The sequence below is a fragment of the Xiphophorus hellerii genome, chromosome 9, assembly GCF_003331165.1.
Source record: "Xiphophorus hellerii strain 12219 chromosome 9, Xiphophorus_hellerii-4.1, whole genome shotgun sequence".
In the NCBI taxonomy this organism is placed as follows: Eukaryota; Metazoa; Chordata; class Actinopteri; order Cyprinodontiformes; family Poeciliidae; genus Xiphophorus; species Xiphophorus hellerii.
In genome coordinates, this window is record NC_045680.1 from 25,728,997 (window position 1) to 25,801,085 (window position 72,089).

The 72,089-nt window shown below is 40.2% G+C and overlaps 1 protein-coding gene and 1 long non-coding RNA gene across 6 annotated transcripts; one reads left to right on the plus strand and one right to left on the minus strand.

Annotated features, from left to right (window-relative positions):
- Positions 1-9,661: 9,661 nt before the first annotated feature.
- On the minus strand, positions 9,662-46,163 carry LOC116725139 (uncharacterized). 5 transcript variants are annotated; one of them, XR_004340334.1, is made up of 7 exons: positions 44,295-46,163; positions 42,861-42,980; positions 40,983-41,045; positions 40,675-40,769; positions 40,470-40,573; positions 16,026-16,100; positions 9,662-10,220 (listed from the first exon to the last, which is right to left on the minus strand). It is a non-coding gene; the product is annotated as an uncharacterized LOC116725139 (long non-coding RNA). The 5 variants fall into 5 exon arrangements; XR_004340332.1 differs by having other exon boundaries at positions 42,861-46,163; XR_004340333.1 differs by having other exon boundaries at positions 15,993-16,100; positions 42,861-46,163.
- An 893-nt stretch (positions 46,164-47,056) lies between these two features.
- sox14 (SRY-box transcription factor 14) lies at positions 47,057-49,706 on the plus strand. The gene has a single exon (XM_032572820.1). The coding sequence runs from the start codon at positions 47,774-47,776 to the stop codon at positions 48,491-48,493; it is 720 nt and encodes a 239-aa protein (XP_032428711.1). The 5' UTR covers positions 47,057-47,773; the 3' UTR covers positions 48,494-49,706.
- The last annotated feature ends 22,383 nt before the right edge of the window (positions 49,707-72,089 follow it).

Sequence of the window (72,089 nt, forward strand, 5' to 3'; positions counted from 1 at the left end):
GTGTTCCAGGACCATTTGATGAATGTTTTCTGAACATAGAACAGTATCATTAAAGCTACCTGCACTGTGCTTGATTGATTTTACGTCCCTCGGTGGCCAGATGTTGACATAGAACCTGCAAATGACTCCAATTTGAATATGTTACTTATCAACACTCCACAGTGCATCAGTGTAAAATCTTGTGGAAGTGCGCTTTAATGGGAAAAATATGTCATTTTTCTGTACAGAGTAATTAGGCACCATTAATTATAAAAGATTTCTCAGCTGAGTTGACGTCTGATGACTGCCAGGCCGGGTAATGTACGCGCTTGGTCATCTTCACTTCACTAAAAAAGAACTCTGGGCTTTAATGTGCAGGCATTCAGTAATGAGGGAGGACTGGAAGTGATGAGTGAAGGAGGTGGAAGTTGGCTGATATATCTTGGCCTGTTAATTTTTGGCTAGCCTGTTGACATGATGAATGGAGGGAGAAGGTGTAGCACTTGGCTCATATGGAAGAGTCCCTACAAAACAAGAGCTCCAATTAGCATCAGAATTGTTCCATTGGAGCCATAATTCAATCCAATAATCTCAAGTCACAGATTCGGTGCATAGTCACAGTAAATTTAGAAATTTAAAATAAACTCCTGAGTTCAGTTCAACGGCGTCTGTTTCTGTTGAAAGGATAAATAATTATACTCTTGCATTGGACATCGTACCGATATTTCTTCAGGCAAACTTCATCTCTGTTACTGTGTTTCAGTAGCAAACTATTAATGTAAAAGAGCAATGTATTATGGGATGAGTTTGGAGACCCAAATATCAGACTTTTGTGGGCTTTTAACAAGTTTAAACCTGTGGCTTCCAGTGAACTCTAAGAATAAAAAATGTAGGAATAGCATTGATTTTTTTTTTTCTGGTCTTCCTGCTTTGAACACTGATTAATTCTTTACATTAGGAGCAGAAGCAAGTTTACACCATGTGTGTGAGTCACTGTGAAAAGGATTTTACCTTTTTAAAAGTGGGACAAAATGATTAGAGTTGACATTTTACTAGCTTGGCCACTGCCTTCCTGTGCAATTCCGCTCAAAAAAAAAAAGACTCCAACTGTCTCCAGTAGATTTTTGACCAGCGACGAGAGTTGTGAACGATGACGTCGATTTTCTGCTCTGTTTTAGAATTGTAGATTGCTTGTAGTTTTAGCAGTGGCAGGGCAGGAAGTGAACGAAGCATTCGATCCGTGTTGGTCACGCCTTCAAATATTTTATCAACATTAACAGCCGCCTCTTTTGGATTGGCACTTCTCTCCAAGCAGTGGAGGACGGTTAGTTAGGCAGTTTCCCATAAGTCTCACAGCGCTGAACTGGCGCATTACATACAACATGGACAAATGTTAGCTTAGAAGTTTTAAATGAAAACTTAAAACTTCAACAGAGACCCCGCCTCCAGGAAGAACAGCCGAGAGCCCAGACCCTTTGCAAATAACATAGGACAATTGGCTAGTTTTTCCCAGACTAACATTTCACCACTGACTAACACATTTAGCTTGGCTAGCTTTACTATACCTGATAGCGTCTACGTATGCAGTGTTTTTGGAAAATTGTAATTGACCATTTTACAGAGGAGTTATGGATTCAGCATGTTGACATGACCCTTTTTTTATGACCTGTGTGACGCTGTCAGAGCTCTGATGGAGCCAGGTGCACCAACATCCTCCTACTGCTTCCTGTCGTCTTCTTTGTTGGTTTCTGCCAGGAGCAACATCCGACTGTTGATCCTGTGACTCGTGTGATGCGCAAAAAGTGTTTCTGTTGCTGTTTTGCTAAATGCAACTATTTCAAAACAGCTGAACAACAACCTCATATTCTAGCTCAAAAACATTTTATTGGAACACCAGAGTTTTATTTAATTTTTTTTTATTGTTGTGTTTCCATTAAAGAATTTTATTTTTGCAATTTGAGTTTGCGTGATTTTCTGATTTGTGGCGATGCAGCTAAATGCAGTTTTATTGCAGTGCAGTTCCAGCATCTGAACAGAATCTCACAAAACGCTTTTTTTCCTCCTTCATCAGGAACTCAGTAAAGACTTAGAGCTTTAGTAAATAACTAGAGAGACAGAAGGCTGCTTTTCATGCACTCTCCTATCTTATCCCAGCGTTAGCTTCACCCCGGCTTCTCCCCTTTGTCCTCCACTTCCTCTTCAGTCCCTCCATTGCCCCGTGACTTCCTCCTCACTGTGCCTCCTTGTCCCGTCTCCGGGCTGCGGCCGGTCGCGGGCTCCTGGCGCCTTCTGACCCTTTGTGCCACCTTTATCACAGACTTCTTCACCGTGGGCTACTTAACCGCAGCGCTAACTGCAGGTCCTGCGGGTCCCTGTGATTGTGCTCTGCATTGAGCGGGGAGATGAGGATTAACACCGACACTCGATAAAGGGGTCAGAGGTGTGCAGTGATTATTTGTGTGCGTGCGTGTGTGTGTTACGGGAATGATAGAAAGACAGTGTGTGTGAGAGAGAGAGGTAAGCCGGCGCGGATGTGTGTGTTTCAGGATAGAGGATGAAGCATGGCTGCAAGGTTGAGGTGAAATAGATGGATAAGGTTAGCTGAGTTATCAGACAGGAGCATCACAATCAAGCTGTCAGCTCAATGCCTCCCTCTCTCTCCTCTCCCCCTCTTTTTTTTTGATAAACAGAGGAATAGGATTACAATTTGGACCAGTCCTGGGGCGGCGAGGAAGTCTGCCCTGCCTTTCAGCTTCATTCTCTGCTCTATGAAAGGAACACAAGAAAGGCACAAATCCAGAGAACGGGGCTTTCTGAGGCCTAGCGGATGATAGAGGAAGGGAGTTCTGCTGCTGAAAGAGGTGTGGAGGTTGGCTTCAGATGGGATGGAGAAAAAAAAAGTTGTTTTTTTTAAACCATGTTTATAAAAGGAGTTTTTGTCCTCTCGATATGCAATTAGGCTTTTTACAGTAAGCAATACATCAATCAATCACATGATAAATTAAAACAAGCTCAATACTTTCCATTTGCATAATTTGTTTTTTTTTCTTTTCTCGCTTTCCACCAAAAACTGGAGGACTAAAGTATTCATCTTGGTGTTTTAGGACAGTTTTGTTCATAATTCAGTTTGTTTGTCGTTTCTGTTTTGTTTATATATTTTGGATATTTAAAATGTCTTACATTATGTTACAATGTTATTCCTTCATCAAAAACATAGTGGGAGTGTTACAGTGAATTTCCATACATGTTTGAGAAATCCTTGAGTCTCCATGGCAACCATTCAGCTGTGGAAAACGCCTGGGTGGACCTAGCCCCGCCTGTGATGACTTCCTGACGGCACAGTTTCAGAATGATGAAGAGTTTTTAAAGAGACAGAGGCCCAGTTTTAAGGTGTTAAATCAGAAAGTAACATTTCTTTTGTCATATGATGTATATACTGTAGTTAGCACTAATAGAGCAACTCACTACCACAGAAGCTAAGAAGAAAATGAATGGCCTTCTTGGATTGGTTGTTTTGCAAGCGTCAACCAGAAACCTGTCAAGCGGCGTTGCATTGGGTTTTTCAGATTCCCAATTCGTTTGAATATTTTAGAAATGCTCTATTAAAACAATCTGTGAATAAGAACATTTTCCAGGAATATTTTTGCATTTAAGAGCCACAGGAAAACTAGCAAATAGGTGAATTTGTGAATACTGAACTATGATTATGCAGGTGTAAACTGTACAATGTGTCTTTTATTCAACTTCACATTTATGCAACATTAAATTACATTAAAACACAATGTTGGAGGTTATAACAGAGCAAAATGTGGTTCAAATGCTACAAATACCTTTACAAGACATTCATTTATCTTTGATTAAAAATATACAACAATTGTTTTTAATCTCTTTTCGTGAATAATAATAAAATATAGCAGCTATATGATCAACTTTTTAAAGAGACAGTATGGTTTTTATAGATGCGAAGCACAAATCCAACATTTCTCTGTGCAATGTCATGGTAGTACCAACAAAGAAAGCCGAACTTATTAAATGTTCCGCTGATTTTCTATTAATTGGATGGCGCTCTCCTTTCTTCTCTAAAACTAATAAACACTATTCCTGTGATGGCAGCACAAAGGCCCATGCTGTGGTTGTTTTGTCGACTTTGTTCGGGACACAAAAGGCTCGCTGTTCCTCCTGTGCCCCCGCTGACTGATCCCACAGATTTTTTTTTTTTTTTTAATGTTAACTCTGCCGAGAGCGCAGGAATAATGTTGGGACAGCGACCAGAGCAGCAGGGCAATTAAGACAAATTAATTATGGTGGGAGGTGGAGGGGGCGAGGACTTGGCCCAGCTAAACTATGAACTCACAGCGGTGTTGGAGTCGCATAACGGCGCTCTGCCTTTTAAACACTGCTGTTGCTATGTTGTTATCCACAAGGAAACCTTGTGGATTATTAGCCTAAAATGTAAGACCTCAGTTTGAATAAAGTGATACATATAAATCTTTATAATGCCATTTTATTGCACAGGCAAGTGATTTATGTCACTTTCAGCTATTATAAAAATGCAGTATAAATCAAATATAACTTAAAAAAATAGACTTCACAATTTAACGCCTTGAAATTGGGCCTCCGTCTCTTTAAGAAGCTCCTGCTCTTTCCAACACTCCACCTTGAGGAAGTCATCACAACATTTCCCCATTAACTCTTTAACAACATTTTTACCAATGTTTCACTTTGTATCTCCTATAATTAGCTCAGCAAAAGAACAGATCCACCACAGCTGAGCAGAGGAGACGCAGGGGAGCATTAAAGAATCAACGCAGCACTCAATCTTAGCTTTTGATGAGGGAATAACAATTACATAATATAAAGCCCAAATGTTGATTTTACATAATTCCCCTCTCCCTCTTTAAAAGGTTGGTTCCACTGTTATGTAAGAGCACAAGTTGCATTGAGTTTTATTTACAAGTATTAGACTTAAGAAGGGGTGAATACAAATTCACACCACACTAGTCAGTATTTACCTCTTAAACTATGTTAATCTCTTCCACGCCCCCTCATCCCTTCATCTCTATAGGCTGAATTTTGAGAAAAATGTTTAAAAAAAAGATGAATATTTTCTTATCGAATTTACAAATTCAATAAGAAATTCAATAAGAATTCAATTGCCTGTCTTCCACTTGTGGTCCCGAGGAGAAAACATGGATTATTATTATCTTTTTAAAGTTCTTCTTTGTCTAGAACCATAAAATTTGTCTATTTTCCCAATACTCTTTCTATTTTGTCCAGACATTTGTAAACGTTTCATAAGACATGGTAAAAACACCAAAGGACACACGCACATTTAATACGTTTCTTCTGGTCTTTCCAAACACTGCATTACGCCAATGAATTAGTGTTGTAGTTGTAGCTTTTAGATTAACAGTCTTTTTGTTGCCGGGATGTGAAAACTTGTCTGGCGGTGCAGAGACAATCGTCTGACTCGAAACAGGAATCGGGAAGAGCCAAAGAATCGGGAACATCTCGTCATAAGCTCAGGCAACAAGTGAAAACATCCTCCAAAACCTGAATGAGTGCAGACACTCGACACAGAACCGTGTTCTATTCTTTTGTAAAAACCAAATCCCTCTTTCTCTCCATTCTCAGCCATAATGTGGCTTCCAAGCGAGGTCCGGCCAGAAATCTCGCGGCATGGCCGTGAAATAAAGGGAAGTGCTTCCAACGCCCGACTATGCCAGCGAATAATGCCAGAGCAAATTACTTAGGGGAAGTTTGGTCCAATTGGATGCCATCCCTTGGTATGTAATTCCCATGGAGCATCGCTGGCAATGGCGTTGCACGCCTCAATCAGGTGTGGGGGCCTGGAGGAGGCGCTGCTCATTTGCATGTCCAAGTATGAGGGGAATTCCTCTAAGGAAGGAGCCAGGCTTTGATGTGGGCATTCCCATTTGGATTTCCAGACCGAAATAGACAGTAATGGATCAGCGAAGTCATTCATCACAAGTGTGTGGTTTGCTCAGTCCTCCTTCACCTCCTAAACCACACCGGGCTTCAGTGAGAGTCGTCCAGCGGGCTCCCATTGTCACGGCAACGGCTGCAGATGAAACTGAGAGGTCATTATATTAATTGGAAATAAGCTGAATGAGCCATAATTGTAGAAGGACTGCTTCCTTGACATGTCAGATTGTTCTGTAGGGTCTATTAAAAGTATGAAATACATCTTTTTTAAAGTTTGTGTTTCACTTCTTTTCTTTTTACGTACGGGTGCTGCAGTATGGAGGATTGTTGTCTTGCAGAAAAGAAAGTCCTGGGTTGCCATGTTCTCTCTGTGTTTGCTGCAAGGTTGGAATAATAGTTTTGGGTTTTTCAGTGTTAGTTTCTTTGCCACCTTTTAGTTTAGCATTTTGAGTCATTCTCATGTTGTGTTCTGAGGAGTCTTACCGCTGACAATCACTCTCACGCTGAACCCCTCCCGTCTAAGCTACAGCTGGTTCACCACAACCTGCTACAGATGCTAAATCTAGCTAGCTTTAGCATAACTGTTTATCAGCCATTGATGATGGCTGATAAATGGTTTTCCTGGAACTGCACGTTCTTTCTCCGCCATTAGCACTTTGAGGAGCATTGATTGACAGCGCTGAGACTAATTACACACATAACTAATCTACATAAATAACTAATCTATTTACTAATTAGTTGGTTTTATTTAGCAGTATCTGAATAAAGGCTACCAAATGCAACTGCTTCAGGATTAACATTTTTATTAGTGTAAAGAGTTGAAAACCATGAATTGTTTTCCTTCGTCTGTATTTTTACTATTCATTTTATACTATATAAAACTTATTAGCAAAAGTAGAACAGTTCATTGTTTGACTTCCTCTACAACACTTTTAAGTTTCCTTGTTGATTTGGACCGTGACAGCCATCCAAAGAGTTTTCCCCTCTGCCGCTCAGTCTCTTACCACAACAGGTGAAGTGAGAGTTGTGGAAGAATGAAGGAGAGGGAGAGACATGGGAATAAAAACGATAAACAGTTTGACCTTCTGTTTCTGCCAATTTCCAGCGCCCCCCTCTTCCTCCCTCTTCCTCCTCCTCCATCAGCCTTCTCGTTCCTCCTTTCGCCCTCAGCCCAGTGTTGGACGAATCCTTTTTGGAAGGGATAAATAGCACCGCTGCGCTTTGATAGCCCCAGTCCCAAACAGCAGCTACCGATAAATAAAAGGGAACTTTCTCCATTTATCTCTGTGAGAAAGAAGTTCCTATTAGGGTCCCCGTAGCCACGGGGCCTTTCCCTCCTTCACCGCACAGCTTTGTAGATTGCCTGCTTGGTTTAAGGTGCTATTGAGTGCTCACCAGGACAATTACATGCCAGGACCCCCCCTCCGGAAATGTCCCCCCTCCCCTCCGCTTCCCCCCGCGCCCGTCCTGTACCTCTGCGCCGGTGTTGCGCGAGATGCTATCTGCCGATCGCGGCGGATGGGAATAGCGCGAGCGGCGCGTCGTGTAATTGTGTGTGCGTGTGTGGGTGTGTGTGTGTGTGTGTGTGTGGGTGTGCGCGTGTGAGCTTCCAGCTGGAAGAGGGGACAGAGGGGGTGAAGTGATAATGGCACTCTGAATGGTATGGAATAAAGTATCATTGCTTAGAGCCTGGAGTCAGACAGTGATACTAATGCAAATGGTTTTTACCCCCCACCTCTGCGTCTGGTATAATGATAGCCCCACAAACAGTATGTATGAAGAAACAGAGCGGAGGAGATATATAAATAAAAATAGACCACACCTCAGTGAAAATGACTTTTTGTTGCCTTCAGGGAACTTAAAGACACACCTTTTTTTTTTTTTTGCAGTTCCCCTCCCCGTCCCCCTCAGGGCCTCCTCCTATTTCCTTCTTCCTTTGATATATTTATATATATATATATATATATATATTTTTTTTTTATCTCTGATAACATATAAAGTCAAGATTTCAGTGCAGAGCAATATCATGCTGAAAAGAAAAGAAAAAAGAAAACTGTGCCAGATTTATAGAAGACTGGCACCTGGACCAAGCGTGTAATTTTCACCAGCAAAGAAAGAAATCACGGTGTTCCCGACACGTGAGATCAGATGTGTGTGTTGGCGATTGAAGGAGAAGGTGGCGTGTTTAACCCCGTGAGTTCTCAGCATGTTTTCTATGAATTAAAATTACATTAAAGCCTTACCAGTGCTTCAGTCTGGCTTATCAAGCGGAATAGGGGTTGGCGATATGGACTTGAAGTTCTATCACGATATTTTATAGTACTATTGTGACAACGATAAAAATGATGAGAACTATTTACTACATCTCTCTTAGGTAACTGTATGATTGTACCTGTGTGTCACAGCAATTACAGCCCCACAAACACAAATAATGTCTTTGAAAAACAGCCATTTGTAAGACGTGAGATTTGTGTCACCAAGTTGCACACAGTAACTGTGTCGATGCTTTCATTGAACCAACAGTGGAGAAAATAGCAACATTGCCTACCCCCATAATAGGGACTGTTTAGGGAGGTTTGAAACTGGAGTTCATTGTGACAACGATAAATAAACACTCTTATGACAAGAAATGCGTCATGATAAACACGATAAATGTCCACCTATAAAATGGAATATCTGACCAGATGAGAGGCTGTAGAATGAAAGTCAAAGTTAGTCAGATGGTCGCCGTTCTTCACCAGTCGATTTGTGGTGAGGGGCGGCGGCGTGCCGACTGTATCAGCTTCCTGTAGCCTTTAGCAGAGCTGCAGGGGGAGTTCAGGGACCCTGATAGAGAGGGCAGAGCTAATCAGGGAGTCGGCGTCCCCCTTGTGCTTGTGCTCAGGCCTCTTCCTATTCCCCCCCCCCCCCCCCCCCCATGCCTCAGCGTTCTGCATTTACACATAGAGCCTAAGCTCCTTTTGTTTCATAGTGTCAGTTTCAAAGATTTGCCCTTTGTTCAGTAAAAAAAAAAAAAAAGCAAAGCTAAAAGATTATGCCGTCCATTTGTGCACAAATTATAGAAATTGTGTAAAAACTCTGACTAAAACGGTGTTTTTAGCGAAGACCCTAATCAGCAGCTGCACATCAGAAAAAAAACCCTACACTGTAATACTATTCAGTATTATTTGAGATTAATCCACATTTTTTCTCTCTTTTACCTCTTCTTCCATTATCAGCGTGAACTTTAGCTCCTTGACCTGCCATTGAAATCTATAACTCATTTGTACCTGAGTAAAGTCACCAACCTTCTGCAAATGAAATGTAACGACTTTACCAAGTTTGTTTGGAGCTCGTCTGGAGACATAGAAGAAAACAAAGAAAGAACTTGTGGCCGCCATTTGTTAGAATCAAATTGTTCTCTTTAAATTGTGGTCACGAGATAACTGGTGGCCATTATGTGTTTAATTCGCTCACTACTTATTATAATTAAGTTGTTCCCACGAAATATTAAGTCGTGACCACGATTTTTTTTTTCCTCTCATGTCACCAGTCAGGCTCTGTATGTTTGTGTTGGTTTTGATGTAAATTAATTGTGCTGTGTTTGAGAAGGTTTTTTTTGTTTCTTTGTTTTTTAACAATTTATTGACACCAAATGTGATTGCTATGTAATTGTGGGCGGACAGGTTGACCTTCGATGACCTCTGGATACATTTCTTAAGATCTTTAGAATGATTGCAGCACAAAGCAACACTTAACATTTGACCCAAATTTTGTTTAATTTGAAGAACTTCACTTTAAAGGACACTTACAGTTTATCCAACTGGCCAAATATGACACTTACATGCAGAGACTAAATGCACCCCTTTTAAAACACAACTGCTTATCAAATGTTTCACAAAAACAGCCCCTTACGATCACGGTAGTGATTTCAAATGCTGTGCTCTTCCAGTAGTGACATATTTCTTTTCGCTATCATGTTTTAAAAAAAAAACAAAACGCTGCAAAAGAATAAAACCTCCCCAAGCCCCATGGCTCCATTTCAGCTAAAGGCCAAAATAGTAACACTACTTACTCTTCCAGCTGGTGAAGCTTCATATAAATACTAGAAATGGTCACCCCCCCCCTCTACACAGTGTCTTTGTAACATATCAGTTGGCTTCACAGTGCCCCTAATATCTGGGTAAAGTTTCATAAGGGTGCCTTTTTGGCTGCCTGAGCTGAGTGGTCTTAGCTGCCTGTGATAGGCCTGTGTGCCGAGCAGGTTCTGGAGATAGCGGCTCTCTGGTGGCGCGGCTTCCCTCTCGGGTCCCTCCCTGGCAGAAAGCAAAAGAAAGGGAATAAAGAGGGGCTGGGAGAGAAAGGAAGGAGGCAGGAGGGAATTGACACAGAGCTTGGCGAGGAGCCAGAGCCGGCCTCCTCGCGTCTAATGTACGAACGGGGATTTATTTAAACAGTGAGAAGAGAGGACAGCTTCACAGTGCCAGATTAATTCCACTTTTTATTCAGAAAATAAAAGAGACTTTGAATTATTAAGAGATAGCAGGATTAGAGGCCTCTCTTTCCAACCCCAATCTACGCTCCTTTTAATTTCCACTTTATTAGAATTCTTTTTGAAGTATTTTAACGTGGACAAAAGGAGAAGAAGAGAGAGAAAGCGGAAAATATTAAATATCAGTTAAACTGCATTAAACATAAGCCCAAGCCTCGTTTTTTCTCTCTCTCTCTCTCCCTCTCTCTCTCTCTCTACAGTCATATTGATCCCGCTCTTTCACTTCTCAATTATCAACTTTTATTGTAGGTTCAGCCAAGTGCAGAGGCCGATTTTTGAAATGAAAACGGCTTCTATCTTCTATTCATCCTCGGGGCTGCGGGGCTGCGGTGGGCTTTCTCGCTCCCTCACCCTCTCTCTTCACATCACTTCCTTAAACCCCACTCAAAACGTGTCAGCGAGGGCGACTGCGTTGTGCCCCGAGGAGGAGGGGAGCGGGGTGTGCCGGTTCTCACGTCTCCATGGCTCAGGTCAGCGTGGAATCAACGGTATCAACAGGCACAGAAGGAAGGGAAAAAAAAGAAGCCAAACGCGGCTACTTTTTCCCTACTATAATGTTAAGCAAACCACTATTTACCTAATATGCACTTCATGCTATATTTGCTTCTTAGCTCTTCATCGAGGGAACAGCTCGCCCTCACATTACCAGGAGAGCCGAGCCGTACGGTATTGTGCCCTCTACAAATCTCAGCAGCCATAGGAATTTGATTGTGCCGGAGGATTCTCTCTGTCAGACAACCGGTCCATAATCTCTGGCAATTCTTTGTGCTGGAGGATTACCGCTGAAAGTGTTACCACATATTTACAACTACTCCACCAACTCTCAACAGGCTCTCCTGCACGCGACACCCCTCAGCCGCGGCTAAGCCGAGGTTAACGTTGGTAAATCAAGCTGAGATTTAGGACATCTCCTCCTGAATCTAAGCGCCGTGCTATATCTGCGCAAATATTAAAGCGTAGGGCTGCTTGCTTTTCAGTGTTGAGGTTTTTTTTTTTTAGCTCCGATTTACCATAGAGGATTACCTGTGTTTATGAAAAGTGGTGTTGTTGTTGGTGGTGGTGGTGGGTGTTAGGCAGGAGATTCCCACGGTATACGCGCCGGCGCTGAAGCAGTCGAGACAGCATCAAGCTATCTGTATGTCCGTGTGATTGATATGTTGGAGCTCTAGTGTTAGGTGTTTGCAAAGCACCTTAAATAACCAGAGGTTATGTGAAACTAGTTGGTGACCTAAAATAATTCTGGCCTACCTAGCTAGCTGAGAATAACTATAGCATTTTGGGATAATTATTATCATTTAAGCTATTTCTCTGTTAACAAAAGTAATAATTTGCCTTTTTTCCACATAAATCTCAAATAACTTTGGCGCGTGCCTTGGGAAGCCACTGCTATTTTCATTTTCATTCAAAGACTTAAAAATACAAACTCTTTCTAAATGTAGAAACAGTTAATTGCATAACTGTGTAAAAGTAATAACACCAGTTTGACTACTGGTTAGCAGTGCCACCTTAAGTAAGAGTGATGAGTGTTGCTAATTTGCAGTTTGTCAGCTGACCAGCAGTGCTCAGCAACAGAGATATTAAGGTCCTAATGACAGAAATTTAAACTGTACAAACAGGATGACAGAAACTTTCTGCGGTTTTTTAAAACCTTTCTGTTGCTTGATAACTGGCAACGGCTCCTGCCAACTGAGTACACATCTGTTAATGTGTAAAGCACTTGACACCGTCTTCCCAAGGGATACATCAGTCGCCCCGCGGTAAATACGGAGCCATTCATGTGAAAACGATCGCACTTTAATTAACAACGCAGGTTTACACAAGGGTAAATGGATATGAGCAGAGCCGGCTTTTTTATTTTTAACCCCTCAAGTTATATTGATATTTGGAAGTAATATTAATGAAAGTCATAAAAAAATAGTCTAACCTGGATCTTAAACGATGTTGACTCTGATTGACTTTATTGGCTACAAACGGGAAAAAAGCAAAGCGAGGGTCAAGAGGCCAGTTCAGCCATCTCCCTTTTTAGCATCTGTGTCTTATCTCTCCATCAGGACCCAAGTGTTTCATTCAAAGTCTCACCAGATAGGCCGTGTGTCTGGCTGTTGTTATTGAAATAAACTGGGCTGGCGTTGCCACCCCGGACTAGCCCCCTCATACCCCTTTCCAGTCTTGCCCCCTGTCTGTTTTGAACAAGTGTATCTTCAGAAACACGCCAGCTTGTTATGGTAATGACCTGCATATCCCTCTTCACCGCCTCCTCCTCCATTCTGCGTGTGCCGTGGGGGTGAGGCCTTGTTTTTTTGGGGGGCTGGGGGAGAGTAGGAGGGGTCAACCAACACATAATGTCCCAGGGCATGGCTTGTTGTGTCAGAACAAGGGGTTGAAATACTCTTGAAATACTCTGAAAAGACGTCCCGTCAAATACACATGTAAAGCATGTTCATTGTTTCCTTTGAAAAGCAACCCTGAAAATGTGATTTCTAGCAACTTTCTGTATTGAAAAAGTAGAGAAGGAATAATTTTTTTTTTTTTGTAGTTGCTCGAACACGCACAGACACGTGCACAAGCCAAACTATTATGTCAGCCAGACTCCTGGCATATGTGAGATCTTATTTCTATCATTACAAAAATGCTGGGCACAAACTGACAAGCATAACCTAAGCACTAAATGGAAATCATCCAATATCTGATGCTAACAACAGCCAACAGTAGGGGGCTGGGAGCAGGGGGGGTGGAAAGTGTTGCTTCTTTGACATGAGAAATCCCTGGCAAATAATCCGCCGGAATGTCGACTGGATGGGTTCGGGAGGGAGGCAGTGTGCGACTGGAAATATTCCTCTGTCCTGCTCGCACCAGAGCGGCGGCTATAATTAAAATAGCGATGAATTCGGCCCCTGGACAGGAGGCTCTTTAAAAGGCAATTGTCAGGGGCATGGGGGGGCCAGATAGCTTGAGAAGAATTGTTGGGCAAAGAGAAAATAAACGGAGAACAATGTCGAAAGTCGGCGTTGAAAGAACGGCGATAAGGATCGTCTATTTAAACAAACCTAATGCTTGACTGCTTGTTGTGAGCTACATTTCATACATAAAATATGTTCTGTCACTGATATCGGCCCTTATCTGCGGGGGAGAGAGGCAGACGAAATTTGCAGCCTGTGTGCGAGCAATGGGGCTGTTTGTGGAGAGTGATAGAGGCCCAGAGCTGGAGATGCACGGCAGATAGCATCTGTCTGTCTGTCAGGCGTGCAGGCGGGCTGGAGCGGTGAGGGGAACGCACAGGAGACGGAGACGGAGACGGAGGAGGGTTGGTGGGGAGGCAGAGAGGATGGGGTGCACCCGGTGGTGGGCAAACGGACCAAAAAGGCCCTGCCTCCCGAGGAAATAGGTGACTCCCAACACACCCCGGCCACCTCCCACACCCCGTCAAATGCCAGTTGACTTGTAGGGACGCTCCCCAGTGGGCCGCGGCAACAATAGAGAGAGGAGGGTAAGCAAGCTGCCAACACAGCATTGGAGCGGCCACCGCTGTGTGTGTGGACTGCTTGAGTCGCGGAGGTTGCGGGATAAACAAGAGACCCGGAAAGCGATCGTCTTTGGCCATTTGGCTCAGATCCAATCGTAGCTTTTACCCCTTTATCACAATAACCCTCCCCTCATTATGTGGGTGACCTTGGTGTTAGTGGAGTGCTTGTGATGAATTAGCCTGGTGAACTGAGAATAGGCCGGCGCAGCAAAGTCAAGGCTGCGGCGGCCCTGAGGCAGATACTGGTAGCCGGGAGGACGTTGCAGATTAAAGAGGCGAGGAGGTCGGCTGATTTCCTGAACCCAACAGAAAAGAAACAAAAAACTGGAGGAATATTCTATTTGTTCTTCTTTAGAGAATGAATCACACACTTTGCTACACATATTTAGATGCATCAGTTAGTATTAAGCAACACTAAGGCATTGAAGGGGCAGTTTTATGTGTTTTAAAATGACGCCTGGGGCCATTTTGTAGCGCAATCAAGTAACTGTTAGCTTCAGTTGTTATAAAAAGCCTTTATATATCAAATATGACTTAAAAGATTCAACAACGCCTCGACATTTTACGTCTGTGTCTTTAAGAAGCTCCTGCTCTTTCTGAAACTCCGCCCTCAGGAAGTCACCACAACATGGCTCCTCTATTAACCCTTCAACAACGTTTTTACTGGCGTTGCACTGAGAAACAGCTCTTTGATTGTTATTTTGAACTTTAGGTATTGACTCAAACGGTGAGTTCAGAGTTTTGAAGTGATGTTCTGTGAAGTTAAAATTAGTAGGCGCATGTCGTATTGCAGCACAGTTGTAGATGCATCAGTTAGGGAAGTGAAAAAACTCCTGAAACCACTGGATGTGTTAGAGGACTTAGAGAAAATGTTCACATCAGTAAGAAACATTGCTAACTGAATGTCTGCAAGTGCACTGTTGTTAAGTTTTTTTCAGCTAACATCTGCCATGTCCCTGTTGACATCATGTGGTACCTGGTGTATCGGCCCACCACAGCAGGTCTGCCTTAAAACACGCCACTTGGAGAATGTTGCACAGGTGAAGCTGTTGCAAAATCTAAAAGTTTATTCCACTATTGGTGGCCTTTTAGAAGGTCATGACTGATCAGACAGATTGATTCAGCCGACAAGTTTAGCCTTAGCATTATGGAGGCTGCTATAGCAAAGCTTTCTTGTGAGATTATTTGATAGCCATAATATAGAGACGGTAGCTATTAATTGTTTACTTAATATTTTAATAAATGCGATACACAGCATGTACTGTACATTGTTGCTTTTCCGTTTTAAATAAGGCAATTAGATCACATTAAATATTTTGGTTCTACATTTTGGTATATAAATTATAATACTGTAAAAAAAAAAGAAAAAAAAGAGTATTTTTACTAGGAGTGCACAACATGTCGGCACTAACATCGGATTGGCCGTATCAGCTTTGGGCCAATATGAACAACCAATATTTTTATCCATCTGTTTCTGGGTTTTTTTTCAAAACGCTAGTTAAAATTTAACATTATTGTCAAATATCTCTTACATAAATATTAATATCGGCCCAAATTTTCATATTGGCACATCCCTAATTTTTGCTTTACGTTTTAACAATGTAAATATCCCATTCTGGCCCGTGCACTATGCATCATTGTTTGCACTGCATGCACTTTATGAAGGTATGTAAGTGTAAGCATTTTAAATGCTAAGATTTCCCTACCTGGGCTGCATAAACCGGGCCGGGATATTTAAACAGGATTATCCGTCAGAATGAGGTCTGAGATGCAAGATGCTGCCGTGCTGAAAAATTCCATTTGTCAGATCACTGGCTTTCATGAATACTTAAGAATGGAAGCGGGGCGGGCGGGTGAAATATCAACTGCTGAGTATCCCAGACTAATTACACTTGTAGAACACAGCAAAGCATATAAAAATGAATATATATGCTCAATTTAAAGAGAAAAAAAAAGACGCTTAAAATTCAAAAATGGCAATAGCTTTGGAGGATTGTAGCTACTCATGCTAACCACAGAGGTGAATGACGGAGCAGGAGGGATTACCAGACGGGGGCCCGTTGCAGATGATTGACCTGAAGATGAACATTTCTGCTCTTCTTTTTACACATTTCCACCCAACTGTCAACAGAACAGAGCAGAAAAATGAGTGAGCTCACAGTTTATTCAGAGAAGGTGTGACACAAAGACGCATGCAAAAAATTACAATGCACTTCTTCCTGCAGCTGCTTGCATACCATACTGGTCAAATATATAATGGGGATTGGATCATCTGAAATAAAAATACCATAAAGTTGTGTAATTTCACATTGATTACACCAAAACTTAAAGCAAAATGTACTCTCTGACGCAGTTGTTTCAGGCCTAATGCTGCCCAAAGAATTATAGCCATGTTTTTTTGTGTCATTGAATATATTTATTTCTTTATTTGAATTTTGATATTTACCAATAGCTGACACATTTTGTGTGTGAGGCCCCATTTAGTTAGTATCAGCAACAGTCCTGTTTATCTGTAGTACTGGATGTTATATCAGAGCCTGTGTGCAGAAAAAGGAAGATATCCTCAGAACTGACAACATATGAGGTGATATGAAAGATCCACACTTTCACATGACACCATTGTTTGAGGTTTTTCTCCGTTTCCCTGAGTTAGGCTAAAGTTCCACATCTTGGGACTGCAGGTTGCATCGATACGCCTGATTGATCAGCTCATCTCGTGTCCGCAGGGATTACCTTCAAACAACTGTGAGATCTGGGAAAACACAGAAACGGACCACCTTTAACGCCTCGCCACAGCTGACAGCCTGAACCAAAATCCCCAAGTTTGCTCCACTCAGCCGGACCGATAAAGCTGCTGCCGTCCACCGGGGTAACTTTACTATAGTAATACAGCAGCTGTACTGTTGAAAGAACAGCAACAGAATTAACAACGGTCTGTTGTAAAGGTGTAGAAACTTAATGTACAGTAACATAATGTTTTGTCCCTTTGATAACATTTTTGGTCTGAGCAGGCTGAAATAGCTAAGACCAGCGAAAACGGGGATCTGTTCCTCTGCTCTGAATGTTTCTTTATCTTTGAACCGTCACTTTAGGCAAATATTTTGAATAAACACCCTTTTTTTTTTATCAGCAGCATTTAAGTGCGTACCACAAAAATGTTCCTAAATATTGAGGACCAGCCTATGAATCTTCTAAACACCCCCAATCAGACCAATAGTTAGTGCCATATTTTAGAAATTAAGTGTTTCTTCCCAAGACTCATGTATTAATGTTCAGAGCTGCTTATCATGCACAGCTCTAGCCGAGAAACATGAAAGGCTGTAGAGCTGCTCCTCCACACATCAGTAGCATTGATTAGACCTTGCAGTGACATTCGTACATTTTATAGAACTTGACTAAACTTCAACAGAGAGAAAAAAACCCTTTAAGATTATTCCTATCAGATATGACAGTAATGCAAACAACTGGCCTATAAAATCAATAGCATACATAAGCTTTGGTGAGTAATTATTCCAGTGATTAGTATTGATCAGTGGTGTGGTGTGGCTGTGTCAAGTTCCCAGTTTATTGATAAACCAGTACAGATACACCCGACTGTGTTTGTGTGTGTGTGTATGTTTGCTAAGCTATCCTATTTAGAACCTTCTCTGGTATGTTCTCTAACCTTCTGAAGGCTGTTGGGCGTTATGGGGCCCATGTGTGTGTTCACAAATTAATTTCAGTCTGTACCTTTTACATGTGACTTTGATAAGTTGAACATTAAATCCACTCAAGCCAAGTTTTTTTTTCCTTCTACCCATTTCCACCCAGTTTATCAAGTCAGGAAATTTGATCATGTCCCTGTCTCATGTCAAAGGGTGTATTAACTACACTACATTATTTTCACTAATAGCATGCTAACCAGTTTTGTTCATTTTTAAACACTGAATGTAAAATGTCTATACACACCTATTAGAACTCTAAGTTATTGTGATGTGAACAAAGGAAAATGTGAAAAAAATCATTAAATGTTGTCTAGCATTCAGTCTTCTTAAATACACACCTGCTGTCAATTATCAATTTCATTAGCTGTCAATAAATGTATCAGTACTTGTTTATGCATCCTTTAGCTAAAGCAAAAGTTTGCACTCAGGTTACAAATAACATTATAGATAATAATATTGTATAAAGGCATCAGTCTGAAAAAGGGCTGGAAAAAATTCTAAAGCATCACAGATGTCCATTTTCTATCCAACCAAACAACCAACCAACCAACCAACCAACTCACCAAACAACCAAACAACTAACCAACCAAGCAACTCACCAACCAACCAAACAACTAACCAACCAAGCAACTCACCAAACAAGCAACCAATCAACCAAGTAACTCACCAACCAACCAAACAACCAACCAACCAACCAAACAACTCACCAAACAACCAATCAACTCACCAACCAACCAAACAACTAACCAACCAAGCAACTCACAAAACCAACCAAACAACTAACCAACCAAGCAACTCACCAAACAAGCAACCAATCAACCAAGTAACTCACCAACCAACCAAACAACCAACCAACCAACCAACCAAACAACTCACCAAACAACCAATCAACTCACCAACCAACCAACCAAGCAACTCACCAACCAACCAAACAACTAACCAACCAAGCAACTCACAAAACCAACCAAACAACTAACCAACCAAGCAACTCACCAAACAAGCAACCAATCAACCAAGCAACTCACCAACCAACCAAACAACTAACCAACCAAGCAACTCACCAAACAAGCAACCAATCAACCAAGTAACTCACCAGCCAACCAAACAACCAACCAACCAACCAACCAAACAACTCACCAAACAACCAATCAACTCACCAAACAACCAACCAACCAAGCAACTCACCAACCAACCAAACAACTAACCAACCAAGCAACTCACCAACCAACCAAACAACTAACCAACCAAGCAACTCACCAACCAACCAACCAACCAACCAACCAACCAACCAACCAACCAACCAACCAACCAACCAACCAACCAACCAATCAACTCACCAAACAACCAACCAACCAATTAACCAACTCACCAAGCAGTAACATAAAGCAGGTAGCAGCCATGTAGATGTTTTTACTGAAGAAAAATTGCAGAAATTATGAGAGAAAACAAAATATTTCCAGTGTAGGAATTGGAATTGCTCTTGTAATAAAAGTGTACAGGATCATCCCAACTTTCCATCCTCTACAATAATTCTCCACCAGTTTCCAGTTGGTACACCAAAAGGAGGAGATTCTGGGATCAGTAAGACAAGTGAGTGATGTATAGTTTTTCCCTGAGACAGATCGTCTGGAAGGTTGCAGAGATTAGTTACATCTGGGGCTTTTAAGAATGCTGCAAATTGTGGCCTCTCTTTAACGCGGCTGATAAGGCTTTAAATGAAGGGACCCGCCTTATCTGCCCCGCTGCTACCCATAAATCACAACCGCCTCGCCTCCTCTCCTGCACCCCTGGTGGTTTCTATCTGCATCCCGGGGCTGGCCGAGATCCCGCCATCACCGCCGCTACCACCAGCACATCGCACAATAATCACGCTATTTGCCTCCTAATTCACCCGCTGCAAGACAGTGCATAAGACGCGCTCTTCCATTATGTCTCACACTCGTTTCTGCCTCGCTTTTAGTCTCTTCTCCCTCTGCCTCTCGCCTTGGCGTACTCACAAGTCTTCAAACGGAGGAGTCATTCTTCCCGCGAGCGCTATCAGACTTTAATCCACGGAAAAAAACACCGACACTTCACCACCGGCAGGAATGAATAGGGCGAGGAAACAGCCTTTAATGGGATATTGTTCTTCCTTTGTCTCATTCAGACCAAAAGGAAATAGAGTGGATAGCATAAACTTTAATGAGCTTGTGTAACAGACTCACTTAATTCTTTGGCTTCTCATGCAATTAGACAGCAGTGAGAGGGATTTTTGTTGTGCTTCCATAACAGTGTGATTTGCTTGTTCAAAGGAGTATGTGATAGAAATATTAACAATCAAGACTGATTTTATATATATATATATATATATATATATATATATATATATATATATATATATATATATATATATATATATATATATATATATATATTATCCAGAAAGAGGAGAAAAACAGCCAAACTTTTGTGGCGACCACTGTAGGGTATACATGTGAAATAACACTTTGATAATTGAAACTGCTTTAGATTTTCCATACACAAAAGTGTTTATATTCATGGATATCAAAAATATATGCTGAAATTAAATTCATTTTAATGTCCTGAGGATACCATCGAAATATGTGTAGAGATCTCTTGCAACAGACATTCACCGCTGTTATGTAGGTTTTATAGCAGTAGTTGTTTTGTAGCTAGAACAGTGTTGGCCTCCAGCCTGTGAAGATATTAAACTAAATTCAGATTTTTTTTTTTTTTACTCCTCCAGGGGGTCTTTTGTGGGCTCCAGTGTCCCTTATATGAAAGTAGGCTGACAGGAAAGGGGGAAGGAACAGGAGGGAAGACGTGCGGCAAATATCGTCGGGTCCGGGAGTCGAACCCGCGACGGCCACGTCGAGGACCCAAGGCCTCCAAACATTGGTCGCACTAACCACTACGCCACCACGGCACGCCCTAAGTTCAGATGATTAATGAGAGAAAACAGAGATGTACTTTTTCCTGGGGATCACTTCTAAGCGATGCTTAGCTAGAGGCACTGCTACCTGAACTTATATCACCAAGTCCTGACACATTTGTTGCATTTTTAAATGCAACAAAAAGCAATCCATAATCTTCCGATCATCGTCGAAGACCATCCTAATCAAAAACGAAGAAAAAAAACAAAATCCAACTTAGCTGCGGGAGAGAAAAATAGCAAAAGCAACCGTTGTGGTTAGAACAAAGCCACTGTCAAACATTGACAGTTGCGGACTCGACACACAAGGAGCGACGGATTGAAGCGAAAAGGGAAGGTAACGGCACTCTGGGGGAACCCAACCCAACACATGGGGAATCGAAGCAGCAGCTGCGGCAAATTCTCAACTTTCTTGTTGTGTCGCTATCCCACATTTGCACGTCTACGTGTACGGGCTCAAAATTTCACTCGCACAAAATATAAGAGGCTCGTCGCCTGAATGAGACACAGACGTCTCCTCTGATGGCTGATAGATGATAAGTACTAACACAAACTGTTTACATCTGTCGCTGCTCTGATTTTTAATGACTTATCGCTTGGACGAGCTTATTCATATGTGATTTTAATTTAATTTCTTATTTAATGTGTGTTTTTGACATCATCAGAATATCGACAGAGTTATACACATTTGTAATGTAAGTGCAGCTAGTGGGAAATAATTGTCATTATTGTTTTTTGGGGGATACCTGTACCATTCCTAATCAGAAACCAAAAACTTTTTGGTGAAATGAGTATAACATCAAATCTCATAAACAGTCATTTTGTTCCTAGTTGTATATAGAAACTAAACCCAACAAGCTCCAAGTAATGTTCATGAACGTAAGCCAAAATATATTTGTTTCCAAATGATTATTTATCATATATTACTATTTAGCTAAATAGCGTAAATGTTTTAGCTTCTGGACTGAAAATGCACAGATCTAGAAAATGAGTTCATCCTAATTACTGAGCAAGTACTCTCTCTCTCTCTCTCTCTCTCTCTCTCTCTCTCTCTCTCTTTCACACACACATACACCCCCACAGTCTGCTGTGTGTGCGCTTATCAGGAGGTACCTGTGTGGCAGGTGATAGAGGTGAAAGTGGAGGCGGCTTTACGTGGCAGCAGCACGACTGATGGAGCAGCTAAGCCTAAGGAGGAGCTGAAGGCGTGGGCCTGGCCTGCGTTGTGTTACTACAGCCCTAACTGGAGACAGATTAAGGACTGTGCATTTATCTTTGCTTGTAAATGAGTGACTGGCCAGTGTTGTTACTGCCAGGCCAGGGTATTGGAACAAGAGGCTTAAGATGCTATCAGAGAATGCAGTGCCTGCAGGCTCTCTGAAGATTATAAGGCGTGGAGAAAAAAAAAAAAAAGACAGTGGGAGAAGTGTTGACAAACAACCAGGGGTTATTAAGCATTAATTATATGCTAAGCAAACGCTTGCTCTGACCCATTAACACAAAGCTTTTGAGACCGTAGGGGTTCGGCGTTCCTTTATCAAGGTCAGAAGTCATCAGTTCGGTTTGATTGGCTCCGAGCCACTGTGTTAGACAGACAATGAGTATCAGGGTCTTCTGCTGTTCCTCCTGCATGTACAGCTGAGAAAAGTCAACAAACGACTCTGAGATTATGTTGATATAATGATAGAATCTGGCCACGCTATCCCATGTTATGGGTTGTACAAAAACATGTGTAACAGAGTCGGAATGAAAGACTGTTTTCCCTTCTTAGATCAGAGTTCCATTTCAAATTGTGTTTGTGAAAGCAGCTTTTAGAAATGTGAACCACTCAGATGTGGAAGGGAATTCACCCAGTCGCTGTAAGTGACTAAAGCTTGCATGTTGTATTTCTATTGTGACATAATGCTTGATCATAACTCTGGAATACCTCACACCCAGCACCCAGGAATCACTGCTGCTACATTTCAAAAATGACGTAATGACATTGCTCATTCTACACTTTGCAGACATTCTGTCTGCACTGATGAAAATCTGTTTACCTCAGCATGGGCTCCCCCCATTTAACCAACTTTATAATCAGTTCAGCTAATAGTTATTTGACCACTTGCACACACTCAGAGACTGTATGGAGGACTGAACCATGTTACTTTCATGATTATTTTCATCATTAAAAGTGAAGAAAAAAAGTGACTTCATGGCAAAGATAAAATGTCATGATGCATATAATTGTTAAATTTATACCTTTTACCTTAATAAATACACACTAACACAAACTGGAGAGATTTTCTAGCATCACACAGAGACCATGCTTTGTTGAAAATACATCTGAACAAGCTCTAAATCATCCATAAAATTGGATGGATTTGGTCTGAAAGTGAACGTTTTTGCTGTGACTGTAAACGTATGTTAAGTGTTGACTTGTTTGATCCGACATTGATAAGACGAGGAAAGGAGAAGACGAATTAGCTGGGCTCAAACTCTGGACCTCCTGATTAATTAAGCAGCAACGTCATTAGATAAGATCCAGGATACCTTATGACTTTTCATGTATACCACTCTTTGTTTTATTGCTATTGTTATTATATTGACGACTAATCCCTATTTTAATGGACTGCACAATAGTTAACATCATTGCTGTGCAGCAAGAAGGTTCAAGGTTGAAATCCAAGCCAGAACTCTTTCTGCGCTGAGTTTGCATGTTCTTCCAATAAATGCATGAGTTTTCTCCGGCTTCCTCTCATAATCCAGAGGATGACTGTTGACACAACACTTGAATCTCAAGCAGTCAATGATGATGCTGAACTGGTTTTCAGCGTTCTTGGTACAGCGCCACCACAAGGGGAGAAGGAGAACAAGCTTTTGAAAGGGTTTGGCAGGTCTGACAGAGTGCGTTGTGAAAGCGAACCGCGCCAACTGAAAATGTAACAAATGTTGCAATTTTGGTCCCCAAACGAACAGAATCTATTGGACACTCTTTGGAGTCTTTCTCTCCTGTTGGAGGATCGCGAGACTGGAACCTACATCGTCCCTCCAGTTAGACCTGACTCTGCCCTGGGATCTTTTCTGAGGGGTCATTACCAGAAAACCTGATGAGACCCCAGAATAACTTCAACGGAATGTGGAGAAGCATTGGACTAAACTTGTTCTTGACGAAACCCATACCTGGTTCATAAAGCCTGCATGTTAAATCATTAGAATCCATTTTTGCATTGATTTGGTCTTGAGTGCTTCAGATGGCGTTTCCATAATCAATTTTTTTTTCCATGGTCTTTAGCACAAAACATTACAAATGTGCACACTCTCCTCTGAGTGAGGGTAGGGATCACTACTGGATTTGTTTTGCCTTGGCAGGGTGTCAGCATGCTTTGTCTGTTCAATAGCAAGCAGAGATTAGTAGTTCATTGGAAGGCACAACAGATTAGGTCAAGTCAATAGACTGAATAGGAGCTCTCTCTAAATCTTGTGACACCTATAGAGATTCAAGCATTCACTAAAATGTGGGTAAGATCAGTAGTTTTCTTTTAGCATGCTAAACCTTAGCATCCAACATCCCACAAAACTTTGACTTCTTGGGTTGGTTATCTTAGTGGTTCCGACATGATTTACATTTTATGGAAAATGATCTTACCGTGAAAACTGCAAGACACTTCACTGACTGAGAAATTAGAGGGTCTTTTACTCCACTTGTCCAATTTAATCACACTTGTGACTCATCTTAGCTGCAGTGCCAGGAAGTCATGAGTCACTTTGAGCACCACGGCGCCAGTGACACCTTGACACCTGCTTCTCCCTGCGCCTGGCAGATAAATAAAAGTATTTTTTTCCCCCCTCCCTTCGGTGTCAGATCCACTGTGAACTAAAGCCACCAAGAGCCTTTCAGGGAGCAGTGAGAATGGAGATTACCAACAAAATCTCCTGTATCCATACTATGCAACCCCCAGCTTGCACAGGCACTTACAAATTGGTGTTTGGAATATAATTAGCTTTACTTTCAAGGATTACACTGCCTGCTACAAAGCCGGAACTGCATATTTTTCAAGGCTTGAGGGTTGAAGTCGGCAGCCAGTAATACCGCAAAATCAAACTTTGTGCTATTTTAACATTATGGAAAGAAAAGTTAGACTAGTTGGGGAACGATAGGGATAAATGTAATCATTTAAGATGTGTTCAAAAAGGATTTAACCTGTTTTTTTGATTTTCTTCTGTACCGTGACTGTTTGGAAAATGTAAATACTAAAGCGACTTGCAAAAAAGTTGTTTAAAGGGGCGATGTCGTGTGTTTCTCAGGCACATGGTGTCATTTTATAACACAATCAAATAACTATGTTACCTTCAATTGTTAAAATATGACGTAACAGAAATTGGACTTGGTAATTTAGCAACTTGAAATTGGGCCTCTGTCTCTTTAAGAAACTCCTGCTCTTCCTGAAACTCTGCCTTCAGGAAGTCATCACAACATCGTTACCTTTAGTTGTTCCCAGCTAAATGGTTGCCACGGGAGATTAAAGGATTTCTCAAACATGCATGAAAGAATCAAGGCAACACTCCGGGTATGTTTTTGATGAGGGAATAACATTATAACTAAATAAGAATGGAGATACCATACTTTATTGATACAAACATAATGACAGGAAATGATCTATTCATCTGTCTTCTACACTTGCTCAATCCTTCCGAGTCACAGAGTGACTGATGGATACAGCCCATTCAAGCTAGCTGCTACTATTTCCATCTCCATGTTACATGACGCTGTAATCCTAAATGTAGTTTTATGTCCTTACGCCTGACAAAAACGGCAAAAAAAAAAAAAAACGGAACTGAAAACAGTATGTTAGGTTATTCTGAGAGTCTCTCAAACTTCTGGGAGTTTGTGCGTCAGCAGCAGAAAGGATTTGATTTTGTCATGCCAACGACGTTGGTTGGTGAGACGTTAACAGGATTTCTCGTCTCATCAACAGGAGTTGTGTGCAGCTAAACAGACAGTTTGAAACGCTGCTGAACAAATGTCACTTTGGTAAATGTTGCTTTAAAAAAACAACAACGAACAGTCATCGAAATATATGTATTCAGAAGTTACTTTTCATTAAATGCCACTTCTGCGACTTTGAAAAGGTGAAAGGGAAGCCATGATCTAACAGAAGCAGTTTGGATTCAATTTCAATTGAAGTCCATAAAATTATGTTAAACGAGAGCAGCAAAATGAGGCGAGTGTTTATGTAGCGACTAGATGTCAAGGCCACCTACTTTCAATTCATTCAATGTATTTTATGCAGGTTGTGGCAGATAGAAAACATGTTTATTCACAGTTTATTCATCAGGTGAAGAATAAAACAAAGTTAGCTAAATGAGGAAGCGGCCTCCTACTTATTTAATAATAATCCACCTTTTTTTAAGGTTCCTTCTCCTTTCTTTTACATGTTGTGTATTTAAGTGTTCTCCTTTTCTGAATTATTTTGATGTGCTCAGTGTTCTTTTTGCAGCCTTACTTGATCCTTTTAAAGTCTGTTTATAAAAGTACTATACAAATAAAATGTATTACTATTATTATTATTATTATTACCTTGAAATGTAGTGGAATTAATTGATCTAATCGTCAGCTAACCTTCTAAATGATTCCGTTGTGTTTACCTGATCTCTGCAGATTTCTATTCATTTTGTTTTTACCTGTTCAAAAGAAGTTTACATTCTATGGTTGGCGTTAGGATATTCACTTTAAGTGTAGAAAACTGGCTTTGTGATGCCACTTTGAATACAGACGGCTTGATTATTGCATGTTTATCCTGTAAATGGTAAATGGACTGAACTTATATAGCACTTTTCCAGTCATTTTGACCACTCAAAGCGCTTTACACTAGAGTCACATTCACCCAGTCACGCTCACAAAAAGCTGGAATCGAAGCCACAATCTTCCGATCGCAAGACGACTACTCTACCAAAGAGCCGCAGTCGCACTTCGCAGTCGTAAAGTTCCTTGATGAACAACAGGGAACTTGTTGTCATCAAGTCGGCATGCCGGGGTCATGCCGACTGACCCCGGCATGACCTTCAGTAAGTCGAGCCAGACTGCAGCAAGTATTGCTAGCTTCCTCAGGTAGACGCATATTAGTTGCACATAACTATGTTTCAGTCTATTCACATGTTGTTGTTTTTTAAGTTTGGACGTTTTACTTTTTGTTCTATCATTTTGGCTTATTTTCCGTTACAGTGACATCAGTCCTCAGTTTGCATGTGATTAAACTCAGAGCTGATGATGATGATTGGAAGATTTTTCCTAAGCCTCTATATTTCAATCTGGTTTGTATCTAAAATATATGATCTTTTATATTTTACGGGTCAAAAACTACAAATTGTTAAGTTGTTTGGGGTTTTTTTGTTTGTTTTTTTTTGCCAAAACTGACTTTTATTTGTTTACTTATTTTTTGCCTAAATCAATCTTTGGAAAGAAACAGGTGGTAATTTTATTTTTGAATTTTATTTATTTTTTTTTTTTTACAAAATTACTTTCAGCTAGAAATGACTTTAGCCATTATTTTAGAAAGGTGACAAAATGTTTCCTAGTTGCTCACAGATGACTCTATGCATTCCATGCATGATCATTTTACAGTTGTATAAATTAGAAAAAAAGATATATATATTTTTTCATTCAAACCACAAAAAGAAATGTCCAATTTGCTTCAGTTCCCTTAAGGCTAAATCTCAAAATGAAACTTGGGAGCCTCATATTTTCCTTCTATTTTCAGACAATGACCTACAAACAGACATTCAAACAGACTTGCAGCTGTGCCGAGGTCACGAGGGAGGCACGCCGACAATGAGCGAGCGACGGGGCAAGCCGTGTGCGTTCTGTACGTCCGCCATGACACAAGCTGACCTCCAGCTCTGGCTAAGGACTTGGAGAATAAGGATCCAAGAGATGAAAGACGCGGCGGATGTAAAACCCGGGGCTTTTGGACATTCTGAACAAGATTATGTTTGCCCTTCTCTCCGTGCCCTCCTCTCTGCACCGTACTTCAAATGCTCCTGCAGGAGACTGTGGAATGTGCTTCACTTGTTAACTTTACTGCCGCTACTCCTTCAGAGAGGTCAAAAACTCAGAGAATGGGCGGCGGCGCAGCCTGCTTGTGAATGAACGGGGGACGACACTGGGAGATTTTGACATTTTCATACTGGGTCACAGGCAAGCAGGCGAATGCGGGAGCCGAATGCCGTGGTGTGGTGTCAGGCCCGTCGAATCCAAGAGCCAGGACTTCCTCACACACTCACAGGTCACACAGGGAGGAGGAAACATTAGTGGCTCTGCAAACTGTCCCTTCAACAGACCACAATGCTTCAGGGCCACGAGTCACCGTTTTGTCATTGGTTCTTTCACTGTGATGTGAAGCACTAGCTAACTAACTAACTAGCTAACTAACTAACTAACTAACTAACTCCACTGACCATAGATCTGTATTTAAAACAAGCTATGTAAAAGATCTAATATGTTATATTTACATATTTGTAACAATTTAGCTCGACTTAAAAACAAATATTATTCCGTCCACAGACATCTTCAGGGTTTTTTTTCCTTTTAACCATGGTTCAGTTTTTCAAATCATCATAAAAAATTGAATATTATGCAAGGATGATTCAATTAAATTTAATTTTATCAAGTACAGAACTGTAATGGATGCTGTGATGAAAACAAAGCATCCATTTAGTGTGAAGGTTTAACCTTAGTGCAAAACATGAAAATCAGTTTTCAAGCGACAATTTATTCCATTAAGGGAAAAAGATTACACATTCCAACCTGGCTGGATATGTAAAAAATTTTTACATATCACCACCAACATGGTGTCACTACTAATAACTGGTAGTGACACTCTGAAACAGCCATCATGCGTTTGCAATAAGAGTCTTTTAGGGCAACATTTGTTCCATTTTCAGCTGATGTGGTTCTCTTTCATACTGCACTGTGTGAAACTAACCTGCCTGTTCAACCCCTCGCCTGTGGTGGAGCTGCAACAGGAACCACAGAAGAAATTGACACAAAAACCTCAGAGGAAGACACTGAACGCATCCTCCATCTTCACAAAACGTAAACACAACAGGAGTGGTGTGAGTTTTTAGCATTTCTCTTTTGTCTTTGGCAAACGACCACAAGCCATTTGTCCCTCTTGCACTAGACTAGTGTGTTTGTTTTGGTTGCATTTACCCAGAATGCCCTGCGCTGTAGTCCACTTCCTGCTGGTGGAGCAGTCTCCACTCTGTTTGACGCTCACGTATTGCATTCAAAAAGCACCAGAGTTCATTTTAACCGAACTGATACCTCGGTCTGTAGGTGGACCAGAGTTCGATTCATTCACACCTTCCCAAACGAAGAGGACTTTCTACACAAACGAATCAGAGTTCAATTAAAGCGGATTAAACAGGGCCGGTGTGAATGAGCCCTTCCATCAATAAGAAGGGATATCAAACCACTCTTCCTTGCAGAATTGTTTTAATTCCATAGCCTATCAATAGAATTTACATTCAGACTTTGACTATGCCACTCCAATTTCCTGTGTTGTTTTTTTTTTTTTTTTAGTCATTCAGAATGGGACTTGCTGGTGAGCTTTAAACTGTCATGTTGTTTGAAACTTTGGGTCAAAAGTTTAAAAAAAAACTTTTGGATCAGTCCAACCCAACGTTAAAGCTTTATTATGCTTTGCAAGGAAAACAATTCATAGCGCACCACTTCATACTGTGATGCAGAGTATTAATAACCACAGACTGTTAACAGAAGTACATTTTTAAGACGTAAACAAAACTACTTTTTTTTTGGTTTGGTTTAGATTAATGACATTTCTAAGAGATTTTAAATTACGTTGGGCTCATGACAGAGCAGAGCAGCATTAAAAAAAATGATGAGCTGCTCTTTTAAAATCTACTTTAAGCAAAACATAACCAAAAACTGCAGTACTTCATCTCATGCACATACAAACCCCTGACAGAAAGCACTGGGTGAGATTTATGTCCTTTAGATGAATTTCTGTGCTTTGTTTGGACCGGACTGACGGGGAGCTGAACAGTGAAATACTGCCTGGTTCTGAATAAACATGAGCAGCGTCTCACTGGGTCATTCTGTGGCTATAAAACCAGGTCAGACAAATTAACATCATGTCAACCGGGGTAGAAACGAAATTATTTACCCAACTAATAGCCAGTATTTAGTAAAATAAACCTTCTAATGATATTTTCTGTTCTAAGTGTTCATCCATCCTCATACCTTTGGTAAAAACAAATGACTCGGGTGTTACATTTTCACTTTTGTTTCCCTTTAACCTCTGAAAACTTAAAATAAGCAATGTTATTATTATTATTATTATTATTATTATTATTATTATTAATAATAATAATAATAATTTCCTTGCAACCTTCAGTAGCAACATTTCCCTCGCCCTGTTTTTTTTTTTTTTTGTCAAAACAACATGAAACAAACCAGAGAGCAAGCAATTTTATTGTTCAGTGGTATCTTTAATTGTGATGATAAAGGATTATGTAGATTTCCGTAAGCCTCCCTGACAAGACATATTTCAAAGTGAATAGGCCACAGAACAGGAATATGTGTCAGCGGTGGAGGTTTAGCGGAACGTCTCCTCAATAATAGGGTAATCCTGGAGTCTAGGGATCCCTCATTTAGCCTCTCAGCCGACGGATGATGTGCACTGGTCTCCAGTTAGAGCTCATGGTGTCTTACAAGACAAAGAAAAAGACTTAGACTGTGTCTAAATGTCATAAAGACATTCCTTTTATCTTAATTACTCTGTCCACTATTAAAGAGTAATAACACTAAAAGCGTCCATAAACCGCCTTTTGATGCGTGCAAAAACTTAGAAGTGATCCACACAATGCACAGTGTGAACCCAGATCATTTAAAATCACATCTTATTATTTTCTCACTGTCTGTTAATAAATCAGATTGAACGTTTCAGGCTTAGAAGTACCAAAATGTATTTCTCTTGGCGAAATGTCAGAATAATTAGTTTTGTTCTATTGACTTGCTCTATGGCCAGAAGTTTGCACACATTAAGATTAGATAGATGCCTTTAAGCAATGTGTGAATGATAATGGTAGATGAAGTGAATCTAATGTCCGGTGTCAGATTTGGAGGAAATAGATAAGCGCAAAGTACCAGCTGTGAAGTACGGGGGAGGCGGCATCATGCTGTGTTGGTGTTTTGCTGCTGGATGAATTGCTGAGCTTTACAAAGCCGATAGTTTTGTGTCTGTATGGGCCGAGCTGTAGATGTAGGTCCTATCCTGCTCTGTCATTTTAAATGTAAATATAGTAAAATGTTGATGGGATATAAGTTGTTGTGTTTTTTTTTATTATTATTATTTCGATCAATGTATATATAGGTTGTTTTTAAAAACAATAAGCAAAACATTTTTTAGAGTTATTGTAGATGGCTGTGGACATGAAGGCTCTCCTGTAGCAGTCTGTACTACTGCGAATTTCAAGAAGTCTCTGACTGAAGACACTATTTTTGTAACTGGCACCCAAGGCGTACTCTAAGTAAGAACATTAAAAAACAAACAGTGTTTTTCTAAGGTTAACATCCAGATCACAGGTAGTCTCTGTCGGCGCTCAAAAAATGTGATGCTGTGTCCGTACACATGTTGTTTTCAGTGACGTGGGATCAATGTGATTAGTCCACTAATTCCTGATTATCACTAAAGGCTCCAACATAATTGTTAAATAAACATTTTTTTTTCTCTCTAGACAGTTTAGGAAGTTTGAAGGTGGTTAATTGTGCCAACTATGATTTTTTTTTCTAAAAAGAAATCTTTTTTCTCTTTAGGGGAACAAAATTTTGCACTCAGTTTCCAAATTTTGGCCTAACAGGCTTCCATTGTTTTGTTTTACATATTTAGAGGCTGCATGTTTGAAAAATGTTGAAGATTTGAAGATTTTCCAAAAGTCCGCTAATTCAGCTGGCCACCTGATCACTGCCCGACTGTTGAGTTCCTGTCAGCGTCTGGCTTTGATGGAAAAATAAAAGAAGTTTGGCCTGTTTTTGTTTCGCCGTGATGAAGGCGACGAATCAGGGTGGGAAAATAAAGAATGAAAAGAAGTGTGTGATTTGTGGATAAAGCAGGCATAAACAAAAGATGAAGACTAATTACTGCTGGGGGGGGTCAGCTTTTCAAACGCAGATTTAAAGGCCCGGGTGTTGCCGGAAATTTATAGCAGTCACAGTTATTTAATAAGCTGAATGGACAATTTCGCAGTGGATCTGCAGAGAAAGGGGACATGGAAACTTGTGAAGAATTGATGATCGTCTCTTTGAGAGAAAGTGAGATAAAATTGACCATGAAATCTGGAGCTCGGAGTTAAATGGACTGGAAGAAGAGGAGGGGTAAAAGGTGCGAGGCATGATCACAAAGACGCCTGTGTCTTTGTGAAAATGCCAAGGTTAATTTGCGGCGCAGTTAAAAGGAATATTCAAATGGTTTTGGTCAAAGGGAAGCAGAAAAGAGCTGAGCTGGATGGAGCGATTTCTGCACAGTTTGGCATTTCCCCTTCACCGCTCGTCTTAAAGCGGGTCTCTGTGTTCTCTCTTGTGTCGCGAAAAGATCGGGTTGTGCAAGCAATTTATCTCATAACTTCAGTGTTGTATTTCTGTTCAGATAGACAATGTCATGGTAGAAGAGAGCCCATTTGAACTCCAGGCTTTTCTACTAATATAGTTTTAGGGATGTTCTTAGTTTTTTACGGCCTTTTTCTCTAGAAGTTCTAGAACAGCATCTAAAGCACTGCAGGCCTGGCTTGTTTCAGTAAAGGGTAAAGGTCGTAACTCATGGGAGAGTCCAAACATAAAAGCCACTTCTGACCATATTTACTCTTGTTTGTCTTTTAGGGCAACAAATAAAATCTTCTTAAAATGAAAAAATAAATAAATAAATAAACTACTCAAATAATTTCTCCTTTATTAACCAGGTTTCTGCATTCATCTGAATTTCATAATGTAGAAAACCACAAACATCCAGGAACTTTGACTGGAGTCCACATTTATCCCCATTTATTCCCCATTGATTAGTACAGCAAATGCTGCAGAACAGAGACTGACCTGTCACATTCATGTCGCCGAAATTAGACTTAAAAAAATTTTTACCCCAAAAATTAAAACAATATCCACAAAAATTTGAAAACAGTATGCCTGTTTTATTAATATTACAATTGTGCAAAAACATTTTTTATGTTTTAGATCTGCAGTAAATCACAGATCCAGAAGCTATAAGCTTCTTCTATGTAGCTATATGGCTATCTGTCAAGCTACATATAACTTTACATACAGCTCTGGAAAACATTAAGAGACCACTTAACATGATCAGTTTCTCTGATTTTACTTTTCATAGGTTAATGTTTGAATAAAATGAACATTGTTCTTTTATTCTATGAAGTACAGACAACACGTCTCTGAAATTCAAAGCCAAAGTTAAGTATTTATTTGCAGAAAATGAGAAATGATCAAAAGAACAAAAAAAGATGCAGAGCTTTCAGTCCTCAAATAATGCAAATAAAACAAGTTCATATTTATTTAGAAACAACAATACTAATGTTTTAACTCAGGAAGAGTTCAGAAAACAATATCTAGTGGAATAACCAGGAGGTTTTCTATGGGGTTCAGTGCAGTGGCTTTTTCCAGAGTTGTATGTGCAGCTACGTAGCTATCTACACATAACATACCTACCATGTAGTCGTACCTCTGGATGGACAACAGCTGTGTTTGTCTGACAGGTATATCAGTGTTTTTAGAGTGCCAAATCTCAAAGAAACACATTTTTACCACTTGTTTCGGACTTTTATTCGACATTTCTCCTGCAATATCAATGCGACAACATAATTCAAGTCACTTGAAATTCGACTGAGACATTTTACCAATCAAAGCGAAAAGCTTTGCCTTTGGTTTGTCAAGGTTGCGAGAAGTTTTGAAAACTGTGCCTTGTGTTATTTTTCTTCAAAGAAAGATCCAGAAATTTTTCTTTTATTGGTAAAAGAAATCTTTGGCATGCTTTCAAACACAGCGCTTCTTTCTAACTGAGCCCTTTGCAGTGAATCAGTTTATTTGCTAACTCCGTCGGGTCTTTCTCTTCCATCAGCGCGTCGGTGCATTCACTGGGAGGTGTAATGGCTCTTACCTGCACAATGATAGCATCCTTTACTTCACAAAAATGTTTTCGACGGCCTCTGGGTTTGTCACTCCAAACCGTGCTTCTAGAGAATTTGTGAAGACTGAAATTTGTTGAATACCTTCAGATAATGAAATTAATTGAGTGTTTTTGTGTCTTAATGGCATCGTGAGGACCTTACCAGCTGCCTTCAGCATGTAGAGGATGGTGGTGGTGGAGGACGGTTTCTGTCTTGTCCCATTTTCATTTGCATGACTCAGAACGGAGAGCTCTTTTGTTCTTCAGTGACTCTTTCTTCAAAATCTTTCACATCCCCCTGTTAACATTCTTTGACTTTGTGTCAGCCAGTGCCTTTTTTAAAAGAAAAAAAAAAAACTATTTAACCATTTTATAAAACCTGTCTAGAGACTACATTGAGGTAATCTGCGCTAAACCGGATTCAGCAGGATGTGGATCCCTGGGACAGAACCAGTTTTGTTGCTCTGCTCACACACATTTCTTTAACAGATGGAAATAGTTCAAAATCAACTTTAAGGTTTTGAAGCCTTGTTTTTGTAAAAATTGAAAGAAGTAGGTTCTTTGCTGTTGTTACGTCAGACGTTTCCGGCTGAGGCCCTTGCATGTTTTCTCAACTATTCCCTCTGGTTTTGGATGCTGTGCAGTTGGAAGGATTTTTGCTGCGGCGCTCAGAAGAACATCGGTTGTTCTGATGAATCTAGACTCTCATTAAGGTTACACTTCAAATCTCTGTCACTTCCTAGAGCCTAGTAAGGCATTGGCTGCACTAAGGTCCTTTCATACATCACAGTAGAGAACAAAGAAGGCCAAAACTTTACACTATTCGATTAGATTTACCCAAACCAATTGTGCTACGTTAGCGTGAAGATGACACAGAGGAACTGACGAGGGGTTCTTTGTGGTAGACGGAGTTTCTCCCCCCCATACCATGAAATTTGTATACTTGGCCACTAAAAAAACAATTCTCGCTGGTGCGTTGAGCAGCCTTTCTGCCTCCCCCCGTTCTCACGCAGAAGAGTGTCGCCGGGTGAGTGAGGGAGTGTGAAGCCTCTTTAATTGCCTTCGGTCACCCACAACGTCGAACCGGAGCGCCACGCGGCTTAGCGAGGGGAACCGGGCCGAGGGGGCCTGATAGATACTTTATCGCTCAAGTTAACGGTTAATGAATTCCCAAAGTGAAATCTGTCACTTCAAAAATAAAGAGGGAGGCAAATTAAAGGGAGATAGAGAGAGAAAAAGGGGAGAAGGGGTGGAGGGAAAGAGAAAGGCACTGGAGAGGGTGACACAGTTTTAGAATGCCCTATCTTCTGGCCATCCCCGTTTTTCAATGGAATAAAGAAAACTCAGCCTCTTTCTTCTCCTCTTTTCTTCTCCCATCTTTTTTTTCTTTCTCTCTCCCTCCCATCCCGCTATCTCGCTCTCGCGCCGCTTTTCTCTGCAAAAAGAAAAAGGGGGGAAAAAAGAAAGAAAGAAATTCTCATGAATGATTTATATGTGTCTTGTTATCAGCGACGATTTCTATAGACCCCGACGCATTCACCAAGACATTTGTGGCGTAATTGTTAATTTTAATGCCATAATGGCTTCAGATGGGAGCTCTGATTAGACATTTATTACACAATTAAATGAAACATACTCAAGAATCACAAAAGCCTCCCGTAATTATTTCAGGCCATTAATAAAATGGGCATTAAATTATATTGGACACAAAAGAGAAGTGAAATAGATTTCCATTAGAGCAATAGAGGCAGGGGTGGAGGGGGGTGAAGGGGGGGGTAATAGATCCTGGCTGAATTCGCTCTGAAATTAATTGTTGCCCAGCCTATTTCCACACACAGTGGAATAAATGAATGAGAAAAGAGAGGAAGAGAAGAACGAGTTGGTGGCCAAGAGGGTGAAGGGAGGGAGTTACATTAAGAGCCTCTGATAAAAAAAAACCTTTTGTTTGACACTCGACAATGGACCCTCAACTCGAGAGAGAGCGAGGGAGAGAAAGAGAGAGAAAGAGAGAGAGAGAGAGAAGAGTCGGACCAATTTCAATCTCCGTCCACCCCTGCAGAGTTTCAGCTCGAGGCTATAACCCTCTTTTCAAGTTTTGTTTGCTTGTGAATAAACAGCTATCGCACATCTCACAGGAGAATGCACAAAAACCAGAGAGAGAGAGAGAGACTTTTACTCAGCAGGAAGGTGAGGAAGACAGAAACAGGTGGTTGGAACTTGGAGGAAAGTTAAGAAAAAAACAAAACAAATGCATCCTGTAACTCTGAATCAATTAAAATCTTCCAGGATGAAATGTCAGGGAAGATAATCAAATGTGTGATGTAGTTTAAATGAAAGGTGTAGAAGAAGAAGATGATGATGAGGAGGATGAGGGGAGGGAGGAAAAGAAAGAACACTGGAACACATTTATTTTCTGATTAGGACACTTAAGACACATCAAAGCCGGATGTACGGTAAAGACTTCCTGAAGCCGTCTCCAGCGGGCGCTCCGAGCGGAGGTGCCGTTTGAACCGCCACCCTCATGAGACACTTGGTAAAAAAAAAAAAAAGATCATTTGACTGAAATTAATCAGTCACTGCTACAGATTAGTGAAATTGTATTTTATTTCCCCTCCCTCTTCTTCATTCTAACACATGGAGTATCTTCTCTTCATTACGGCCCATTTGTGTGGCTCAATCTGCACCGACTTGACGTTTTGGCATCCGTCTTTCACAACTCACGTTGTTAGGGTTTGTAAATACGACTAATAGAAAGTGGGCCAAACAGTAACCACACGGAGAGCTGAGCGATGCCGCCTAAAAGAAAAATCGCTTCTTTTTTTTCCACATTTGATTTTGGATTTTAAAGGGGCAGTATTATGTATTGTCCAGGCACATAGAATCATTTTAGAGCACAATCAAGTGCTTGCTTACATTGTTATAAAAATGCTGTATATATCACATGACTTAAAATAAGTTTTACTTAATTCATTTAATTGGGCCTCTGTCTCTTTAAAAACTCCTGCTCTTTCTGAAACTCCGCCTTCAGGAAGTCATCACAACATGGCTCCTTTTTAACCTTTAGCAATGTTTTTACCAGCGAAGTAGCTCCTATAATGAGATGCAGATGCCGTTTGCCAATTGCTGTTGGCTAGTCTGAAGGAGTCGAGGGGGAGGGGCTGCTCTGTGAGACGGAAGCTTGAAAACTGCAGTTCAGAGGAGGGGCTGCGCATTGAAGGCGGAGCTAGGTCCACCCAGGCTTTTTGCACAACTGATTGGTTGCCATGGGAGATTAAAGGATTTCTCAAATATGCATTAAGGAATCAAGGCAACACTCCAGAAGTTGATTTTACAAAGTACTCCTCCTTTAAATGATTTACCTTTATATCTTGGGATGATAATAATTTACCTGATCAATCACCTGACCTGATCAAGTTATGTAGAGCACCACTTCTTTCACTTTGATAAGAAGTGGTGACTAATAACCTTGTTTCACCCTTAGTAAACTGTGGAGAAAACATATTGGCTGCTCATGATCTCTCCGCAGAACCCCGCTTTGTAAAAAAAAAAAACCCAACATTGAAGAGAAATAAGAATTCTTTTTCAGATCAGCGGCAAGCCAGCTTCATGGTGACGGTGAGCCAATTCCAGCATGAAAACCGTCATTCTGAGGTCATGTCACATTTATTTAGGATGAATAAAAAGCTCCCAGGAAGCGGTGTTATGTCGGGGACTCTGTCACATTAAGCAGCTCCTGTTTACAACCTTCTAACTCAAACGTTGGTGATAACACTTCTGACACGTTTACATGGACTCATTACAGCAGGGAGCCGTTTCTCATCAGCGGATGTAATTTGTCTGTGGAGCTGCGTGGCCAGGCTCTGATGGTCCTCCTTAATTACAGGGAAAAGTTTTTATGCGGACCTTTTATGAAGGACAATGTTTTTAATAATTGGACTGAATTGGTTTCTGGAGTTTGGAAGCTCAGATTTAATGAAGATTCAATTATTTTTGTATTGATCTCCCCGTAAAACAGCCTCAGAGACGGTCTTAAACATCCTCACACCAATATTAATAGTAACGTTGGAATAAACCACACTTGTTTTATTTTTATTAGCATATTTCTACTCAGGCCTGACACTGAGAATCTGCCAGATCTGGTGCTTTAAAAAATATATGTATAGTCCTCAGATGTTTTTTTTACACTATTCTACACATCACTGTGTTACAAAAGGATTTCTTAGACACACCCAAGAGTACATAGTTGGGAGGGTGAATAAGGAAAGTAGATGGTTTTCAAGTTTTTACAAGCAAAAAAAAAATCTGAAAGGTGTGCCGTGTTTGTGTTATTATGCCTCCTTTATGCGGATGTAATACAGCAAAACTAAAAAAAAAGAAAAGAAAAGTCTTTCATTTTACCTCGGTAAAGATCGAGGTGTTCGATAAACCTATTAAAACTACTAAAACATGGCCAACCAGACTGATGGAGAAGAACGTTAAATGAATCTGCTTTCAGTTTTCATGCTCCTCTAACCTGAAACAAACTTCCAGAAAACTGCAAAGCTGCTGAAACACTGAGTTCATTTAAATTAAGTCTAAAACTCGCCTGATTAAGAGTTGACTTTGATTCATTGTAGCTGGAACATTGATGAATACATTTGATGTGTATTTGCTCGATGATTTTGATGATGGCATTTGAGAGAATGTAATGTTTCTTGCTTGTTTCATAACTCATAACTGATGTTTTTGGGCTGTAAAGCACTTTGAGCTGCCTTGTTGCTGAAATGTGACACAAATAAACTTGACTTCATCAGAGGAGCAGCCAGGGGAGAGATCCACGGTAACTGGAAGAGCAGCAGATATCCAGGCTCAGGTGATGATGCAACATTCAAAACCTATTCCAGAAGAGCAGAGAGAAAAAGGCTTTGTTTAAGGACAGAGACGAGAAGTCGGGTTTACAGTTTCCTTCCAAACACGACACAGCAGAAGAGACCAAAACTAGGTTTTGCCGTTCTGCGCAGAAAAAGGATGTACAACATTCTCTAAGCAAGACATGCTGCTGCCACCAACATGTCTGCCCCTCATCTCCCCCTCTCAGCTCCTTCAGACTAGCCAGCAGCAATTAGCAAACACCTGGTGGAACTGCGCATCTGCTGAGCTCATTATAGGAGCTACTGCTCAGAGCAACGCTGATAAAAATGTTCTTAAATGGTTGATAAAGAAGTGATGTTGTTATGACTTCCTCAAGGCGGAGTTTCAGAAAGACCTGGAGTTTTTAAAGAGACAGAGTCCGATTTATTTTGTTGCATTTTATATATATATAGCGCTTTTTTTTAATAAACAAATAAAAGTAACATAGTTACTTAATTGTGCTGGAAATGGCAATAAGTGCCTGGAAAACAAATAACACTGCTTCTTTAAATGTGCTTTAAGCTTCACTCTGTGTGTTTATTTGTGATGCTCTTAATTTGAAGTAAGAGCGGAAGCAGTTCTTGAGTTCCTTTGTTGTTTTGATGGAGTCGGCCGCAAAGGCAGGTTGTTGAACTCACCAGCAACACGTTGTTAGAAAAGCAAAGAAGCTTTCACCACTTTAAACCCTGAGTGTGTGCAGGGGTGGGTGTGTTTGTGTGTGTGTCAGCATTTCAGAGTCACAGTTAGGATCCTACTGCCGGCTTCTGCTTATTGGCTCTAACATGAAATGCTTCTTTATTGTTTTTTTGTATTTTTTTCCCCCCTAATGAACCTGGAACACATTTATTATATCTACTTAAAAATCAGAAATATTTCAGCTGATCTAACCTGCAGTGGATGTTTCTACACAGCTCGAGGTTTATTCTGTTTCTGAAAACACAAACATTGATCATTTCAGTGTCCGTTTTGCATGTCACAGTAATATGCTGCTGCAGCACGAGGATTAGTCAAACCTTGAATGAAATGCTGATTAAGCTGATTAAACGTTCTGTAAAACACAGGTTGTGATTAGTGAGACCATTACTCTGTGAAAAACAGAGTCATTACAAAATATTACTCAAAATATAAGAAAACAAATCTTGTCTCATCCTCAATAAACCAATACACAGAATATTTGAAGTTTTATGGATATTGTCCTTTAGGATCATCTTCTATACATCTGCTGTCATGGAGACTGTAATATTTTCAGCCTTCATTTTTTGGGGGGGCAGCAGAATCAAAACCAGGGACCAGATAATGGAATAAAGTAGGATGGAAAATTACAAACAACTCTGAGCATCCTCTTCATGAAACTGCTTTACAACAGTGTCTTCAGTCAGAGGATTCTTCAGGGCCACTGTAATATAGACTGCTACAGGAGATATCCTTCCCACTCACAGCCATCCAAATCTATGATGACTATTTTTAGAACCTTGGATAAAATGAGCTATACCATTTTATTTCTCTTTGTCATTAATAAAGTATGTTTGAATCTGAATTGAATAATGATAGTTGCACTTTTTGTTTTTGTCTTATGCTCATAATCTCCCATTCAACCCAGAGTTAGAGGTTTGCACTTTCATTGATGCTGTTATTTAGTTTCGTTTTATGCTAATTTGATTAGGTGTCATCTGTTTTTGGAGTTTAACATGTAAAAACAGCTGAAGCTCATCTGTGTGCTCTGTATGAGTATTCTCAAGTAAAAATGATGGAGTTTAAAATCATACTTCGGCTGTAGATGAAACAGAAAACTCACCATTGTGAACGCTAGATCTTCCCCTGACTGAATGTGGCCACTAGGAAACGTCATAGAGCTACGTTCATAGATCTCACAGCAGTGAGGGACCAATCCGTTAAAATCTGGATCAAAAAACCAACGTGGTTGTTGCTGCCGAGTGAGTTTCAGCACATTTATGAATAACGGTAATATTCTCGGTACTTCCGGCGCATTTTCAACGCACCTGTTTGGTTGGCGTTTGATAGCGGCTCCAGCTTAACTTCACATTAAACAAATGTTATCTTCTGAGTCGGTCTCATGTGGAAAGCTGAAATCCCCCTGCAAGGAAAGGCGGGCTGTAAATGAGATTTTTTTTCCCCCTCCCCTGTCTTAATGAAGGTCAGGAGAGAGTCACATCTTTCCTTGTGTGATAATTTATCCCCATCTTCTGTTATCTCTGTTTTGGCCCCTTTAATCCTAATTGTATTGTATAATTGTGGCGACGCGGACCTCGCGGTCTTTGAAGCGCTGGCCTGCTCCTTTCATTATTACCTGATGCCTTGAACCTCTGCTTACTTTTCTTCTCCCGCTCGCTCTCTGCTCTGTTATCCGGCGCTGTGGAAGAAAAGGGAGAGCAGCTCAAGTTCAGCCATTTTTTTATTTATTTATTTTTTTAATTTTACTCAGGTCTGATTTCACTATCATGCCGAGGAAAAGCGTTCCAATCACAAAGATGCGATGCACACGAATCCCTGGTATAATATAGTGCCACGTGTCGGAGATGTGGCTCGGAAGCGGCTTATTGCTGTTTCTGATTGCTTCTCGCTGTCGGTGAATGGAGCCTGAAAAGGGATCCTGTCATAAGGTCTGCGGCATTGTGAGCAGAATATGAGTTTTCTAATTGCTTCCAGAGAAAAGGGGAGCATGTTTGTGTTAAACACTGTTAGAACAACAGAGATGAGTCTGACTGAGCTCTGCCCACACACACACACACACACACCCCGACACACCCACACACACATATGGGTAACTTCACCTTGAGCTTTCCTCTCACTTTGCTGTTTCATTTGTTTTAGGAAACAACAAATGAATTTACCATAAGAGTTTATGTTAAATAAAGACTAGAGGTTTATGCTAAAGCTCACAAACTGTTTGCATGTTTTACTTCATTTAATAATTTCACAGAAACCATTAAATGAAAACTTGTAGGAACTGTGTGTTGCTTAATATTGGTTTAAGCAAATGCCTTAATGGCACTGACAAATTAACTGGTACTCCACATAGGATGTAAAAGCAAACTAACATAAGATTATTTGGCTTTTTAACATTCAGTTTTATCACGATGTTTTGGAGTACTGTTGTGATAAAAGTGATAAGAATGATTTCTTTCATCTTCTTTAGGTAACCGTATGACTGTGACTGTGTGTCACAGCAATTATAGTCCCCTAAACACAAACAATGCTCTTGAGAAACATTCCCATTCCTACTGTGTAAAGAAGTGAGCTTTGTGTCAAGGAGTTGCACGCGGTAACTGTGTTTTCAGACTTATTGACGCTTTTATAGGAAAACAGTGGAGAAAAATAATAAAACTGTCTCAAAACCAGAGACAGCTTTAGTGACTTTTAAACATCTTTTTTTTAAAGGTTTTGTTGGCTCTTGTGGCCTTTATTTGAAAGTAGTTTGACAGGATTACAGGGAAATGAGAGAGGGGAAAGACATGTGGCAAATATTGTCTGGCCGGGAATCGTACCTGCGACCACCGCCACGAGGACTCAGGCTTCAATACATGGGTTGTGCTTTGCCCCTGCGCCACCACAGCACCCCCGAGTTTTTAACATCATTAATTGGAATTTATTGCGACAACAGTAAATCAAAATTCTTCTGAAAGGAAATGTATCACGATAAATGATAAACGATACGATAAGCGTCCAACCCTCGCAGAATCGGCTGAGGTGGGAAAAGGGCTCAATTGAACAACAATTCTTAATGCTCAGCAAAAATGTTTGGCTCCTGAAAAACTTGAGCTTAAGCTCCAACTTGGTCACAGGTAATTGAATGAAGTTTGCCAAACTTACTTCATTAGCGTCAGTTTTACTCGACAACTTAATAAATTTCATAAAGTAACTTGGATAAACTTCACTGGGTTCCTTGTAGCATATTAACACAATATATTTAAGTTGGAACAGCTGTTCTCTTTTTACAGTATAGGAGAGTGACAACAGGAAAGCCATTGTTAAAGGACGCATCATGTTTCAAATTTGACATAAATAACCAGGCAGACATCCAACCAAAACACTGTGTGTGTGTGTGTGTGTGTGGGAGGGGGGGGTTAGGTGTGGTGGGGGGAGGGGGGTGCGTGGGTGCGTGCGTGGGTGAGAGAGAAAGAGCGAATTAGAGCACATAGAAACACAGTGGTAGCATCATGCTTACGGGGATCTTCAACAGGGATTCTGGGTAAGTTGGATGAAAACCTCCGAAGCACGTGATGCTGACTTGAAGGCTAATCTTTGAGCAGGACGATGTTGCAGTGAACCGGTTTGGATAAAAACTCTGTATTTAAACATAAAACCAGAAGAGAATCTGTGACATTTTTATTTTTTTTAAAAAAGAAAGGGAAGAATTCTTACTCTGCTTCACATTTACAATCCACTTCTGTTTTCACGGAACCCGAAAAAGGCAGAACCAGAAAAAAAAACAACAACAAAAAAACAAGTTTACGGTGTGTTTACGGAAGTTTACGGAATGTTCCAACTTAATTCTGATAGCATGAAACACTGTACATTCAAAAGTAGCTCTTCAAGAACGGGAAGTTGTACATCTCTCAACTTGTCTCCGCTTCTGACATTTTATTTATTTTCGTCACGGTGAACCGCCAAACGGGATGGAAGTCCAATGAAAGGCATTGAAATGTCAACCGGAGCTTTTAGTTGGAGTTATTTTTTTTAAATTATTATTATTATTATTTTCTTTTATTATTATTATTATAAGAGGGTGAAGAAAGCCTCTAACCGCTTCAGCACCATGGCCAGCTCCAGCAGCCGCAGCTTACCTCGGAGCTCTGCGGGGGCCCGAGTTGACTAACAGGCTCTGCGCGTGTCAGGCCGCTGCCCGCTCCCTCCTGATGGACGGACACGTGTCCGGAGATAATCCCGAGGGCTTTTTTTTTTTTTTTTTCCTACGACCATGCGCGCGCACGTTTCCCCGTCTTTTCCGCGCGCGCTTTAGCGTGTAATTTAAAACGGCTGTTTATATCAGTAATACATTGGTTACTGACAGCCAACAAATCTTATGTTCCTAAACCACTTTATGGGCCTAAAACTGATACTTTTCTGATTTCTTTTCCCTCCGACGGTGAACAAATTTCAAATGACCTCAAGTTTGGACTCTGTAGGTGGGATTTTTTTATTTTTTTTTTAAACGACGCAGCTCGCTCGGTTATTATATTTTCCCACGTGTTTACTGCAGACTATAACCGAGCGGATCTGAAACCCGGGCGACGCCAAAATAGAGAAAAATGCGGGGAGCCAATAATCATCTCGCTCCTCGACGAAAAATCAAAACCTATTGCATTTCTCATTACCCCGTTAAATTGTCGAGGGAACTTTTCAGGCGCGCGTTTATGAGACAATCAGCGTTTGAATAAGAAACATAGCCGACTGCTCCCCCGTGAGTGGGGAGGCTGAGCCCCTAAAATAATTCCCCAGTTATCTGACTCACCCATCTCAAATGAAGTCTATAAGCCGGTGTGGGTATGCGCGCGCCCGAACGCCACATGTCTGCGTAAGATAGCATAACGCAATTTAAAACTTCAAGGCGACTCGGAATTTACAGTGCAAAAACATGCAGCATATATACATATACTACCTCGTGGTTGCAGATGAACATATCGACAGCCGATTGGTAGGACTGGAGGAGATGTTTAATTTGTTTTTGGCAGACAAAAAAAATATATTTAAAAAAAAATAGAGGTATCCTCAGCTGATTGTTCTGTGAGTCTGGATGAAGAGGATCATTTCCCCCCTCTTTTTCCGCTCGGTTTTTTTTTTTTTTTTTTCCACAATTAGACCTGTTTCAAGGCTTTGCCACAACAAATATGATGGAAATCTTCCTGCAAGCAGCTGCCGACTGACGCATGCGCACGAGAAGAGATGTAGAGGGAGAGGGCGTGAGAAAGAGACACAGATGGGCTTAAAATATGGAGATAATAGCAACACCAGAAGGAGGTTTTAAAAAAAAAAAAACAAGAAGAAAAATACTGAGAAATTAGGCAGGTACTATTCGGTCCAATGTCAAAAGCAAAACACAAAAAAATCGGGATCTTAAGACAACAATGTTAATAAGGCAATGTTATTAATGATGAGGTACACTGACAAAACGGACTTGTAGGATTTAACCAATAAAATACGTGTAGAAATGTTAACATGCTGCAACTTTAACTATAATTCTTGCTAATTATTAAGATCATGTTTTCTTGCCTGATTCGTCCTCTCATGTAAAAACTAAAATAATAATAATAATAATAATAATAATGATTAGGTTAGAAAATATTACTGAAGTAGCAACTTTTTAAATATCTATTGCAACATGTGAACATTTTCCCTGTCAAGCCAAGATGGTCCACCCACTGCCAACAACTTCCAACTTGATAGCATTATTGACTATAGCATTAGCGTTGTTGTTTAAACACTAAATCATACTCTTAATGCCAAAATGTATTTATTTATTTATTTTTACAGTATTAATAGATTTATAGCTCCATACATAAACATGTCTGCCTTCTCGTTCTCCGGTGAACACTGCAAACCTCAGGTGATCGAACCAACATTTTAACGCAGATTCAAAATGTTAGTGAGGATGTATTACTAAAAGTTAGTCACTAATATTAGAATTAAAATAAGCTAATGTGTCCGATTAACATTTGAATAATTTGAATTGTTCATATTTAACACCCATTAAAATTATGTTTTATAGTGCAAGAAATGAAAATATATATGCAACTTTGTAAAACCTTTTCTGCCACATTTTTATATATTTGTAAATGGGAATTATAGAATTGTTATAATTAGAGTGTGCGGTTGATTGAGCTATTATTTATTTATTTTTTGTCTTCGGACAGAATGCTAGGGTAATTCGCATTAGCAAAGGGGGAAAAAATGGACCAAGGACTGCCTTAAATAAATCAACAAAAGTACCGTACTGTAAGTACAACTTTCTCATTTTAATGGCTCTCTTAACATATGTGTGAGGGCGATGGGGGGAGGCAATAAAAAGGGTCTTCCTCTCGTTTAATAAACACAGCTGAAAGAATCATACATCACACAGGCCCACATTAGCCGGAGGGCTATTAGGGAACTACCCTCGTTTAAAAATTAGCATGTTAAAACAACACCCCCCCCCCCCCCCCCCCCCCTCCTGCTTAAAACCACACTGTCAAAGCGGGACGTCAAAGATGCAACAATTAAACGCACCACGGTGCCTTTTCTGACGCGCTGTGGTTTTGACGTCACACTTTCTGGTTGTTCGTAGTTCCGTCACTCGAACTTTCCCAGTGACTAGAAGTACACGCGGAGTGAGGAGGGAGCGCGTGATGGGGCCTATTTATCACCTGCAAGCACGCGCTTGTTTGTTAGGTCCGCCGTATTTTAGAAACTACAAAGAAATGCTTTTCTCCTTTCCCAGTAGCTTTGCATGGAATGTTTTTCTCGAAGGCAAATATGTCTTTTTAATATATATATATATATATATATATATATATATATATATATATATATATATATATATATATATATATATATATATATATATATATATATATTTATGAAGATTTTTTTCTTTAGTTGTGAGATTTTGTGAAAACGGCCTTTCCCAGTGGGGGAAAAGAGAGCAAAGGTACAAGTTGAACTTAAGGGCCCTAAAGGTAAAATACAGCCCACGGATTTTTTTTTTTTCTCTATTTATTTGACCGTTTTTATCATTATTTATTTATTTTACTATTATTATTTTTATTTGTTCAGCTAACCTTACCCTTCACAAATTATTACATTCAAATAAAACAATGTAAAATCCACATGTATTTGATTTAGTCCAGTTAATCCCACGCCAATCATACGTAATAATAGAACTCGGTCCAATTGTAATGCGATATACATCCTACATATATATATATATATATATATATATATATATATATATATATATATATATATATATATATATATATGGATATAACTTAAAAAGTTCTTATAAAACAGGGGATAGCGTTTCATGATGGCCGATGTATGTCGTGTAATTTGGAATGAAAAACTTTTACTTTTACTGTACTGATTACGTCAGCGCGTAATTACAAAGTCTCATCACCTCTGCGGACTGAAGTTGTGTTTTAACTAGAAAAGGTGCTGAAAGCTCCTGTCTGTCTGTTTGCCAGAAATGGAAGCAAGGAAGCATCCCGTCACCCCCCAGTGTGTGTGTGTGTGTGTGTGTGTGTGTCTTCACAACGTACACACACACACACACACACACACTCTCCCCACGTACAATACCCCCCCCCCCCCCTCCCCTCTTTTTTGTCTTCTACAACCACCCTGTCTTTGTTTATGTTGTAATGTACATAGCCTATATTTTCTCCCTTTTCTTTGCTGAAGGTACTCTAAGAGCCGGTCTCGGTGCTGATTGGGCGTTCAGGTTGGTGAGTGAACGCCCTGCAGATTATGTCAGATTGCGTGCAGAAAGCAAACCAGCCCAGCCTTTGAACTTCACCGCTTTTGGCTCGTATTCACGCTCTTCCGCTCATTTCCAAGCCAGGTGCTTGACGACGAACCTCACAGAGGGAGAGAGAGAGAAAAAGTCTGTGATAGAGGGGAGAGCGGGGGGAAAAAAGTATATATTATTATTACTAATAACAACAATATTACGGCTGGACACTTTTTTTTTATGACCCCTTGCAAACCGAATGCGGAGCGCTGATTTTACCTTTGTGGATTTTTGACGTGCGCATCTTGCATGCACGTTGTTTTCTTTTTCCCTTTCTGTTTTTTCCTCCTCCATGCCGCAGGTCTGACAGAGTTTTGAGCGGACTGCAGAGATCGCGCTTCAGTGTTTCACCTCGGGAAGAACCGATCGGGCGCTGGATCTTTCTTTTACTTTTTTTTTTCTTCTTTTTTGTCCGGTTTTTCTTTTTCCGTCCCCAAGACGCTGAACATCCTGGCATGACCGCTACCTGGCTTTTACGCAGGTGAATATCTTCCCTTCCTTTCCGATAAGAACTTTTCCTTGTCATTACCGCTGGGGATAAAAAAAAAAGAAAGAAAGGGGGGAAAAAGCAGAGAAAGAAGTGAAGTTTAAAGATGTCGAAACCCGCTGATCACATCAAGAGACCCATGAACGCGTTCATGGTCTGGTCCCGGGGCCAGCGGAGGAAAATGGCTCAGGAAAACCCCAAAATGCACAACTCTGAGATCAGCAAGAGGCTGGGCGCCGAGTGGAAGCTGCTGTCCGAGTCGGAGAAGAGACCGTACATCGACGAGGCCAAGAGGCTGCGGGCGCAACACATGAAGGAACACCCCGACTACAAGTACCGACCCAGGCGCAAGCCCAAGAACCTGCTGAAGAAGGACCGCTACGTCTTCCCGCTGCCTTACCTCGGGGACACCGACCACTTGAAGGGACTGCCCGTGTCGGCCGCCGACTCCCTCCTGGGCTCCTCGGAGAAAGCCCGGGCGTTCCTGCCCCCGACCTCCGCCCCTTACTCCTTATTCGACCCGACCCAGTTCAGCTCCAGCGCCATCCAGAAGATGACCCAGGAGATGCCCCACACGTTGAGCACCAGCACTTTGCCCTACGCCTCCTCGCTGGGATACCAGAACGGCGCGTTTGGCACCCTCGGGTGCCCCAGTCAGCACACCCACACCCACCCGTCGCCCACGAACCCGGGCTACGTCGTGCCGTGCAACTGCACGGCCTGGTCGGCGTCCAGTTTACAGCCCCCGGTGGCTTACATACTGTTTCCAGGTATGACCAAGACTGGGATAGACCCCTACTCATCCGCACACGCCACCGCCATGTAACCCTCAAGACTCTTCTCCCCCCCCCCAACCCCCACCACACACACACACACACACACACACGCCACACTCACACAACCCATGTTTTTAATGTCATTTGAATACAGAAATGCATGTAAATATGTTACGGACAGCGCGGCCAGTTACAAAACAAAGGCACGAACAGTGTTATCTGAAGGGGGACTTGTTGTGGCAAAAATGAGGGAAAAGACGAAAAACTTTAAAAAAATAAAATAAAATAATAAAAAAAATCCAACAAGTTTCTGTCCGGGCAGAGGAGCTGGAGTTGGATGTGAAGGACGGAGCGCAGTGAACTGTAAGAAATGTAAATGTTATAACGTTTATGGCAACCAGAAAGGGAGGCCTTTAACTTTATTTATTATGTACATTTCAATGATATGCTGATTTGTGTTGATGATCCTGATATAGGCTACTACTTTTTTTTTTTTTAAAGAAAAAAAATTGGCTGGCACAATTAGAGATCAAATACCTGTATAGGCCTAAATAGACCACCTTGTTTTTGTTTCTTTTTTTGTTTGTTTTTGTTGCAAAGTTAGAATGAGTCCAGACTCATAGGCTGATTTTTATACAGGTTTTATTATTTATATTTAATAAAAATGATAATAATAATAAAAAGAAACATAAAAGTAGACGGTCTAATTTAAGATGACAACACAGGAAAAGGAAGGGGGGGGGGGGGGGGGAGCATCAAAAATGTTTAATTTTTACATTCTCCACGTGTTTCTGTGCTAATATAGTCCCAAACATCATTTCATTGGAGTTTTCTTAAATTGGTTTAGTTCATTTTTAAATTATTTTTCATTTTAAGGATATCTTCTAATTGAATTCAAGGAGTTCTATGTGTATTTTCTATCTGAGATGGTCATTTAAAAGCTGTCATGTTAAAGGATCCTGTATCTGGAAGGTTGAAACCTCCGGCTCTTTGTTCAAGTGCTGAGCAAAGACTTTTTGAATAAAGACAATCTGTCTTCAACCAGGTCAATTAAAAAATGCCTTATTATTCAGATAATAAGTAAGATAATTATCAAGTTGGCAACTACAAAAAAATAAATAAATAAAAAACACCACTTACCAGATTGGAATAAAAATAAATATAAGATTATAACATACAATGTAACATAAGATTGGATATATATATTTTTATGATACATGATTGAAAGTTTGTCAATGCACTGATAAAAACTAATTAATGCAATTTCTGTAATTTGCAGAAACTAATTTTTTTGTGGGGCGTGGAGGATTATTTGTATTATTAATATTCCTGACTTTGAATTATGAATTAATAGCTCAATGAAAAATATAGAAATTCATTTTTTTAGCACTTAGTGCTCACTGAAGTACATTAGACAAAAATCTGACTAATTGCAAAAATATGCTCATTTCACCCTTCACGCTAAAAGACACAGCAAACCGATTAATAATCCCCGAACAGAATTAAAATCGAACAATTTATGACATCTGTTCAAACTGTTTCCTTGACAACCACTTCTAAGATGCTCTCATCTTTGACTGTCAGGTTAAGAAGCGGCAGCAGGTCTTGCCACCAAACTTTTCCAACCCACAGGTCTTCCGACAGTTCTTAACTTTTATTAAAGTCCCATTTGAGTCATTATATAAAATATTCATCCTCTGTTGGACTGTGTGATCATATCTGATCGAACTGATTTGTTGAGTTCCAGGAAGGTTGAAGTCGGACATCTCACCAAAAATATATTAGCTAATATTGTTCGAGTTGAACCGGTTGTTTAAAAATATTTGATGCCTAATATTAACCGCTTTTCAAAATTCCCTTTGTTGGTGTGTGAACAGCATTAGGATCAGTCCCGCTCCGGTTTCTGTCTGGTGTTTAAGCTGTCAAGCCTCTGCAACTCAAATCATTTTCTCAACAAGGCTTAATTACCTCCACATTTACCTGCTTCCTCCTCTCTCTCTTTCTCTTTCTCTCTCTCTCTCTCTCTTTCTTTCTCTCTCTTTTTCATTAATACTGGTTCGTGTTGTTACAGAAGCGAGGTCCGGGCGTGTTGCGCTCTGCAGCCTGTAAACGGTGAAGGTTTTTTAAATTTTTTTGACTGTGACTCCACCTGGGATGAACCGGTTTTCTTTTTCTTTTTTGATGTTTGACAGTTCACAACAAGAGGCCTCCCCCTGGAGGGATTCCGCCCCGTCCGACCCGTTTGACTGCTTAATCACTTCAAGGAGCCGCTTAATTATAGCTTTAATGGCACGAGCTGAATGCGATGGGATTTCTGTCTTTCTTTCTCTCTGTGTGTGTGTGTGTGTGCGTGTGTGTGTGTGTGTTTTTCTCCTTAACTTTCTCTTTCAACATGTCCGCGTCGTGCATGCAGCGCTAAATAACCCTACTTCTTTTTCCCCCCTTCTTCTTTTTTTGTGCGGGAGTTTGGATTTTACAGCAGGACTTGAGTGGGAATCGAACCCGCGTCTTTTTTCTTTTTTTTTTTTTTTTTTAACTGTCAACGCGTTTGTTATGATTCTTTTGTTCAGTTTGGATGACAGCTCAGCCTTCTTCGAGGAGGTTCATATAGTTTGGCTCCCATTCGCAGTGTGGCATTAATTAAAAGAAAGAAACATGGCGCATTCAAATTATTTACTTATCTGTCGAGAACATATGGCGGAGCGGCTCCCGTTCTCTGCTATTCTGCCCGGGGTGCAAAACAGTCCTGGGGAGGGAGGGAGGAGGCGGGAGTATGGTGGTAGGGGAGGGAAGTGTGTGTGTGTGTGGGGGTGTGCGTGTGTGTGTGGGTGTGTGCGTGTGTGTGTGAGGGTGATTTTTTTAAATTCATTTTTTTATTTTATGACAGACTCAACCCCCTTATCTGTAGCTGTAAATTAGGATGATACCTCATTGAACCCAAGTTTTACATCAGCCCCCTGAAGCATCCGGATTCAGCTCCGAACCGACGCTGTTATAATTACTTTCAGAGCTGGAGCCGCGCAGTCGGTCATATAGTTAAGGGGGGGAAAAAAACCAAAAAAAAAAAAAAAAAAAAAACATTCGTTCATATCAAATCAAATCTTTTGTTTCAGCTTTCAGGTTTGTTCGCCACAACCTGTAATTATCCAACTTAGTCACGGAAATTGACTGCGGTTACAAACTCCCTGGAATAAATACCGGCTAAAAAAAAAAAACAAAACACACCCCGGCATCTGAGAGGAATATGATGGGGAGGGAAATGATGATTTTAAATTATAGCGGTGGAGGGGAGGGGGTTAAACGCCCCTTCCCTCTAAACCCCCCACCGCCCCTTCCTCTTCCACGTTTTTTATTGCCGCACAACAGAGAGAATTCAATCCGCCTTATCTCTCCAGGACTCCTTTTCAGCGTCAGATCAGAGAAGGGAGAAAAAGGAGAGGATAATTGTTCTTTATTTTATTTCATTTAACGCGACAGCCGCCGCTTTCAGGTCATTTATATGCTTCATTTAGCGATAAAAGTCAACGAGGAGGAGGAGGAGGAGGGATACAGCCCGCTTTGACTTCTTTCACTATATATATATATATATATATATATATATATATAATATATATATATATATATATATGTTTTTATTTCCTCTTATATACCTAATAATAATAACAGGGAAACAAACAAATATTTTTGAAGAAATCAGATGGTATAAAATAGAAGAGGTGGGCAGTGTGTGTGTTTCTAGTATTGTGCTTTTAATTAAGCTGTGAAATAATGATCAGTGAATCAAAATAAAAAAAAAAAGTTTTGTAAACAAAAACGATGTGGGCTCGCGCCAGATTAGTCCTAATATATAAAAGTAGGGACTGGGGGGGTTATTCTCATTTCAGAGAATATTAAATATTCAGCGGTGTTTGGGTGGAACCCCCCCCCCAAACACCCACTCCCCAAAAAAAAAAAAAAAAAAAATCATCACTGGCTAAATCCTGCTCTATCTAAAATTGAATCTGGGATACCATTTTGACGGGAGGAAAAGTAGAACCGTACAGTTCCTGTTGTTTGAAGACACGGAGAAGAGGTGGTGGTGGTGGGGGGGGGGCTTGAATTTTTGGGGGTCCCTGAATTCTCATTTGAAAGAAATGATGCTGATAAAGAAATAAAATAAAACAGATTGAGGGGCAGAAAGCAGAGGGAAGGAAGGAGGCTGCGGTGGTTTAAAGCCCCGCATCGGTCGGAAATGTGATTTAGACAAAGTCTTTATTTCCCCCCGGACTGATGCAAGTAAAAAGAAAAAAAAATCATCTGTTTTCATTTCTTTTTTCTTTTCTTTTGCTATTTGTCGGACGATTGTGCGCGCGCACGCTTGACGTGACGCTTCATTTTGGAGCAGCAGACTTCACACTGCGCTCCACCTCCCTGCCCCCATCAGTCCAGAGCTGCAGCGAATCACAGTCACCTGACTTTTAATTGTTGGTTTGTTTGTTCATTTAACAGTGGAGCATTTTCCAAATATTCTCAGTGGGAATAAATCCAGTCTTTGACCAACAGTGCTGACTAATACTCAGAAAGTAACCAGAAAACAATTTACTGTAAATGTGTCCAGGTGAAAAATGCACCGACGCACCAGATCGGAATCGGGCCGATTTTCCTTGGATTTGCTCTGATTGGTGATCGGCCTGAAAATATCCCTCCCTTTTCCCTAGTTCATCACATGCATCAAAACTACTAGCATGTAGCTCCCTGCTAGCGACAGATGTCTGGTTGCACATTTCCAGTTGATTTCATACCAACATTTATCAAATCACAGAATATTTTTTTTCTGACGAAAAATAAAAAGAGGTCAAGTTGGTGAAAATTGGAAACAGAAATATATGTTGTTTTTTTTTGATGCTTCTGTTTAACAATTATTTCTGATTTGATGTCTGTGCTTTCAATCTTTTAAACTTTTGACCCATTTTAAGTACATGTGGGTTATTAATTTTTTTCTATGTCATCAAAAGAGAGAGCCACAAAGGCTTAACAAAATTTTCTGCAAGATGAATGTCACCCCTCCCCCCCAAAACAACAACAACAAAAAAAAACAATTTAATTTAGCATTTATTTTCCTTTCCTTTTCCTACCTTTGGGTTTATTTTTTGGCCTACAGGGTGAGGACTCCCAGACAACAATCAAAGTTTTAAATCGCATTTTTATATTTGACATCATTTTTTCTTAATTTATTTCATGCATCATTAAGCAACATTGGTTTACTTTATGTCGTTTCTTTAAGATTTGACAGGTTCATTGACAGAATGTTAGTTTCAACCATTGATCGTATATTGTCAGCATTCTAAATAGTAACAGAATTGATTGTTTTTTTTGCAGCTGGATGCACATTGAGGTGTTTTGACTATTTTCTCAAGCTTTTTTTGTTTTCATTTGACAAACTTCACACACACTGAAAAATGTCTGTTTAGTCCAGTTGCGTTTGGGAAAAACAGCTCCTGAATTCTCAGAACTGTTTAACAGAACCTCCTTACTTTACAACATGATCAGTATTTTATTACTAGTGTGTAGTCATGTAATGGGAGGGCTACAGATACTGACAAAATCAAATAGTACAACGAAATCGCAGGGGTTCTTTTTTTAATTTTAGATCCACAGATATACACACAAATACAAATATAAAATGCTACATTTATGAGGGACATGTTCAATTTTGATTCCCCAACACAAAATCTGTCTCAAGTAGAAGCCTGCAGGGTTAATTTATCCATCATTTCACAATAAAGTTCTCTTTTTCCTCACTAGACTTGACATTTTGTGTTTACATGTCAGGCAAATTCTGGGTTCTGCACTCGTCACACGTTACATTGACAGAGTCTGATTGGTAATCACCAGGCGGTTTTTGCTGCATCATCTCGCATGACTCTCCTTCTTTAATCAGGGCTAGGTTCCTTAACCAAACAATCCCTTCCAATTATCTCCACCGAAATACCCCCGGTGGAAAAAATATAAAAATAAAAAATGCCACGGCCCGTATGTCACGCCGCACACAAACTCCTGCCGGAGTGAAGGCTGCAGTTGCTGCCGCGTGTTGAACTGAGAGATGGATGTAATCGCATTTTTGCAAAGAGGAGCCTCGTGTTGGGCTACAGCTGTGGACTTTTAAAGGGGAATTCTGAACCGGTTTGAGTTTGACCCGTCGCCGGCCAGCGGTTGCCGGGGATTTGGAAAGTTTAGGTACGGTCAGAATCATAAAAGATGTTTAAAAAAAATATACAAGCTAAATCTGAGAGGATTGGTGAAGCTCTTTAGCTACACATGCTCAGAGTTTGGGCATCTTTTCTGATGTTAGCATGCCTTTGTCTTTATTTTGCTTTGGGAAACTTTTTGAAAACACCACTTTTTCAGGATAGGGACAAGTTTGATCAATTCCAATCACCATTCAAACATATTTAGTAGGGATGCACCGATATGATGCTAATAACTGATATTTAATATATTTTGATACATATTAAAATATATTAAAATACATTCAATATGTTAAATGTATTTTTCACCACCATTTTGAAAACTTGAAAAAAACATACACACAGCTGACTACTGTGACTACTGCTTTTCTGCTTCATTTAAGCTAGCCATGCTCCTGCGCTGCATTACCTTAATTTTCACTTTCATTGTCACATCACCAAACATAAACCAACTTTTCCCCCCTCTCCAGAAATAAACACCAACAAGATCTTTTTAATTAATGACTAAAAGAATGAAGTCAAGTTGGTGAAAATTGACTTAGATTTCACAATTTTCTTCAATTGTCAATTTTTGACCAATTGGTTGTTGATATTGGCCTAAATCAGGGGTCTCAAACTCCAGTCCTCAAGGGCCGCAGTCCTGCAATTTTAAATGTGCCTCTGCTGCACCACCTGAATAGAATAATTAGGTCATTAGCAAGGCTGGGAGAACTGATCTACACAAGGAGGAGGTAATTAGGCCATTTCATTCCAGTGTTTTGTACCTGTGGCACATCTAAAAACTGTAGGTCTGCGGCCCTCGAGGACTGGAGTTTGAGACCCCTGGCCTAAATGTATCCATCGGACTGATGCCGATATATTTAAAAAATGATTATAAACTGACACCGATGTTAGTGCTGATATTTGGTGCATCCCTGATATTTAGACATCAACAGGCGTCTATAGGTTGCCGTGTTTTCATCATTCTGCATTATAATTACATTTTTATGTTTAGACAGAAATTATTGTCAACTTTTTGGTGTCGTTTTCAGCAAATGTTCACTCCCGAGATCATAGTTTTCTGCTTTCTAGGCCTCGTTATGTCTAAAAATCTTTTTACTTTTCTAGTCCTAATGTACTGAACATTCCAGGCCTTGTGTAGAGGTAAATAAAGAAAAACCTCAAATACCATTCTGTGAACACAGTTCTGGAAAGGGTGGATGCCGACATACACACACACACACCCGCCCACCCACACACACACACACACCCGCACACCCCTACTCACGCCTACTGCTACCTGGCTTTCTGCGCCTCCAGCAGCCCAGGTTGAGGGCAGTTCGAGCCGATGGAATCCCTCGGTAAATGGGACGTTAATCAGGAGCGTCTTGTGCCTGAGCGTGTCTTCCTGGGCCAAATGAGATTAGAGGGAGTGGGATACGGCAAAAAAAATGACGTGCGTGGAGTTCCAGGAGGTGAAAGGTAAAGGCACTTATCAGGCGGGTTCCCCCCTGGGGTCCTCCGACGGCTGACTCAATCAAAACCCTGCATGCACTTCTCACTGGATTAGACTAATCAGAAAGGAGCAGGGGATGTATGGACCACTTATCTGAAGAAAAAAAAAAAAAAAAGAAAGCCAAACACAACATCAGGCTCTCTATTGCTTTGAACAGACCCTACAGAAATGTTTGTTAATTTGATTCATTACAGGATTCTTGTCGACGTGGCAATCTTCCATGGGATCATTAAGGAAAGAGGGCTCTTCCACTCACTGAAGGCATGAACTGTTTACAAGCTGCAAAGATAGAGGAGCCTTTGATGTTCCAAACATAACCCTACCCCACCCCACTTCACTCATTGTCTTTAATATTTATATATTTACCACCATTATTTTTCCTAATTTATTTCCACCATTTGTTGTTTCTCGCGCCACAACAGATCAAGCTGATGGAAGGTAGTCAGAATAACAAAGAGCCTGAAAGGTAAATGAATATTTATTACAGAGGGATGGGGGGGGGGCTTCAGAGCCTGACGGCCGTTAGCATTCCAGGCTATACCAGGAAGATAGCAGCGATTTTCACACTTATGATTACCTTCAAAATTAATCTCTGTTTCTAGGAGGGATACTTTATGGCTGACTCGTGTTTATCTCTTATTCTCAAGAGAAAACAAAATAAATTTAACCTTGGCGTTTCAGATGCCTGATTGACAAAATAGCCGAAATAGGTTGCAAAAATATAAAATGGTGCAAAAACAAAAACAAAAAGGGCTGCAAAACCTTGCTTCTCGTCTCCCCCCTTCAGTCAAATGAAGGCCACTAGAGCCAAAAAGAGCCTTAAAAATACAATTAACTCAAATGTGTCCAATCAGAAGTTTCCAAAGCCATGACATCATAATCTGGGCTTTATGTCAGTGTTGGAAGAGATAGTCACATTTCTGTATGTACACTGTGCACAAAGAACCTTAATGCTAAAAGTAGCTCCAGGTGACGTCATTTTCAGAAAACTCTGAACTTTTTGAAGTTGAAGAATTTTCTTAGAAATTTCACCTCAGTTAGATAAAAGTTATTCTCAAAGCAGCTTAGACCTGAAGAGAGCGGCTAAGTGACAAAATGTTAGGTGTAGGGAGGAGGACCTTTAGTGAGCCTAAGAATGTCTGAAGCAGAAAGACAGAGAGAAAGGAGAGATTTAGTCTGAAAACTGGACAGAACAGATCCAACAGCCGGCGGTCCTGTTTGTTGTTTACGTCACCGTTTTGTATTGGCCGTTTCTCCAGATCAAACAAGTTTTTACTAGCAGGCAATCGCAGTAAAATGCTACATCATCGAACAGATGATGCATTAACATGACCAACATGGTGAGAAATCGTGACAAATCAAAAATAATGAGGAGGATGTGAATAATGTGTGATCAAACTTGTTGATGTAGCAACAAGTTAATCGGTTTGGTATAGTTCCGTCTCCATGACACATTTTCTTAGTCAGGTCAAGCTGCTATGATTGGTTCATTTCTACCAACTGATCACTGGGGGGTTTTGTGTCTTATTATATTTCACATATCAACCAATATCTTGATCTTATCGTTTGATCTCAGAAACACTCAGGAAGTAAAAGTTACCAGGCCATGTTAAGACAGTGTAATTTGTGTGATATGAGTTTCCTTTTATTATTTTGGTGAAATTTGGTCCACACTCCTTACCAGTAGGTGGCGATAAAGCAATCGTAATCTCCAGGAGACACACCCACAGCGCCTCAGACTGCATGGGAACAGTAACGTTCGCTTTGAAGTAACAACTCTTTCAGCTGCAAGTCAGAGTGCCGAATGTGGTCGGCTGTGAGAGCCAAGAGGATCCGCTTTGGGTTTGACTGTCTGTTGAGGAGGATTAGACACAATGCAGATGACGATGATGTGGGAGTTCATCACCGTCTCTATCACTGTATGTTAAGGTAAAATGGCCGTCTCTGCATGTCTGCTGGATCGGCCATTGGTATGTTTTTATTTATAAAGCCATTAAGCAATAGGGCCAACCACATCTGATCACTAATATGGGAATTTCTGTCAACTCTTGGAGTTCTTGGTATGAATGTTCAGGCCAAGATAGGAGCTCACTGAGAAGACTCTGAAAATGCTTGTTCGTACACTAATATGTAGTGGCGATTGTTTGTCAAACCAAGCATCCAATAAAAGTTCCATCAGCCACTATAAGGCACTGGGGTCAAGATTCTTCACGCAGGCAAAAGAAGTTTAATGTCCAAACTTGTTGACTGTCTTGGTTGCTTTTATTTTTCTTTTCAGCAAACAATCACAATGTTCAAACTTTCCTTTGTTCTCCTGTCTACTTCTCTTGCTCTGGAAGGCCCCAAACCCAAATGCCTGCTGGTCCTTTACCAGGCCCCTACACTTATAGAAAGTGGACTGACCCACCTTACTTCCTGTCTGACTCAGAAAGAATAAATAAGAAAAATAATAAAACAAAAGATAAATAGAATCAACAATTATTAACCTGTAAATTTACTCTGTAAATAATACAAAAAATAGAAATTTAAAATAAACTAACAATAAACTAACAAATTCAAATGGATAAAGAAATAAAGAATAAATAGCTCCAACACTAATATTTAAACCTTTGACATATTTTTTTTTTTCTATCATTATAGTGGAATTGCTCAAACATGTGGTAATGTTGGTAATTATAACTGACCTAACACAACTGGTCACACCAAACAAGAAAAGTTTGGTCTGATTTAAAAATGGTGTGTGTGTGTCTTTTGTATTCAGTGTATGTAAACTTCTGGTTTCAACTCCATCCAGCATTTTTGAAGTCATAGCTCTCAAAGATCTTTTACACCCTACCATGATCCAATGATAATTATCTATTTTTTATGACACCTGTTGGTTGATGAAATATGTTGGGTAGCAAATACACAGGATTTTTTCAAAGTCGATGAACTAGCAGCAGAAAATAATGTTCCAAGTCTAAGGATTCAAGCAAGTTTGACACAAAGGGCCAAACTGTGATGGTTGCATGACTGGATCAGAACATTTGCACACCAGTAGCTCTTGTGGGATTGGTCTCTGCCTGCAGCTGCCATTCTCTATCAAAGGTAGTCCGAGGAAGGAACAATGGTGAACTGGCAAATGGATCATGGATGACCAAGACTTGGTGATGGATGAGGGGAGGCTCTCCCACTTGGTAAGTTGAAGTGGTTAATGCTGGTTCTGATGCTACCCATGCTGACCCCCTGTTGACCGGACAAGGGGCAGCAGTGGCTAGGGAGGTAGGGGTTCATCCTGTAACTGGTGGGTTGCTGTTTTGAACCCCTGCTCTGTCCGTCACAGTCACTTTGTCGTAATATTGGGCAAAGACACTCCACCCTGCCTTGCCTGGTGGTGACAGTCAGAGGACCTAGTTGAATGGTAGCCTTACTACAATGTGTATGAGTGTGTGAATGACTGATTGTAGTGTAAAGCACTTGGAGAATTCAGACTAAGAAAGCATTTAACATCCTGGTAAAAACCCATATTGAGATAATGAGCATTAGAAAGTGGTTCATCGGCCAATGGAAGAACGTGTCTGGTCTGATTGTTTTTTTTTTGCGTAACACAGATGACTGGGTGTGTCTCTCACTTACCTGGGGAACACGTGGCACCAAGGTGCATCATGGGAAGCAAGCAAACCAGCAGAGGCAGTGTGAGGCTTAAGAGAAATGTTCTTCTAGGAAATCTTTTGTTCTTCCATCCTTCTGGAAGTTACTTTTTATGCATAGCACACTTCCAGGTACTGTTGCATGCACACCCTTTCCTGGAAACTGCTAACTGATAGCTGTGGCCTCTGTCTGCAGGAGAATGCAGCAATCAACAAAATTGGGGGTATTCATTTGATCTGTCCTGTGAAGCATCCATTGGGAGTGTTTGACAAATAAATCTGATCTGTGGAGATCCTAAGTCATGACCTTCAGGACTTGGATTTGCTTCTAAAATGTTAGCACTAGATAGTCCAGCACACCTTCAGGGTGTGCTGGACTACATTTCATTTTTTTAAACATATACTGTATGTATCATTTTACTAAGAGCGGACTAGCCTCAGCATTTTTCCTTTTGGCTCCTCCCATTTTTCAAACACTCTACTGCAGTTTTTTGCATCAGGGTAATTCATAGAATAGAATAGAATAAACTTTATTAATGCCCAAGGAGAAATGACTTATTAATTGACAAGCTACTCCATCCAGGGTGTTAAATATTAATAATACAAACATAATCATAAGCAATAAGATCTATTTGTATACTGATTTCATCGGATGTTAGCATGGCTATATTAACCCTTTGATGCATAGTGGTCACTACAGTGGACAGCTATCTAAAAGCCATTTTCTTGTGCTTCCTGTGGATTTTTATGTTATAAATGCACACAGACCACTGAAGTGGACACTAATGCATCATAAAATATACCATCAACTACTGGCCATCAGCTGCAAATGCAAGAAATTATTTTTGTTAAATACAATATGGCCGACAGACAAAAAAGCATGAGAACCGACCCGGTCCCTCCTTCTACTGTAGACGACTCTTGCAAGTAAAAAAAATATTGTGACATCAGATAACCCCTAAGGAACAATACTACTGATGTATTTTTCAAATAACAACTTTGTATTTGGACAAAATTACAATTGATCACATAAAAATAAAAAATAAAAAAAAAATTATTTTTACAAAAAAATGTTCCTACCTTTTTTATGCCTTAAGAAAAGAATTTTAAAAAATGGAAAAAAAATTCTGACACAAAGGATCATAATTCATGCATCAGAGGGTTAAACAAGATGTAGCATGGACTACATCAGTCATAAAAACAGATAGAAACTCCCCTCTGTGCTGGAGGTTTGGACCAGGATTCTCTACGTCAGAACTTATTCATCAAATGTGATTCTATCTCTATTTTAGCTCATTATCTTATTTTTGAAATAGCCAAAAACCACCTCAAGCATGTGTAAAAGCGTCTTTTTGTGTGCAAAATTTAGAAAGTTATTAAAAACCTTGCAGTTCCCATCAACATTTTCTAATGCAATACTTCAAAATACCTGTAAACAAAAAAAAAACCCAGATGAAAACACGGCCAACATCAATTACAGACAGAAAGTCAGATAACTCTGGTGATTCTCAGTGTTTGTGTAACATTATGACCTGCTCCACACTCTCTGTTCAGATTATATGGCTCTGATAACTTCACTGTCTCAGCAGAGCTTAACAGAGAGCAGCTGAAACACTAGTCATTACATTTTACAATGTTCAAAGCAAAGTAATTCTGTTCATGCCCAATTAACCGAAAGAGCACAAAAGATATGTGGCAATCCCAAATATCAACAAGTCATATCAAAACAGAAAGGAAACTACTAGTAACTCCTAGTAAACTGTAGAGCATCAAATATGACATTAAACAGACTTTCATAAAATGATTGGGCAGATCACAAAGTCCCTAAGAGCTCCTTACCAAAGTGTTTGTTTATGGCTTTCATAATCACAGTGGCCATTTTATCTGCCAATGGAACTAGTACCTTTTCATCAATGGTATGGATGAAAATATTACCGATAATATTAAGATTAAAGATAAATTAATACGCTAAAAATGAATCAAAATGCTTTTCACAGTGTTTGCAGGATGTGCAGTTTAAAACACCCCCCCTACACACACACACACACACACTCCTGAGTTTACTGTACAGATTTACCTAGCCCCTGAATGAGCGGTGCCCCCTTCACTGTTAATTTGGTGATCGCAAAAGGAAACGATACGCGCCACATGACACGGTTATCACCACAAAGCCGAACAGAGTTGATTATGCCGACTAATTATCCCAGCAAACGCAGAAAACAGCGCAGAGCAGCAGATGAATGAGATAATCAGCCTTGTAGAGGAGCTCGGTTCAACACATTGTTGAATAAGGTGCAACCCAGGTGCCTCCCTGTACATGGCGTACAAGTTGAATGGCTGAATTGGCTTTGTTTTGACTTTTTATTGGAAAAAATGTAACAGAAAAAGTGTAAGAATGCAACATATCCCACACGATCTTGCTTTACCAATGTGTAAATACAGTTAGAGAATCTGATTCTCAATGCTTCCTGAAAGTACAGTGTACTTTCTGACGTAACGAAAATGAAACATTTTCCTTCTCCGAGCTCGGGGCAACAGTAAACAAGTCGCATCCTTTAAATAAAGCCGAACAAATCGGGGTTGTCAGAATGCGGCGAAAGAGTGCCACGAATCCTGAAACAGATAAGTGAGGAACACGCGGAGTACGGCGGCGGTTAAACTCGGGATTAAAACCAGTGTAACAGAAATCCGAATGAAAGCCGTGAACGAGTGAACATAAACGGCAAAGACACAGAGATTCGAATACAGTTTTAAAAAAAAAAAAAAAAGCTTGTTAGCCGTGAAAGCTGTCCTGCTAATACATCCACTGCTGAGTCTGGAGCTCAGCGTTTGATGAGGACAACTGGCTCTACAGCAGCACTGCTGCTGGAAGCTGCTGCTTGTGTTTACTAATGAACTGCGTAAAGTTTCATTTTGCAGCTTCCTGCCTTAAAGTACAAAGATAACACTGGGTTACAAAAAGAATATTCTTTGGAAGTTGTCTATGCTTTTTGAACTAAATTAGGATTATTTTTCACCACTGAATCCAAAAATGATTTTTCTCCTGCAGGTCAGGCTTTTATCCTAATTTGATTTAGAGAAATCCAATCTTCTGACTAAATTGATGACATTTTTGTGACATCATCAGTTCATTTAATATTTGTCATCCAAAAAAAGTTGTAGGAGAAAAAGAAATGCTTTCTAACAGATTGTATTAATTAAATGTCACAAACTTGTATTTCTATAAGTCACTCATTGATCCCAGGTTCTCAGGAAACTGATCCAGATGTGAGAACAAGTCGTGCATTTTGATGCTCATCAAGGCTTCCCCCAGAAAACTTGCTAAGACTGGCGGTTGGGCGCTAGAGCAGTCATTCGTCCAGTGGCCTGTCGTGTTTTTGAGTTAAAAAAGGTTTAAAGTTGACAGGAAATTTGAAAATATCACTTGATAATTATTTGTTATTAAAAGATTGAAAGATTAATATCTAAACACCAACTATAAAGTCTTAAAAAATGCAAACATTTTAAAAAGACTTAAATAAATAAGTCGTGTTTAGCCTGGTGGAGGTACAAGTAAAGCCTGGTGCCCGCCAGGCTTATGATACAACGGCGGGAACCCTGCTCATGTTGCATTCATAGTTCAGAAAGTTGACCTGATGGAGCAAAGCCAATGTGATTTTTGGATTCAGTGCTTCAAAATAACCCAAAAACAGCTGGAAAAACCCCAGACAATTTCTTTGGCTGTTGACCAGTGTGATAATATAACACACAAATGAGGAGCAGGAATCCTAAAGGGAGGTAAAATGCAGATGAGTGGCCGGAGAAAGCAGCAGGAACACGCCCCATGTTGCCACTGTCGAGGGATACATTTTTGAAGCGCAGCAGACAAAGAATCCGCAGTAAACCTCGGATCAAACAACATTCTGAAAAAGTTGGGCCTCAGCTTGAATGGCTGCCGCCAAAGAGGGCTGCTGCTGGGGGAAGGAAGAGAAGATTGTCTCAAATGAAAGACACCCTATTGAAATCCTATTGAGCTATTTTCAGTGCGAGCCCCCCTCGGAAGAAAGCCAGAGAAAAAGAGTGCACTGGTAAAGGTCAGCGTAAACCCAGATCAGAGAACCTGAAACATGCTACAAAGATAAAGGACCTGGCGAGAAATATCAATTACACCTTGACATTTTCCACAGAGACAAAAGAGGCTTGTACAGCACCCTGCTATAGGCCGGTGCTGACCACCCCACTGCCTCTTCAAAAGTCCTCAACTCTTTCACAGTCCAAATAAACCCTAACTGTTGTTGTTTTTTTAAAGACTGGTAACATTACCTTTAAGTTATTTTAGTATGTTAGGCCAGAATGAGTCACAGCCAATGTTGGGTTTCACCATTTCAAATTCAAACAAATTCCAATTTTCTTATTTATTTTGAAGGGGCAGTATCATGTAAAATCAACTTTTTTGAGCTTTACATCATGTTAAAATGTTATCCCCTTATCAGAAACATGCCTTGATGCTTTCATGCATGTTTGAGAATTCCTTTAATCTTCCATGGCAACCATTCAGCTGTGCAAAATGCCTGGGTGAACCTAGCTCCGCCTTCGAGACACAGCTCCTCCTCAGAGCTGCAGATTTTAAGCTTCCACCTCACAGAGCAGCTCCCTTCCCCCACTCAGCTCCTTCAGACTAGCCACCTGCAATTAGCAAACACCTGGTGGAACTGCACATCAGCTGAGCTCATTATAGGAGCTCCTTCTCAGTGCAACACTGGTAAAAACATTGTTTTAAGGGTTAACAGAGGAGCCATGTTGTGATGACTTCCTGAAGGAGGAGTTTCAGAAAGAGCAGGAGATTTTAAAGAGACAGAGGCCCAATTTCAAGGATGGAAATTGCAAAGTCAAATTCCTTTTAAGTTATATTTGGTTTTATAGTTACTTGATTGTGCTTTAAAATGACACTATGTGCCTGAAAAACACAACACTGCCCCTTTAAGGATAACATTGTGACCCGAATCGTTTCAGACCACAAAGCTGCAACAGATTATTTCTCTCACCGTTGTGGCATTTTGCAAATAGAAATCACAGATCTACTAGATCAGCTTCAAATGGAAACTGTAAGGTTCCCTTTCGAAGAACCACTTTTGCTCAAAGTGCTCTGTCCGTGAGAGGATCTGCAGTTTGGAACTCACTTCCTGTTGATTTAAAGTCTGTAACCAGTTTTAGTATGTTTAAGAAGCAAACAAAACTCTGGTTATGTCAAAAACAGAACTGTACCCACTTTTGATGTTTCATGTTTCACTGTTTGTTCGATTATTACTTTAACTTTTAGAGGTATTTTTTTTTAAAAAGCCCATCTAGGGACAAGTGCTGCGAATTAGCTGTTGCTATTGCACTATGACGTAAACATGGGACTGCTGTTTTGTTCAGTTTGTCTATGTCGCTGTATGTCTGTCCCTACCAAATAAACCAATTAAATTAAATTAAATTTTTAACTGACCTAAAACAAAAGAAGTTTGGTCTGACTTTTTCAGTGAGAATAAAATGTGTATGTGTCTTTCGTCAACTGTTTACTACAGTTTAATAAATGAACACATTAAGTGGCAGCTACAAACACGGAGTAAAGTCTGACAGAGGAAAGGCATTCTGCAGGTGTGGGTGTTACCGTTAAAAGGAATGTGGATGAACAGTAGCTGCTGGAAAAGCTCAGCACTTGACAGGTGCAGTGTCATCACCTCATGCAATGTTTCCAGAGTGGAGGACCAGCTGAAAACACACGTGATGTCATCAACATTCGACAGGTGTGACTGTTCCCCGAGTCTTTAGGTTGAACTAAACGTAGAGAGGTGGCGGCCGGTTGGGATGTAAGTCAACGCCATCGTTTTTCATCAGACCAGCATGTCAGCATCTTTCTGCGGATTTAACCCTTCTAGGCCCAACGTAGCGCTGACGATCCAACCAACTTTGCTGTATCATAATTTTGCCACAGTTTGAGCTATCTGAAAAATTCCAACGGTTTCTGAAAGGGTAAACGTTGCACTTAACAGAAAATATCAGGTTATTACGGTAATTTCATCTCCATCAGAGCAGGAAGTGAAATTAATCTGAGGAGTGCTCTTTTAATAGACGGTAAATTATGAAAATAACTTGCTAGATATTGAAAGTTCCAGTTCTTATGGATAAATAGGCAATATACATTTACTCACAGGACATAATCCAATCTGCCACTTACACATAAAGACGTGCGGAGTGAATAAATACTGAATATGATTCAAGGCGTTTTGCATTAAGCTTCTTAGACGTTAAATATAGTTTCTTTTTTAACAGAGACAGAGAAAAGATTCATTTTTCAGGGAAAAAAAGAGGATTAAATAGGTGGTTTTACTCATCGCTTTTAACATTGTTCTCAGTGTTTGACTCAGATCTATTTTGTTTCAAAGGAATTATTGTTCTTGTTGCAAGGGATATTGCCCACATGGCAACTGGTCTAGATTTGTTTGGAGATCTGAGTTTTTTTCATTGACAGGTTGTTTCAGTACCAGGCTGCCAGTTCTCCACCGTCATGGAAATAGATACAGAATCAGTTTGATTTATAAATGTTGTAGTCAATCTACAGGTAAAAGACTGGTGTGAAATCAAACTTCTAGTTGCTAGAAACGTAGCAGGTTTAAATTGGGATTCCAATACGCCGATTCATAGAACTCTTAAAGGGGCAGTATTATGTTTTCCAGTAACATAGTGCCATTCTATAGTATGACCAAGTATGTTACGTTCAGTTGTTATAAAAAGGCTACGTATATCAAATAGGACTTAAAAGAAAATTTACTTTGTAATTTCACATCTCGAAATCAGGCCTCTGTCTCTTTAAAACCTCAGGCTCTTTCTGAAACTCCGCCTTCAGGAAGTCATCACACAACATGGCTCCTCTATTTACCCTTTAGCAAAGATTTTACAAGCATTGCACTGAGAAGCTGCTCATATAATGAACTCAGCAGACGCTCAGGTCCACTGGGTGTTTGCTAATTGCTTCTGGCTAGTCTGCAGGAGCTGAGTGGGGGCGTCGCGGGGCTCTGTGAGGTGGAAGCTCGGAAACTTGGAAATTGCAGCTCCTTGAAGGCGGGGCGAGCTCCACCCAGGCATTTTGCACAGCTGAATGGTTGCCATGGAGATGAAAGGATTTCTCAAACATGCGTGAAAGAATTGCGGTAACACTCCAGGTATGTTTATGATGTAAAACCCAAGAACGTTGATTTCACAAAACATTACCCCTCTAATATTAGCCCTAGATTACTTTTTCATTAATTGCCACTTTCTCGTATTATGTGCCAACGATCTGGATTATCTAGAACCAAATTATTGCACTGTTGTTTACCAATCAAAAAATACATTTTTGATTGGTAAAGGTATTTAGAGTTAGCAGGGTTGATTGTTTGACTATATCACCAGCGATGGTCAGTAGTTTTCTTTATTTTTTTCCTTCTTACATTCAACAATTTTGTTTTATTATTTCAGTCTTATTTTGACACAGTTGATCTTAGCTCATATCTTTCATCTCTTTCCATAAACATTTTCTGAATATTTCTAAGGAGCGTATTATTATTTTTTGGTTTGTATATTATCTTTGCTGTCTTACATTTTTCCAAGTCAGCGTACTTCAGCCACTCCCCCGTTGACAAACCAATGATCTAACTTGGCTAAACAGTTGATCTTGAGCTGCTGTTTGTTGTAGTCTCTTCTCCTGACGCGCTGCTGATCTCTTCTGTGCTCCCAACGATCTCCAGTATCCCTTCCCAGTGGATCCTGTCAGGACATATCTGGACTTTCCCTCGCCACAGGGCGACAGGTCTTCTAAAGAGAGCGGGAACAGGAGGTGTTTCCACAGCTCTGGTGTTCCCTGTGATGTCTCAGTTGGGCCGATAAATAACGTGTCATGCGAGACATGACAAAGGATTGCACTCGCATGCGATGCAAAAAACATAAATAATAATAATGAGGGCGGAACAAGAAGGAGAAATGATTTCTGCGTATTGTGGTGCTCAAGGAAATTAATTACTTGGAAGGACTGGAATGACTTTTTTTGACTGATTGAAGAACCACATCAAAGATTAGAACGTTTCCCTTCAGGACAGTGATTTTGTCTGGCTTTACTGCCTTCACTTCTCTTTCATTTGACATGTATAATACTACATCGATAAGTACACCGTTGCTACGGCAGCAGGGTACTATTATAGGCTGCGGGTTTCTCAAACTCAGGTGATCAGTGTTAGTTTTGGCTTCTAATGCTTTACTGTCTCTGTGAAAATGTGTTTTAGTTTTGTTCAGTATGACAGTTTTTCCCTTTTGTATTAACATTTGCAGACTGAAAGCAAGAAAATAAGTAGCAAGTAAACGAAATGTAAACTGAAAAGTTTGCACATCAAAAAATATAAGAAAATATATTAAATTAGGACAAAACAGGTCCTCTAGCCAATGATGATCAATCTATGATTTTATATTCATTTGTTAGCTTATCTGAAAAAAATCAATGCACCGCTCACCATCAGAAACAACCAATCAGAGTCAGGAGGATGGTGTTAATGCAGTCCGTCATGTTCATGTACTTGCTGCTAAATGTAGATGCAACTTACAGTTCCTGGAAAACTGTTTATCCGCTGTCATCAGGGGCTATGCTAGCTAGCTTGAGCATTCATAACAGGCTCTATTGCGGGAAACTAACTTTAGTGTAGCAGAGAGCAAGGAGGAGGCTGTGAACAGCGCATACAGAAGCCTGATTGTCAGCACTAAGACCCTCCTCCTGGCTCTGATTGGTTGTTTCTGACCAAGCTGTGTATTCTGGCAAGAAAGCAGAGGAACTACATATTTTTTTCACATCTTATCTGTCTCTTATCTGTTATTATGACAATTTTAATATGTAAAAAAAATAAATAACTAAAAAACTTTTTTTTTTTAAAGTTACATAAAGCAATTTTAACCCAAAAGTATGAACAGTCAGTGTTGTATTATTACACAACAGACAACTTAGCAAAGAATGTTGAGTTGTATCTTTAAGGCACTTTGTTACCTTCATTTATTCCCCCTTTTTCAGGTGATTCTATGTATTTGTCTGAAACTTTTGCACAAGGCTGAAAATGACCTGAATGATGACTCTTCTTTCAGGAGTTTCTCCTCTCTCTTAAAGGCATGGCTTTGTCCCGCTGTTTATATCTGCTGACTCGGCTCCTTTTATGCGGCCATGGTCAGGAGCAAGGGCTGAAAAGAAAAGCTGGCAAAAGTTTTTTATCACGCACAGAAATTCTGAAGAACCACTTCATCAGACAAAAAGACTACGTCTGACTCTGTGGAAGTAAAGTGTAAAGAAACTTTTGCGCAGTTCTTTATACTGTTAGGTAGATGCGGCTAGACTTTCTGTGTGATTTTGCAATGAAATAATCATTTATTGTGTCTGTTTGTTCATCTCTAGCATGAATCCTGGTTTGAATTGTTGTGTTATCTCAATAAAGCTTTGTTTTGTAGTGATATTTGCTATCAGCCCCATGTGAAGAAAATTAAGAATCAACCATTACGAAGACTTTCAAAGAGTCCAGGGATTACATTACCAACTATGTGGTTTGAGTCCCTCAGGCAGAAGACCTGGGGGTAGAATCAGAACCTGTTGGAGAAGCAGCGGGTTCATTGCAGTGGGTGAAGCAAATGAACTCAAGTTCATTTGCTTAGAAAGTTTGTTTCATTTGGGGAGGTCTGATGTGTAATCAGACCAAAAATGCAAACTCTGATCCACCTAAAAAACCAGGTCTTGGTTCAGCTGAAGTGATCGCTGGTGGTTTGAATGCTATAGTGCAGGGCATTCTGGGTAAATATAACCAAAACAAACCCGTCTTTAGTACTAGAGGGAGAAATTACTTTTGGTCTTTACCAAATCTTACAACTGCCAAAATCTGACGCCACTCCAGGTTTGATAACATTTCGTGAAGAAGGACTCTGCGCTCAGTGTCTTCTTCAGAGGTTTTCGTGTTGTTTCCTTCACTGGTTCTGGGCGCAGCGCCACCACGGGCGAGGGGCAGGACAGGTTTATCAAACGGTTCGGTTTGTTTGACACAGTGAAGCTTGAAAGTGAACCGTGCCAGTTGAAAATGGAACAAATGTTGGAAACTTTCCCCCCCCAATGGAACCGAGTCTGCTGGACTAAAACAGCCTGTGCTTCCCTTCTGAGCAAGAAGCATACTGGGAATGTCTTACACTCATCCCAGACTGGGATAACGATAATGGAAGAACAGGCGGATAGTTACTGTAAGTTATTATATGCATATTCGTTATCATATTAAGTATTAGAAAAGTATGGCATCATAAACTAAAAGACAACAATAACACGTTGTAATGGCTTCTCTTGGTTTTCTGGCAGCGTTTCCTCGTTAAGGTTCTGTAACCTCTGTGTTTTTTGCTGCCAGTCCTGGTCAGGATTCAGGATTTTTAATCTCAATTGGATTTTCCTGGTAAAATAAAGGTTAAATAAAACGTCACGCATAAAAAACAATATTCCTTTTTCATCAGGTCCTAAAATTCTCCAGCAGTAGTTGACAGAGGAGGATGGAAATTGGTCGTACGTCTTTTATGAAATGCTCCACCGTACATTTTGGTGCAAACGGCAATTCCAATTCGGCTTTTCTGTATGTAAATCCCATTTTCTGCAGTTTGTCTCTTACAGTTCCCTCAAAACACGTCGACTTCTGTTTGTTTTCCATTTGTTGTGCATTTTCTGTTTGTAAGTCGCTTTTGAGTTCCCTGTCCTGAGGCTTTGATATCTCCCTTGGCCACCTGGACACTTCCTTTTTTACGGCCTCCCGGTTCTGTTTGTACTTGTTTCAGGTTTTAGACGCAGCAACAGAGGAGCGACCAACACCTTTCACCGCTTTCTGTGTTTTAAGGTTCTGTTCCCCCTGACCTCTCTGGTTGGGCCATTTGTTCTGCCACTTAGCCTGATGCAGCAGCTCTTTATGTTCTGCACTAACTCCCTTTTTAAATGCGTGTCTCTCTAGCACTATTAGATTTGTGCGCATGTTTTCAAAAGTGCAAAAGAGATAAAAACTCTCTATTTTTTTCCTTGATCTGAAGAATTTGTATCAAATAATTACAAATATATGTGCCATTTTATCTGTTTTTTAAAATGTCAATATGTCTAGCTAAAATATCTATTTATTATTTTATATTTTTGTTACTAAGTAAAACTAAATAGTTGCCCGAGGTTGAACATGAATTTAATTTTACATTGAGACAATGATGTAAATGGAATAAAACAATGATACATCAAACAGTCATGAGTCAGTTTGATTCTAATGTGGAGGAAAATCAACTGATGACTGAGAATATGATACACCGGCAAACAAGAAGCTTCAGTCAGAAGCTTCTTGAGATTTGATGTGCTACAGACCACTACAGGAGATTCAAACATCATGTTCAACCTCCAGTTAACGATTGATTGTCCAATCAACTTTCTCATTTCAAACAATAACAGAATAAATAATAGTAGGAAATGTAGGGTGTAGTCAAACTTTCATTACTCTTAATGTTATATTTTCTTCTTTTTTTTTCATTTGAGTTTTCACTATATTCTTTATGTAAGGCATGATTTTTATATTTCTGAGACTGGATGGAGGTCAGCGCTCCGATACATCATCCACGTTCGATAAACTAAATAAACAGCGAGACAAACTGACTTCATTCATAAAACAGTAACAGGGTTGCTTTATTGCACAGTAATTTTAACCTCTGATCCAAAGTATGTGTTTTGAGTTTATAGACTAAAGAAAGAGAATGATGCTCCAACTTTTTTTTTTAAAAATGCTACTGGTCACAAGTAATCAAATTTATGAAGTTTATTAAGCCGTCAAGGTAAACAAATGTACATAAAGTTAGTTTGATAAACTTCATTCAATTACTCGTGACCAATCAACACAATTTTTTAAGTTGAATATGAATTCCCTTTTTTTTTGTTTTAACTGGAGACATATTTGAATTTTTTTGGTCTCCTGTACCCATGTAGTGCTGGTAATTACACTAAAAATTATCTTTGAAAGAAAAACTTTGTTTAATAAGAGCACTTATTTTGGTAGACATGTACATCGCTTTGTTTAGTTGCTGGGATCTGACTCAGAATCAGCCAAACGAAACGACGAGAAATAAGAAACAAAGACAGACGCTGGTTCCAAGGCACATGCAACCGTTGTCATTCCCACAAGCGAGTCTTTGTGTAGCTGAATGTGTAATCCCTTTTGAAATGCAAAAACGCGCTTTATATATGATATGCTCGATTGCATGCAATTACGGCCTTTAA

Coding starts and splice junctions, on each gene's coding strand:
- sox14 (XM_032572820.1), top strand. CDS start 47,774: ATGTCGAAACCCGCTGATCACATCAAGAGACCCATGAACGCGTTCATG.